The following is a 72,089-nucleotide window of genomic DNA, read 5'->3' on the forward strand; positions in this document are numbered from 1 at the left end:
ATGACGTGGAGAAAATATCCTTAGGGTAGCCATGAGTACAGACACAGATGTATCGGTTGTGGTGACACTCATGAGCTAGATATGGAAATGGAAAATGGAAATGAAATGAGAATGGAAACGAGAATGAAAATGAGAAATGAAATAGTGTGAGTTAAAAAATAATTAAAGCGAAGTAAAACACACCGCCTGAGGGCTTACTGAGTAAGTTGAGTGCTCTGATAAGTATTAGTTGTTGCTGAACCTGAGTTAATCACGTTAGGCTACAAACGATATCAGGGCAGAGGGAAGCTACTTATATAGGCGGGTAAGCTTCTCTATTCTCAAGAACTTTGCCGGTAAACCTGGGTTACGAAGGAATGGTTTTTGAAATGAAAGTAAAAGTTTAGGAAAGCTTGTGTTGTATATCTATATGACTGTAAAAATGCAAATGGTATATTTTCTCAGAAGATACTATCATTGATATGTTTATATGTTATGATATAATGAATCTCATGCTGCCACACACTATAGATAATTTATTCCATCTTACTAAGATATGTCTCACCCAATCATTTTAATATTTCTAGACATCGAGACAAACCCGATGATAGAGCTCCAAGATAAAGGGGAGCAGATACTCTGGGTAGATAGGGTGAGTATTTTGAGCTAAGGAGGTTTGATTCCCCTAGAGGTTTTATGGTAGACTTGTATTTATGGATGGTTGATACTTTGGTTTGTGTATTCGCTGTGGTATGTATGTATGTATGTATATATATATATATATATATATATATATATATATATATATGAAATGACTTCTGCTGTTAGGGTTGTGTATATGAGTATGATCGTATACCCAGTACCCACTTTCGGGTCGGGTTATGTATTATGGTATCAGTGGTTGACGTGGCCGATATGTGGTTATATGTGTTGTTTATATAAAAAAAAATGGTATGAAAAATCGGAGCGTCACATATACTATATTGTGCAACCCTTGAGGTAAGCTTGATGTAAGCTTCACATAAGATAGTGAAAATCTAGTCGCTTGCTCCCGTGGATGTAGGCAAATTGCCGAACCACATAAATTCTTATTCTGTATATTCATCATTGAGTGCTTGCATTACTTGTTCGGTTTGATTCGAGTTTGCGAGATTTTCCTGCTGCACATTTGCATCAACATGATTAGAAAAGAAGAAAATTATGAACACATGATGGTTGAACATTTGTCAAATCAAAATATGTAGGTCATATGCATTTGTGCTTCAAAAATTGGAAAATAACTTTGCAATTGACAATGAACCTACTCTTCGGAGGCGTTTTATTCATGACGTAAAAAAAATATTCTTATGGAATGTCATTTTTGGGAATATCATTTATGAGACTAGATGTTGGCCTCGAGAAAACATTTTTGTTTTGTTTGCAATCTTAGATTACAAGAATACACAAGCTGGCTCATTCATTGTTGGTTTAATATTGGAATCTTGACAGATATTTCAAGAAAATGACTATTATACCTTTGACATGAGTATAAATATGTAACATCCTCAAAATTCTTACCATTTTTTTTATATGCATATCTACATTCATATTTAAGCAGCGGAAACACAAATCATATAACCATTTATATATATATACTATACAATACCAGAATCCAGTATATACAAGCCATAACCATACAAAATAAATCCCTCCAGCATCATCTACCTCAAAAATACAAAACCCTGTCATAACTCACCCTACAATTGGTGTAATCAAGTAAACTTCCTATCCACGAGCCTAATCTGCTCGCCTAGTTGTCTCACCTGAAAAATGGTAAAGTAATGGGGTGAGTCGACGCTCAGTAAGTGGAAATATGCTATTACTAGTGTGTGGCGACCGAGTCATAAAATTATAATAATAGTATTTAAAAACTGCATAATCTGGCAATTCTGTACAACACATGTATAATAACTTAAAACATTTGAATCATCTGAACTTTCTATCATTCATAGTACTACATCATACTATATACAATAAAAGTTGTTAAACTATATACATATACATAACTGTGTTCTTTCCCTGAGACTTTGTATGTCATGATTTGACCCCTCATGACAGGGTTGTGCGGCCCGTAGGCGAGACTTAACTTGGTCGGCCCTCCAGGTAAGTCACTATACTCTACACTATTCTAGCCCGGCCAAACTGCATACACTCCTAAGCTCAGGACTGGCTGCTACCTCATCAAACCGGCCCCCTCAACCCAGCGAACTGGGGAGCTGCATACTCTCCGAGCACGGTGGACGGTACCGACACACTATCTGAGATATGTGGTTGCACTCTATATGTATTAGCAATGGTACCGTGCTCTATATTCTATATCTATATTGTATCTGTCTGTAATCTTTCCACAGGGATCTGATACTATATATATACGTACTATACTCTTTATACTGTTTTCATTATATTTCCAAAATAACCATAACACTATATTACTGTACTGTAAATACTATAATATATGTAGCATCTTGATGCTATAACTGTGTAATCTGTCTGTACTTTCTTTCTATATAATCTTTCTATACTTCCTTTCTATATAATCTAAGTGTTATGGCATTTAGGAAAACATAACTTTCTATATACATTGTATATACTGTTCTAAATAAATATATGCAATTATCTAACTATATCTGTATAAATTGAAATACTGAAAAACTACATAAAACTCCATATCAATATCATATACTCAAGCCACACATGCTTTAAAAATTCACATCCTGTATAATATCTGGTATACATGCATACATATATAAAATTTCTGATAACGTAAATAAATCTCCTAGCGTAGCATATTTCCCTTACCTTAACTCTGAAAAGCCCCTACTAAATTCTAGCCCTATACCCGCAGAGTTCTCCACTCAACACCATGAAAATGAATTCCCCCAGAACAAAACATCAGTATTTCTTCGTATATTATATTTCTTATAACTGAGGGAAAGGCAAATACTGAATAAAATGCATTACCCTAAGATTGGGACGAAATCCAAGCCAACTCCACCAACGATCAGCTCTAACAAACTTGCAGAGAACTTTGCCAGAAGCATTGTGGTGGCTTCAGATCTTCGATCCGACGAGAAAAAGGCTCGAAATCGAAGAGAGAAGGGGAGAGGGACGTAGAGAGAGAGAGAGAAGAGGATTTCCTGCGCTGAATTTCGTCTAAAATCCAAGTTTTTACTATTTATAGAGCTGGATTGGTCAACGAGATACGTCACTTCGTCAACGAGTCCTTCAATAATTTCGTCAACGAACTTCCTCCCTCGTCGATGAATTTCAAACTGTCCCAAAAACCTTCTCGGTATTTTTTCGTCGATGAGGCGTGGCTTCATTGACGAAGCATGCTGCCTCCTTCCGTTTCTGTTTCCATTTCCCTCTCTCTTTAATATTTAAATATCATTATTTTTCGGGTAGTTACAAAATATATATATATATATATATATATATATGTATATGAAGAATAATTATGCTTTTAACTTAAGACCAACTAAGAATGTCAGCAACTTAAATTCATGTCCTAAAACTTTTGACACTCATAAATTGAGAAAATTCAATACTTAACAATTTAAATTAACAGAAATAATTTGAGGCAATATGGTCTCCAATATACTAATATTGCTATCATTTTTTATTAATACTTATTATTTCATATATAATAATACCTAGTAATAATATATTCCATGGGAATTAAAGTCCAACTAGTCAAAATGAGAGCAATTTGGTCCCAAAAGTAAGATTTCTATGGGATTTCTATCAAACAAATCAATGGGAGAGGGTAGGAACTTAATATTATGTATTAGCAAGTAGACACAACTTAATCGAAGCAAATAATGCTATACTAAAAACATGCTACTAAGGCTAGTATAACATATTAATGGGATTACTACATTGAATTAGATATTGCCAATCTCCCTTGAGACAAGTTCTTGTTGTTGAAATCCATGAATCTCAATTCCTAATAATACTACCCATTACCCCATATGATACTTTCACCCTATATTAGGAAAGGCTTTAGATTTGGATAAAATGTAATATAAAATTGTATTGAAATTTATTCAAATCCATCCAAATCCAAACCCAAGATCCAAAATTCATACTCAAATGCAGCGTCAAAATATTTATGCACATAGTTAATCACCTACTTGACAGGTGTGACTAAGGTGCATAATTTTGATGCTATGTTTGAGACTTGAATTTGGATTTAAATAGATTTAGACAAAATTCAATATAATTTGTATAATATAATTTTTTTTTTAAATTCTATATAAATTCAAATTGAAAGTCTATAATCAGGCTAATTAACCTAAGTCAGATGGAGTTGAAGTGCGTATTGTGTGTCACTTGTTATGTTTGCTAAGTGTGAGGGTGTGAATGTTGCACCCTTATGATATATTTTTTTGTATGTGAAGTTATGTGTATATTTAGAATTAGGGTTTGAGTGACAATATTGTTCTCCAACCTCCATTTGATTCATAACAAAAAAATTATCTTCCTTTGGTCATGGATGTATGTTGTTTGATTCATAATAATTCTCTGTGTTTTTTTTTTTTTTTTTTGGTTCATTTCACTTATTTATCCACTGCATTATTCTATTTGATTTGGGGTTTGTTCATCAAAGTTACTCTAATTACCATGACAGTATAATTTGAATATGTCTTGAATTCCTTTTCCTAAGTCTCTATTATATATAAGGCTTCGAGGGGTAGAGTTGAAGATGAAGCCCATGTAATCGGGACATGGCATACTGCATTTCACTCATTATATTTACCGATAAATAGAGCTTTAATTTGTTAATTAGGGACTCTTTAACTAGGAAATTAGCGAAAATCTAGTAAATGATATATTGAGGTGGATAGAACTTGAGCTAATTTTATGAATTGTCTGTAATATCAATTTACTCTATCAAAAGGGAGATCTAGTTCACTAGGCAAGAAACAAATTGTTAGGACCCTATGAGCAACTAGAAAGATGTGACACCAGAATTTTAACGTGGTTCGGTCAATATCGACCTACGTCCACGGAGCACACACCACAAATTCACTATTCGCCGGAAAATTACAATTCTCGCTCTCTCTCTCTCTCTGCCTCTTTTCCTCCTCTTTTCTTCTCTCTGCTCTCTAAGCTTCTCACTTGTGTATATTACATTCATCAGCTCTCTATTTATAGGGTTGATATTTAAATCAATATTTAATCACAATTAAATATAATCAATCACAAATGGGAGGTTTACAATCATGAGATAAATGGAGATTAATTGCAAACCGCATTCCAACTCTTCACGCCTCTTTAGCTTCTAGCTCTCCTGTCTCCAGCTACAACAATCTCCCACTTAGAGATGGAGACGCCTCCTCAATCAATATCATGAATAAATGATGTGCTCAAAATATGTCTTCAGACATGAAGACCAATTAAAGTTGAACACAACTTTAGTTTCTCTGTAGTCACCACCTTCCTGTCTGCTCAATTCCTGCGAACTAATCTAATGGTTGTCAGTTTCACCACTAGTGCAAAGATGCCGATGTAGTCAATCCCTTCCTTCTATTCGAAGCCTTTAACTACCAACCGATGCTTGTACCTTCTAGAGCCGTCATGCTCCTCTTTGATTTTGTACACCCATTTTTCGTGAAGGCCTTTGGGCAACTCAGCTAGTTCCCACGTTCTGTTGGAGGTGAGGGACTTCATCTCATCCTTCATCACAAGCTCCCACTTGCTCGTATCTGCGACCTAACATGCTTCATCATAGCATTTGGGCTCTCTTCCATTTGTAGGAAGTAAATAATCAATATACTTTCTGTTTGGTACATGGGACCGAGTACATCTCCTAAGCTCTGGAGCTGGAGTAGGAGGTGGTGGTGTGACAATCTGCTCCATCAATTCCTCCACCTGAGGATTCTCGACATTCTGCTGTTGTGTCTTGAGACATTCTGAGTGGACTAGTTCTAGTCTCTTCTTCTTTGGGGCACGAGTGTTTATCTAGAAATTGACCCTCTTCTATTTCCCGACTATACAATCCTCACACATGTCAATCTATACTGACTATAGACCACTCAATTTTCCCTTTGAGTGTATCACCCTGAGTCCCTTCTCGCTCATGTGACTAAGTCGTTGGTGCCAAATGTTGTTGTCGTCACTTCTTGCAGCAACTGAAATAGACATGGAGACATTGGAGGTTAGAAAAAGTGTTCCGCTTTTCTTACCTCGCGCAATCGTTAGTACACCCTTTGAAACTTTCCATTCATCGCCAATGAATTTCGTCGTGTATCCCTCATTTGCCAGTTGACCAATTGAGATCAAATTCTTGCTCAAGTCTGGAATATATCTGACATCCTTCAGCTTCCATACTGACCTATTTATATTGATCTTCACAACTCCTTTGCCGTTTATGTCGCAAGGTTGATCATTTCTTCTGACTTCTGCACTAGTTCTTGTAATGACCAGTTTTTCCATAGTTCCAACCTTTAATAACTTTTGTGCTCTAGGAACATGTGTCCCGAGTACCTTTGGGATTTCTAGATTTAGACCGCCTAGGCCTAGATCTGCCGCGGTTGTTTAATCATCCATGCCTATTTCCTCTGCCTCGACTCTCCATGTTCAAGGCTGAACTCGAAGTGGAGCCATGGTTCGACTGCATTCTGATTTCCTCCGTCAAAATCATGCTAACGACCTTATCGTATACAAGCTTCGATTTTCCTATGGAGCTACTGATGGCAGTAATAACACCATTCCAACTTTCAGGCAACTGACTGAGAATCATTAGGGCCCGAATCTCATTATCAAACGTTATCCCAACTGAGGCGAGTTGATCCGACAACTCGTTGAAATTATTTAAATGTTTGTTGAAACTTTCACCTGCAGACATGCTCATCATAAATAGTCTTTTCATGAGATGTACCTTGTTTGCAGTTGAAGGCTACTCGTACATATTAGAGAACGCCTCCATCAGATACTTGGTGGATGATATATGCTTGATATTGAACGCCACAAATTTCGACAACGTCATTCTGATGGCTCTGAGAGCTTTTCGATCAAGCAACTCCCACTCATCCTCATTCATGGATGCTGGCTTACCCTTCAATGGTAAGTGCAATTCCTTCCCAAACAAATAATCTTATATCTGCATCTTCCAGAAACCGAAATTTTTGCCATTGAATATTTTTATTTTTGAGCTCTTTTTATTCGACATCTCGATTCACTAATCTAGAGATGGAATTTGCTCAAATGGATAGCACAGTTGGATCTGTATTGATCAATAACCTTAGAAATGGTTCAATTCGCTCAAAAAACGGACCCAAAACAACTCCGAAAAGCTCAGTCAAAGTTTTAGGTCAAACCTGGTCAACACTAACGTGGTAATGCTAATGTGGCACCCGGCTGACGTGGCACCTAATGACGTGGCAGTGTTGACATGGCACCCGCTGCAGTGAAAATGGGGTCCACTTGCTGACATGGCGGCTGTCGTGGCGCCTAGCTGACGTGGCACTGAGGTGGCAGGTCGGATCTGGGTCAAGACCGGTTCTCGGGTTGACCCGGTCTGAGGGTGTCTCCGGGTCGGTTAAGTGGTCCGGGCGAGGAAGACACGTGCAATGCGTGAGGAGTTGGTCACTGGTATGTGACCGGCGCGTGGCAAAGTGTCTTGCTTCGGCAAGGCGCGTGAGGGCACGTGAAGCTTCGTCTGGACTCCGTTCGAGCTCCGGCTTGCACCGTTCTCTTCGTCTCGACGAGCTAAATGTGATGGTGGCCTCAAAACTCAATTTCGAGCCACTGGACAGAGCTCTAATTTCGGGATCACTTCCAATCTAGCTTTCCTGCTCCAACCGGGCTCTGATACCACTTGTTAGGACCCTGTGAGCAACCAAAAAGATGTGACACCAGAATTTTAAAGTGGTTCGGTTAATATCGACCTATGTCCACGGAGCACACACCACAAATTCACTATTTGCCAGAAAATTACAACTCTCACTCTCTCTCTCCCTCTCTTTCTCCTCTCTTTTTCTCTCTGCTCTCTGAGCTTCTCACTTGTGTATATTACATTCCTCAGCTCTCTATTTATAGGGTTGATATTTAAATCAATATTTAATCACAATTAAATATAATCAATCACAAATGGGAGGTTTACAATCATGAGATAAATGGAGATTAATTGCAAATCGTGTTCCAACTCTTCACGCGTCTCCAGCTTATGGCTCTCCTGTCTCCAGCTACAACACAAATCACTCGAGTGGCAATGAAAACACTATCTTTACAATAACTAGCTACAATGTCTTCATCAACTAGGTTGATTGTTTATATATATATATATATATATATATATATATATATATATATATATATATATATATATATATATAAAATATTTATAATGCTTAATATTGCAACAAGTAAATTGAATAATGAACTCTTAACAAATTCATATCCTATACGAATGATGCACTTAATTATAGAGTACACGTGATAAGTCTACTCGAATGAGTGAAGGTAAAGTTGTCTTATGCGAAAAATTGGCAAAAAAATCTTTAGAACACATATCAAGGCACAATAGATGACTGAGAAAATGTGCCAATATGAGAGTGAGTACAAACTAATGTAGTAGAATGCATGTAGTTTGTATGAAAGGTTTGCAACAAATAATCCATATTTAAAATATTTACTCCTATTTGTAAATTCTATTTACTGCACAAAATATTGATTCAAATCCAAAATAGATGGACACATTCTACTTCCTTCAGCTTTAGAGGGGTTTTTTTTTTTTCATTCTCTTTTAAGTTCGTAAAATTTTGAATCTGTGGGGATTATTAGTAGGTAAACGAAAGTAATGCAACGTTTTGCCCGCATTAGTTAGAGAACAAGTTGGTTTGAATTAATCGCAAGAGCATTTTTATCTTTGAAATAGAGAATTGAAGACGAAACCTATTTGAAAAAAAAAAAAAAAAAAAATTTTTCTTTTAAATGTAGGTTTTCAAGAAAAAAAAAATGATTTTTAGACTTTATTCATTTTTTTTAATTTAAAATTTTATTTAAACCATCCTTTAATCTATGTTAATTCTTGTTTTATTTGTTTGGCACTAAGCATCTATGAGTAGAGGGGTCCCAATATATGTTGGATGATTCACTGAAATTTTGTAAGACAGAAATTGAAATCGGAAATTTTGATGAAAAATTCGGCAATTTCGTGTAAATTTAAAACCATGCATACTGTCATGTGAAAAGAACCAAATATGGGTAGTTTGATTTTTTTGAAACATACATCCCCCTGAGCTTTGAAGTTTAAACAGGTACTCATGGTTCAGGCAGAGCACAAAAAGGCCATCATTTATATCTTAATCTAATTCATCTCTGTTTTTCTGTAAAAAAATATTTCATACCTCACTAGCTTGCAAGTTTCATAATCGATTTGATTTCCTAGTTATTTTCGTTCTCTAGTGGCTGTAAGTCATTGTAGCTTTGTTGGGCAAATGTCTTCGATGCTTCATTTGTTGAACAGGAGAGGAGAGGTTGTGGGAAACGATGGGCTGGAAATATATATGGCATGATGGATGGAGAGCTGTGCAGGTTTGCATTTGGGAATTATGCTGTGAACAAAATGATTCCAATGTGAAGTGGGTTGGGCCCTAAGTTAGAGAATGGGTGTGATTTGAATTTGAAATGATATGTTCAACATAGAAATTTTCTCATATTTTCTAGGATTGCAATGGGGAAGGGTGCTTAGGTTAGCAAATATGTAATTTTTTGGGTACCCTCAAGCTCAAAACAGAAAGGGCAGGTGCAGAGAGGAAAGGGAAGAACCAAAGAAGAGAAATCGAAAGCGAGGAAAATACCTATATGGGGGGAATGGTAAAAGCAGTTCTCTTTCTGTTTGTTTCCGAAACATCTATGTCATGTTTGGTTTGCAGATGGAATGAGAATAAGAAAGGAATGGAATGAAAAATTTAAATGGAAAATATGATGAAATCAAGTGAGAAATTCGATTCCATCCCATTCCTGTGTGCCAACCATGTGGCTAATACCATCTAGCCTGGATGAAAAGACTTCCAGACCACCTCGAAGTCACTCACAGCAGGTAAGAATTCCAACCCAGAAATGCAAACAATTTGTTTATTCTTAGAAGGGATTTCTTTGTTTTGTTGCTATTAAATTCATCAAAGCCAAACACACATTCAGGCTTGCACAGTTAGATCCTTCCATGGTATTAATTGCAACTGGATTCTACATGTCTAAATCTACAAACCACCTCAATTGTGATCGGGTGCAAACACTTCTTTCCCTCTCAATTTTACAAGAAAAACTGTAAATCTGCCAGCTGAGTTGATGACAAAACTGTCTCATCCAAAGTAAGATGGTAGAGGGGGTACTAGTTGAAGCTTGATGACCGACTTCGCATTTTGAAGTATTCCTCAATAGCGATACTGTTGCTTTGCTCCACACTACTGAGCGAAGTAGAGTCATCATCTACATCTAGAAATGCAAGACTCAAATGTGATTCCACGCTTGAGTCGGGATAAACTTCATCATCATTCTCACCCAGATTTTCCGAAACTTCTTGATCACTGGGTTGAGAAATCACAAAGTGGCTGACATCTTCTTCCCCTCTTAAGATTTTCAGTATCTGGAAAAAAAGGAAGAGGGCAAAAACAATGAGCTTCACTCCAATCATGGTATAACCTTTTTGCTAGGAATATGGCCAATATATTTAAGTATCAGAAGTACTAAATTAACCTGGCTCATTCTAGGACGAAGCCGAGCTGTCCGGGTGATGCAGAGTGCAGCTCCAAGAACCATTCTTTGAACTTGAACCTCATCAAAATTTTGATTCAAGTTTGGGTCAAGTATGCCCCTTGGATCTCCACTCTCTAATATCGGCTTTGCCTGAATTCAAGACACCCACCATAGAAACATGAACAAATATTATGAAAGTGAAAGTCTATTCGTGTAAGACCCTAAAGTTTACTCCTGTAGAAGACTCTTACCCACATGACTAAACTCTCTTGGGCCTTAGAAGTCTCAGAACCAATTGGTTTTCTTCCCGATAACAGTTCAAGTAGAACCACTCCAAAGGAGTAGACATCAATCTTGTCACTGATTTTCCCATACATGAAATACTCTGGAGCAAGATAGCCGAAAGTTCCAACTATGTCACCTTGAGTTAGAAGGTATGAAGTTGTTGGTGCCCATATTGCAAGCCCGAAATCCGATAACTGCACGGAGAAATAACTCGGTCATAATATTGAAAATTTTTTACATTTTAGATTTTCAACTACCATAACTACCATCTCCACAGCTAGGTGAATCACCTGTGGTTCAAACCCACTTGACAGTAGAATGTTCGAAGACTTGATGTCTCTATGTATTACGGGCCGAGAACATTCCTCATGTAGGTAACTTAAGGCTTCAGCAACCTGCAAAGCTATGTTAAATCTCACTTCCCATGACAACACGGACTTTTCTTCTGCATCTAAAATAAACTCTACATTAGTATATATAGGTTTATATTATAGGTACTCTAGGTTGTTATAGTGACAACAATCTTGATGATGACAATTGAAAATTATGAAATTCACTGGAAGCTAATTACCATGCAGGTTTTTCTCTAGACTTCCTTTAGATAAGTAATCATAAACAAAGATAAGATCATTATCTTCAATGCAGATTCCCAGCAAAGGCATAATGCTTTTGTGCTTCAATGAGGATATAATCTCAACTTCCAGGACAAAATCCTTCCATGCTTCCTTGGATGATTTCAAAATCTTTACCGCCACCGGTTTGCCATTAGGGAAAACCCCCTTGTATACACGGCTGCACACTCCTCTTCCAATCAAATTTTCTACAGCAAAACCGAAAATTTCAGGAGCAGAAGTACTAAGCTTAGATTCCACCAGTAAAAAAAAAAAATTAGCTTGGTAGATCTCGGGGTTGATTAGAACCACAAACCTGAGGAAAAATTAGAAGTACAGTTCTTCAAAACCTCATAACTGAACCACTGGCACATAGATGACATATTGCTGAGAAGAAGTTTCAACTTTTCTACTAGCTCACCAGTCTTTCCTCCCAAAGGAATTTCTTTGTTGTTTGAAGAAAATCTACCCTTCAGAGTAGTTTCCAGAGGAGACCGATTCGGCAAAGTCATTACCCATTGCACCACAGACATGTTTCTAGCTCCCAGGGCTTGTGATGTATCTACTGAAATCGCTCTTTGGAGTAGAGGCCAACCAGGACTCTGCTCTGAAGAGATTGAGAGTTCATCTGAAGAGAGAGAGACTGATCTCGCGGAAACTCGCCTGTGCTCATCAACAAAACTAAAACAGTCATCCTTCAAAACTTCACTAACATTGCTCAATCCCTTTTCGAAACTCTGAACCACTTCGGAACCCAGCTTTTCTGTCTCTGAGGCCTCAGAATCACCATATTCCGAAGAATTTTCTTTGACAGTGGAGTTTCTTATTAGACAAATGCTTGGCTTTGGATCTCCACCAAGTCCTAACACAATTAACAGCAACTTAAATATTTCTTTTTATGAATGAAGCAATTAACAGAACAGTTTTGCAAGGAAACATATACAATACCCGGAAGAAGATTTCGAGAAAAGCTTCTGAAAATAACCTTCCCATCATGGATTGCCAGAACTTCGGTAGTCAGTGGCAATTGCTTGGCGCAATATCTGGCTTTTGAAGCCCAACCCCTGAGAAAAAACTTCTGTTGAGATTAATCAGAAAGGAATCTCACATGGTGAAATAAAATGCAGACTTGAGCTTCTGCTCCCCTTACCTGAGAGCATTCTGCCTGCTTATCCCCAAAACTACAGCCGCGGCTGCATACTTCTTTGCCTCTCTCACCAAAACCTTTCGGATGGAGCTTCCCGACAAGGCCTTGCCAGTGAGTTCTACCTTCAAAAACCAAGTACATGGAATTATAATTCATTTCCTTTCTCCTTCTCAGATTGAACAAGGAAATTTATGAATCACAACCCTTCTTTCGATGACAAAAACTTCCATGAACTTCTAAGTAATCATTTCCCTCTCCTTCTCAGATTGAACACAAAAATTTAAGAATCACAAATCATCCAACAAGGTTTTCTAATAAGTCATAATTCATTTTCCCCTCTCTTTCTCAGATTGAACTAAAAAAAATTTTAAAAATCACAAACCTGCTTCACATGACAAAGACCTTCATAATCTTCCAAATAATCATCCAACAAGGCTTTATTCTTTGGACCGGATTCTGAAACATCGATGAAAAGCACAACACAAGTTCATGAGAAACCAAATACAAGTCAGTTCTCAGTAGCACAAAACCAGAATGAAACTTGAAATCTATCAGAACCTCTACAAACATGAATTGCAAGAACACGGTCGCCGGGTTCTGCAACTTTCACCAGAGCCCAGTTGAGCAGCTCTCTGCTCGTGCTGTCGATTAGGATCCCGACGAGCACGGCGCTCCTCTTCTCCACAGCCTTAACTTCCTGGCGATCAACTGTCATTTTCCCAAATGACTTCTTTGATCTTTCACAGATTCAAAACATTCTGCCAAATTCAAAATTTCTCAGTTCCTGAAAAGATCATCTCAAAAATTAGGTCACTTCAATGCTTTAAAGCAGCAATCCATGAATTTAAATCATACCCATTAAAGCATGCTGAGTGATAAAAAATTAAAAGAAGAAAACCAGGAGATATGAATCGTATGGACTTAATCTGCATTATTGACAGAAAAATCAAATAAAAATGTCCATTGTGAAAAGAACAAACAACTGCCTGACGACATGAATCTCTATCGAATCGAAATAAGCATGTTTTAAAAAAGCAATTGCCGCGCCAAATTAAGATCGTCAGCCGACCTACCGCAACTAAATTCGAGATGGGAAAATGTTAAAATAACAAAAGGGTGGAATATTTGGCGACGACGATGACGATCGAGCTTATTTAAGCAAATGGGTATTCTTTTTTAAATCAGAGAAATATTTGAAATATCAAAGATAATGAGACAGTGGGGGCTGCAAGCGTCGGTGAGAGAGAGAGAGAGAGGAGAGGGCAAAAGTTTGAGCGTCGGAAAATAGAGGAAAGATAGGGAGATTTAAGGCATTTAAAGTTTTTGGGTCCGTTAAACTACCGGCTGATGTTCGCGGGAAACCCTTGCCATCCGGTCACTGCATCGACCCACAAAGGAGCCTGAAATCTCTCCACCGGCTACTGCGGGTAGACGAACAACGGGCACCTCGCACCCCCTACCAGATGTAACGGTAAAATTAACGGTAAAGTTCAATTTTAAGGTGCTAAATGCTAATTAATGAGAACGGCAATTTTTGAACTTTGGATATGCAGAAAACGAAGTTCTTCTCCTTATTATTTATTAATATATCATGACTTTCAGTGAAAGAATACCGTGATTACATTACAAGTACTGAGAGATTACAGATAAAAAAGATATTAAAGGTCTCCCAAAAATAACACCAACTACCAACCAAAACAGGACTATAAATCCAAATAAAACTAAATAAGAAACAAATCTAAATAAGCCTAATAAAAATAAAAATAATAATATAAATTAAAACTAAAAAAATATAAACCAACCAAACAAACATCGAGAGATAACTAATGACAAAAGGAAGTGAGATCCAACCTATCCATTCAAAGAATACCTTTTAGAAAATGTGGTAAAAGATGTTGTTCTTCGTAAATGACATTGTTTCTTATTTCTCTCTCTAACGAGAAAATCAATCGCACTATTGTCTTCCTTATATTGATGGATCATCATGAAATTCACTCATTCTAATTCCGTTACAAGGTCCTTCCAAAAATCTCAAAGATACCATAAGGTATATCTACCTTTTCGAAACCAATCAACAACAATTCTCGAGTCACTTTCAATAATCACATTAAAATAATGAAGTTGTTTGCAAAAACGAATTCCTTCTTAGATTACTTTTAATTCCGCACTATTGTTCGTATTATTGCCAAAATAGCTTGAAAAAGCCGCTTTCACCATGACATGACAGTCCCGAATGATTCCTCCACCTCCTGAAGTACCCAGATTGCCCCTACAACTCCCATCACAATTAAGTTTTATCCATCCTATTGGGGATTTAACCCACGAGATAATTTTTCTAGGCCTGACGCAAACTCCCTGATGCTGAATTTGAAACTCTTTCAAAATCGTAATGTCCGATATCTTTAATTTTTGAAAAGAATTAGAACTCTCAGCTAAAGAACTAACCTAGTATCGAACACTTCTCCACGTCTAATCCGCACTTTGGTAAACTCCTTCCATTCTCGCTTTACATCTTCGATTCCAGAGGTACCACGTAATCAAATACAAAATCAAACTGATTAAAATACCTTTAATAGATTATTTTCTAACATAGTGGAACCAATTTGCAATTCTATTTTTCCAGGGAAGGAACTGTTGGAAAGAAATCCCCAACACCACACTAACCCGACGCCAAACCTCTGAAACCACCTCACCTAAAGAAAGAATGTGATCAGTGTTTTCCTGACTTCTCTACACACAGCAATCACAAGTCAAAACCATCGATATTCCTTTTACCTGAATTCTATCATCTACTATCAAGCATCTAAATCAAACTTTCCATAAACACATTAAGATTCTTCTAGTCAATAGAAAATGTCAAAACTACTCATTCCACTCAAAATTATCACTTCTACTTCTCACTGCCTCCCATGTCGTTTTTGTAGGAAAATTTTCATCAGGGGCAAGCTTCCAGATGAATATATCATGACCACTTTTACCAACTGATACATTATGCAAGATTTTCATTGTTCTGTCGACCCCAACCAATTCCATTAATAAATAAGAGTTCCAGTTGTTATTCAGTCAGCAATCCTTAATACATAGTTTCTTGTTCGAAATATCCTCAATGTGCATCACTAACGGGCCTAATGTAATCCACCTATCAAACCAAAAAGAAGAATTCTCACCTCTCACCAAAATTTTAACAACATTATCCATAACTTCCGGAATTGTGGCCATCACTGATTTCAAGAATCGAGAATCATTTGGTCTCCCCTTCCTTATTAATAAATGATCATTTCTACAATTTTTAACTCTGAAAAAATCTGACCATAGATTGTTAGAAGTGAGTAGTCTGAAGGAAAATTTCATAAGAAGCGATTTTTGGACTTCTTTAAGATCTCTCAAGCTCATACCCCCTTAAAACACACGCTGGAAGGTTTTAGTGACCGTTTGAATAAGAATTTTACTTTTTATATTTTATTTTTTAACAAAAAATGAGGCTAATTTTTCTTCATATTTTTTTATTTATAATAATATTATCAAAAATAAAAATTATTCTATTATAATTAAAAATTAAAAGCAATCAATATTAATGACATAAAAGAATATTTTCAATTCACAAGATTTCTTACTTTGTGAGAATAGAAGGAGAGTTGTCACAAATTATACAGTGTAATTCTTTTTTTTTTTATACATACAAATTATTTCCTTAAATTCAAACTTGTGAACAATTATCACAAAGAAGTAACCTGACCTTTAATTTGATAAATTTCTATTAATCAAATTTTTTTCAATTAATTTGATCTATTATATATATATATATATATATATATATATATTTACTTTCCTTGATAATCAAATATGAAAAAATACACTCTTCTTATATTTCTTTAATATTCTCTAAGTTCCGAACAGGTAAGACATTTTTTTGCAGCCAAAAATTGAACGACCTTCACGATCCCTAATCGTAACCACCTGAAAAGAGATATATAAGTAAGGGTTGGAGGACCCGGGGTATACTCCGGGGGATCTCTCCGATGCCTAAGTCAAAGATTGGCTTGAGAGGTTTTTTATGCAACAGTAAAGTAGAGTTTAGAATGAGATACCTTAACCTCTTCTCTAAATCCCCATTTATAGTGATGGAGTTTCACCCAAGGGTGATGTGTCATTTATTGGCAAATTATGGTGCAAGCGTGAATCGCTCCGATTGTTATAGCATTGGCATAGATTGTTCTTGTCATCATGGAGTTGGCATCAATTGCTCTGACTGAGCAGTTGACTTAGGTGGTAACTGCCCTCATCAATGTTGGGTTCTAGTCTCCTCTAGACTTATAGTAAATGATATATTTGGCATATATCAGTTCCCCCCCCCCCCCCCTCTTCAGTTTCGAATTTTTGAAGCTGGCTTCCGAAGTTCAAAAGTTGTTGTTATTTTATTTTTATTCATTTTTTGTCGAGCAGCTCTTCTTGAGGCATTTTGGGCTGCTTGTGGCTTAATGAGACGTGCTCTTCTTTTTTGCCATTTCTGGCCCAATGAGCTATGTTCATATTTTGGGTCGTTTATGGGTCTCACGAGTGTTGCTCGTCAGTTAGACCGATTCTTCTTTTCTTAATGAGTTGTGCTCATTTTTTGGGCAATCTTTTGGCCTCACGAGCGATGATCATTAGTGGGGCCGATTCTTCTTTGCCTAATGAGTTGTGCTCATTTTTTGGGCAGTCTTCTGGCCTTACGAGCATTGCTCGTAAGTTGGGCTGATTCTTCCTTGTCTAATGAGTTGTGTTCATTTTTTGGGATATCTTCTGGCCTCACGAGCGTTGCTCGTCAATTGGGCCGATTCTTCCTTACCTAATGAGTTATGCTCAATTTTTGGGCAGTTTTCTGGCCTCACAAGTGTTGCCCATTAGTTGGACCAATTCTTTTTTTTCCTAATGAGTTGTGCTCATCTTTTGGGTTATATCTTTAGTAACATTTTGGTAATTTATGATATTGGGATGGTTGTTCAATTCGACAGGATCTTGCAGTTTTGATTTCATTAAGGTTAAAAATGTGAGTTTTGGTATTTTCAATATTAGTTAAGATCGGAAAACAGTTCGAGATGGATTTGTTTCAAAGGGTTTGGACGTGTATGCACCAAGTGTTCGATCATTTGCGGCAAAGGGAACTGCAGGTGAGCGTGCAGTGTTATAGATTTCGCAGACTACTTTCGTGTCGTCTGGGTCATTTGTGGGGTCTATAAACTCAGATTATTCGATTATATCTCAGTTGATCCGTGAGTCTCATGTTGGATTTTATGGACATGGGGTTGTGAGTGCAGTGACAGATTGAAGTTTGAGATTGAGATCTGCGAGATGTCTATCATTGATGACGGTAATTTTATTACTATTTGTTTTGATTATGGTGTGGATTGTTCAGCTGATTGGGCTCCAGGTGCTCGATAGAATGTCACTAAGTAGCTCGATTTTGCTGTTTGAGGTTTTGTCAATTGCAGTTACTACAATTGTGCAATTTCAATGTGCGTCGCAATTTCAACTCAAATTTCTAATTGCAATTTCAAATTCACTGTTCAGAGTACTGTTCAGCACACATGAATGTGCAAGAGTAATTATTGTCGACCCCATGGTGCATTCGGCCAACCCATTGGAATTTCAAAGGTTGGCTTTGTTTATTTGACTGGCAGTGCAGTTGTCATGACCCCACTATGCATTTGATGCATAGGTCATTGTTCAATCAATTAAATAACTTGAACATCCTATTAATTATTATTAGTCATTAAGGCAGAGCTTTTCAAGTGTTGAAATTGTGGCATCTATTTATTTTTATTTTTTTAAAATTATTATTATATGATGGAGAAAAAATCATACCTTGAGAATAGGCACGTTGGCTACATAAATCTTGCACATAGAAACATCAATTGTAGTCGGATTTGCATTAGATCCAAAATTTCCCAATATCGCAAGCTAGGTCCCGGTTATTCATCCATCAATTTTCTTACTTGGCTTCTTCAACACGAGCAAAGCGTCATTGATGTACTTGAACGTAATAAACTCGTACCCTTTACTTTTCCCAGTGACCTTGCCAAGGATCGCGACAGCTTCTTCGAAGTCACCGTAGGTGGAGAAGAGAGTGAAGAGGTTCTTGATGGTAGTGTCTCATCCAAGGCCGCGAATGAAGAGTTTGCATTGGGTAGGGTCCTGATCAGTGATGGATCAGATGGCGTCAAGTACGTCTAGGTGTCGGACAGCGGCATTTCGGACAATCTCAATCGAACCAATACATTGACCTTCAATTATTTGATGTAGTCATGATCAAGGATTGAAAGAAAAAACCTCTCAAAAAGTTCCCACAGACGGCGCCAACTGTTGTAACAAAAAATTGAACAGCCTCCACGATCCCTGATCACAACCACTTGAAAAGAGATAAATAATTAAGGCTTGGAAGATCAAGGGTATACTCCGGGGGATCTCTCTGATGCCCAAGTTATCGGCTTGAGAGGTTTTTTATATAACAGTAAAGTAGAGTTTAAAATGAAATACCTTAACCTCTTCTCTAAATCCTTATTTATAGTGATGAAGTTTGACCCAAGGGTAATGTGTCATTTATTGACAAATTATGGTTCAAGGGTGAATTGCTCCAATTGTTATAGCATTGGCGTAAATTGCTCTAGTTATCATGAAACTGGTGTCAATTGTTCTGACTGAACAATTGACTTAGGTGGTAATTGCCTTCATCAATGTTAGACTTTTGTCTCCTTTAGACTTATGGTAAGTGATATATTCAGGGTATATCATATTTAAAAATAATTTTAAAAACATGTTTTTTATGGTAATTTTTTTGAAAAAGTGGAAAGGGACACGAATACTTAGTAGAATGGGACAAAATTTTGAGGGGGCAACAAAGGGCTATTTTGGTAATTAGACTAACAATGAATGGAGAATGTTTTAAGTGTGGCATGGGCCATGGGATTAACATTTGTTTTTCATGGCTTCATTGGAGTTCATGATGCATATGTTTTTTAATATATATATATTTGTTGTGTTTTTGGTTGAAGGCATTTATTGTAGGGATGTGTTTGATTTGTTATTATCTGATTTTGCACAAAAATAAAGCGTTGAATGGAATTATTCCATTTTATTCTTCAAATCAAATTAATAAGAGATAAATTTTTAAAAAATCAATTGTCGAGTTGCTCAAAATCTTTAAGATGATGAATTAAATAATTTGGTCTAAAAATAATTATCATTTCTCAAATATTAAGAAAAATTATAAATAATTTAAGGACCCAAATATTTTGAGGGAGCCCCAAATAAAATCTTTTAGAAAATCCAACCTAGCAGCCCACGTGTAAGCTAACATTATTGTACTCTGCCCTTCTGATCTTAGTTGAAGCATCACAATCAACTTTGAATTTTCCCCTTGGAATATTTTTTTTTTTTTTTTCTATTTAATGGTTGTGATGGACAACCAGAGTGGCCACAAGGTGACATTGGTCGTGGGGTGAAATGATAAATTCAAGAGCTGCACATGCTTGACTCACAATTTGGGTCTGGTTGTTCTCATAGAAATCATTTTCTCGGGAAATAGCATGTTACTTGCTACTTGCTATAGTGACACATACATCAGCGCATACGTTCCTTTCTAATTTTATGATAGATGGTAGAATTGGGTGAATAATTTTGATTTTGAATATGGAAGATTATTATGTAATTCAAATAAGTTGGGTAATTGACTTATAATATAAATTTGTTGAATAAAAAATTAAGCTACTTGAAAAAAGGAAAGTAAGGGAAAATAAGAAAGAAACTCATTTTCCCTCATATTTTTCTTTTCTATTAAATACTATCAAAAAAGAAAAATTATTTTAACATAACAAAAGATTAAGAAAAATTAAATATTAGTGATATGTAATATCAAAATATCATTATAGATTTGGTATATTTTTTAAATTTTCTTTCTCACTTTCCTAGATAACTTAATATGAAAATATGAATTCCTTGATATTTTTCTTTCCTTTCTCTAATATTTTTCGAATTTCAAATGTAACTCTAAGGGATAGCGCGTAAATTTAAATTGGCAAATGATGAATTTGTTATAAATGGACCGATTATATTAATTCTCATTTAGAGATGTGTCAACAGTCAACTCATTCTTATCAAAATAATAATAAAAATAAAGTTGGACAAAGCAAAATGTAATAAACCCGGGTTAATGCATATCCTTGGCTTGCTTTTAGTGGAATGATAAGATCAACTGAACACATCACAGATAAGACACTTAGGTTAGCAACCAGATGAGCACAACCGTGCCAAATTCAATTTCATGTATATATAATTATTGGATTATGAGTCATATTTAGAGGGTATCTACTTAGTATAGTTGCAAACCTTCTTATCTATTTAAACCAAGTTAATTGTGAAGGACGAAGTCACCATGATATATGGTATAATATATTTGAGTCAAGACACAATATAATTGTATTATTATATGAAAGTATTTTAAATTTTTTGTATGGGACTATACATACATATTGTAGTCGAGGGTTGAAACTATTAGTGAAGAATTAGTGAAGAATTCATCCACGTAAATTTGGTATAACCCTTAGAGATCAAGGCAACGATCAAAACATAATTTGAACACCTATATAAGAAAAGAAAATACAAACCTAAAATAACTTGAAATGAAAATTTGCTCTGAACTTTAACTTCATATTTTAGAGACTTTCCCCATCTTCGCAACAAATGTTTGGCAAAGATTCAATCCAACTAGCACTGAGCAAACATTTAATCCATAAAATAAAAGACACTGTCGAAGTTTAATTTCTAATAATACAAACTTCTTGCCAACATATGATCAATTCCTTCTTAATGATATAACATATATTATATAAAGAAACATGACTACAAGAAATTTCAGCAACATGAAAAAAGTACGAGAACTACAAGGAACAGAGTATTTGTTTCCTACAAAATAATTTCACAGTTCCAGGACAGTAGGCTGTATGCAGCATCTTACATAATGCAACGTAACATTAGACATGCTGCCAAGCTGCTTGTCAACATAACAAAGCAAGTTACAAAAACATATATATAACCAAGTCCACTGAGGAAAATGGCAGGGTTTTGGCATTTCCATTGATGTAGTCTACCTGGGATCTGGTCAATACAACAATACCAATCTAGACCCAAAGAAACACAATATCAAGCACAATCACTGATATACAACTCACAACACAACTGTGAAAGCCACGAACGAACCACCTGTTATGTTATATGAGCTTGGCAGTACAATCGGTTAGAGACTACAAGCCAAAGCCTACTGCTTACCCAAGGTGGAATGAGAAGAAAAGAGGTAGACGCTACTTGCACAGATGGGCTAGCTGAGTCAATCGTTTTCTGCCACAGCCTATATGCTTGATCACAATATCGAGCAGGCCTTTTGTCCCTTCTTCTTCTTTCTCTTCTTCTGCTTTGGTGGCTGGAGAACCACCTTAATGGCCGCATCAAATACAGCCTTTACATTCTGCATTCGTGAAAAAAGGATTCAAGCAACTGTACAAATGTTGAGGTCAAGGTGCCACAAGAAAGATTTATACATTCCATCAATCCCATCAAATAGTGCATCAGTATTTTTCTACAAGGGACCCCACTTGTACAAGAATGTGGGCCCCATTTGCAAGGAAAATACTAACAGTGGAATGGACACTCCGATGCATGCAAGTTTTTCTCAGTATAAATCTATATTGCATTTTGTCTATATTCATAAGATTCATACTCAAAAGCTTGAATTCAGAGTTTGAAATTATCAGCAATGTTAATAATAAGTTACAACCACCTGTTGCGTTTTTGAACTGCATTCAATGTAAGCAGGAGCTCCAATTGCCTTCCTCAGCTCCTCCCCCTTCAAAATAAAGTAGGAAATCAGGGCCTCTGACTGAGCTACCTCCTTTCTAAGAGAACTAGAATGCTAAGATTACAATATGGTAATTGGCCTTGCAGATTTTATTTTTTTTTCACCCTGCAGAAAATAGTTTCCATGTGCGCGCAAATAGCATGTACCTGCACGGTTGTAATAGGTACAGCACCAGGATGGTCCATAAAAAATTGCTTATCGTCCCGAAGATCTACAAGAAATGAATTCATAAATCATAAATATTGAACTAGCATAGAGAGAGAAGGCAAGTCGAATAGTTCTAGAATTTAAGAAGCCACTACAGTCATGGAGACATGACGCAATATCAAATCCTTAAGTAATATAAGGGGTACAGAATAATACAATAACAAACCAAGAGAAAACACAAGCAGCCAGTGTGATAATGGAATGTGAACTGTAAATACCAGGTTAATTATAAAAGTCTTTTGCCCGTATGACTAAAAAACCATATTCCACATAATTCACGACAGAGAACATTTCATATGCATGCAACGTTCTAAAAAACAAACCACCTTGTCAGTTTACTTCTCATTGACTGTAATGCCCATAGTGAAATGAAAATGCAATCCTGAAGCAGAAATGGAAATTCCTTAAAATTTTCTTGGAAAAATTTATGAAACCTTCATAAGTTTTTCTTTCCATTTGAAAATTTCCTTTATTGCCTCTCATTCCACTATTTCATCTTTTTCCATCAACTTTTCTCCTTTCAATTCGAATTTTAGTCACTTCAGAGTTTAGCCCGAACTACTCTATAACTAAACAATTCATTAAACAGAAGGGGGGGGAGAGGAAGACTTTTTTGGTGCATTATAATAATAAAAAGAAACCAATTTGACCATTTTTATGATAAAAATGCAGACCATAATTAAAACAAGCTAGAAATCTATGGGGCTGTTTAGTATCACTTTTGTTTCCTGTCAGACAGCAACAACACATTTGTCAGTATTGCTAATTTTCAGTTTCTGTTGTTTTGTTTTCTGGCTTAGCTTTTGGTAAACTAGTCAACGACTGGTTAAATCATTGCCTCTCTAAAATCATTGCCTCTCTACTTTAATATCAAGAATTCACCTGTGTATTAAATCACAATATACACAATTTTTTATAAAAAAAATCCTGTGAATTTTTAAAAAAAATCAAATAACCCAAAAATTTCTAAAATGTTGAAAAATAATAATGAAAAAAATGCATTCACTACCTCTTCAATCTTCATAGAATTGGAATATTCTTGGGGTACTAAGAAGTGACTATAAAATATCAAAATTAAGTAAAATAATTACAATTAATAGTTATTCTTTTCATTATAATGTCTTTAATTTGTATTCTTTTGCATTTTCATTGTTATAATCACATTTATCAATTTTTTATTTGATACAAGAACAAATATGAACATGTGTTAAATTAGATTTTCTTTGTTTATTTCAAGTCTATGAATATTAGCAAAACATTGGCAGAAAAGAATTCATAAAGCCGAGCCACCTACTAAGACTTAAGTCTTGGTTTGTTATTGTTCTTGTTGAATATTAAAGAAAATTTTACTTTTTCGTTTTCATGATTTTTGTCAGTGACCCCAAACAGCCCCCAAGTTAGTTCAAACTCTTCAAAGAAGTGTTCAAGCTTATGGTCAATGAACAAATTATCACAGAAAAATCAACCATTAGCAGCGTTTGCCATCTTTCTAGTTCATACTCACCAAGCCTATATGACATTTCTATTGTTTCTTGCATACCCTACAACAATAAGCAAATAAATAAATAAACGGGCATGTCATAAGCCTCAAGACGGAAAAAAGGACAGGTTGGGATGGGGAGGGGGTTTAGTTCTTGGAGAATAAACAAAACATGGACAAGGTGAATAATGTAAAATCTATTAACACCAATATGCAAAATTGTAATTTTGCAGATTTCAATCACAAGAGTCCAATTGTTTCCTCTAAAAAGAATAATAAATATAAATCTTCATAAAAATAGAAACAAGCAATCATTGAACATTCTTTCAAAATCTACTTGTAATATTGAACATGTTAGAAAAAGAAACAAAACTTTGAGTTTTACTATTTTCCAGACACAAAACTTAAGGTCGAGCCATTTAAGACACTACTAGTTACAAACTAAACAACATGTTCATCTCTAAAAATATGATAATGTAGAGTTCATAACTGATAAATCTAGGTAAAGACTAAAGTTCTTAAACCTTATTAGTTTATTATTGCATTATTGTGATTCTAAAATTCAAAAAGAAGAAGAAGAAGAAGAAGAAGAAGAAGAAAAGTTGTTGGACAAACAGTTGATATTTTATTAAAACTTCTAATTTACAAGTTATCCACATGCCTCGCCAAGTTCTCTTTAAAATAAAGGGACTCAAGTTAATTTATTTATGCAACTATTCAACCATGTTTAAAAGCACAAATTTGCAAAACCATCTTTACAAATATATATATATATAACATTATATTAAATGAAGAGAATAATACTAGGTGAAATGGCAGGTCATAACAAAAAACTACAGAAGTTCTACAATTGAATATCACTAGATTTATCAACTTGCTCTATCTGCTCCCTCAATTCCAAAACTCAGGCACAAGGGAGACGAGTGAGAACATGACCACATTCAAAACCATCAAGATGACCTATTTCCATCCACCCTGTTTATATTAAGATGTAGAACCTAAAGCATGCATATGCTTTGAGACAAACTAGCAAATCAAGTGAGTGGAAACTGCTAACAGCTTATGGTAAAATAACAATTGGCAATATAAGATACAAGAATTTGTACAAAGAAAATTCAATTAATCATATGACAACAAAAAATATGAATAAATAATAGTAACCAATAATAAATAAAATTAAAATATAAAGGAAATGGTTGAATACGAATATCTGACCAAGTTTCGTCCCAACAAGAATGATTGGGATGCCAGGAGCATAATGCCTTAATTCAGGAATCCACTGAAAATCAAAAAAAGACACAAAAATGTTATCAGAAAACTTAGTTAAGCATGAACCAACCCAAAATTTTACTTCAAAAAACAGAAGGAAAAATATTTAAGCTGGTCTTACTTTCTTGGCAACATTTTCATAACTGGCTTTGCTGATGAGGGAAAATGCCAGCAAAAAAACATCCGCCCCACGATAGCTCAAAGGTCTCAATCTGTTGTAATCCTCCTGGCCTATCCCACAATATTATTTCGAAATTTTAGAAAAAATGAACTTGCATCAACTGATACTCAAGACAGTGTAGTAGAAAAAGACAAAGTGGCTATATTGGGCAAAAATATACCTGCAGTATCCCACAAACCCAGATTAACGGTGCTCCCATCCACAACCACATTTGCGCTAAAATTGTCAAACACTGTTGGCACGTAATCCTGTTTTCCGTCCAAGAACAAAGGATGATAACAAAAGATCAACAAAATAAAAGCACAAAATCAATAATATGATAATATTTTGATGTTGAATATTTTTTAATGGTAGAGAAGAAAACTAACGAATGTAGAAGCCTTGGATTTAGAAGAAAAGGTTCCCAAAAAATAAAAATGCATGCTCCATTTGGCTACATAAATGGTGTTTTTTTTTTTTTCTTGGCCATTTGAGCCCAATACAAAATGTTTGGCCTAGTCAAGGCAAAGCTTTGTTTTATTTTTATTTTATTTTTTTGGGAAAAAAAAAACAAGCACAACTAACATAAGATTCAATTTTCATTGGTGTTCTTTTTCTTCCCCCATTTCATTCACCAACGATAGAAAACCACGAAAACCTTATAATTTTGCTTCCCAGTAAAGAAATGAGAACACAGAAAGGAAAATGAAGAAATAACTAAGACAGGAAGCCATTTCTAAGCCATTCCGTCCTCTCCCTCATTCTTGCACAGAACCAAAGAGAGACTTTAAAAAGCTAGCATTTTCACTCAAGAATTCAATGTTGAAGTACAACCGAGATAAATTTTTAAAGATAAAACTGAATTTCTTATTTAAGGAAAAAAAAAAAGCGTCTGATGTTCAAATTAAAAAACAAAAGGTAAAACCCGTGAAAACTCTTTTTCTAAGACAATAATAAATTATTCAAGACTGGTGCACGAAATCACTCTGACCAACAAAAACAAGCCCTAAATTTCTGAAATATAAACTTACGTAACAGCATCTGAGGTACAAATTCAACAGCAAAATGTAAAACCCATGAAACTACTTTTAAGAAAAGCATCTTAAGAAAAGCATCATAAATTCTTCAAGATTGGTGCAAAATCACCCTGAGCAACCCAAACAAACCCTAATTTTCGAAATTCAAACACAAATAACACCATCAGAGACTCAAATCAAAACACAGCATCCGAAATTCGGCACGCACCGTGGGGAAAGTGTTGCTGGTGTAGGAGATAAGCATGCAAGTTTTACCAACAGCGCCATCGCCGACGGTGACACACTTGATGAACCTGGACGCGCTCATTTCCGCCGGCAAAGGCCTAGAGAAACCCTTCTTCGCCTTGTTGAACTCTCACGCTTCACTCTTCAACCATACATGCGAACTGTAAAGGGCAACTTCGAAACAGCGACAGAAACTCCCTACAGCTAAACCCTAGCAAACTCCAAACCCTGATCATTCATACGAACACTATGAACGCTGATTTCAGATAGGTACAAAACCAATGTAGAGATACATCGAAACCCTAACACTAGGCACATTGAGAGAGAGAGAGAGAGAGAGAGAGAGAGAGAGAGAGAGAGAGAGAGAGAGGGCACCTGCAACAGCGAGGAGAGAGAGACTCTGCACCGGGAAAGGATGCTGTAGAAGCGCTCGCTGACCAGACCAAGCCAGCATTCCGCCAGTTATTTTACTCTTACCTGAAAATCCCTGCAACCCAAACCCTCACCCCCTATATATTTTGCAAAATAAACATATATTCTTTTATTAAATCTTTTTATTTTTTTAGAAAAAAAATAAAAATATTATTAGATTCCTTAAAATAATTATTTTTTTTTTCTTGAAAAAAAAAATAAAAAGATTATTAGATTCCTTAAAATAATTATTATTTTTTTTTTCTTGAAATTTTCCCTTTTTAAAATTTAAATGAAATTTTAATTTATTATGAATGTTGTTATTTGAGCTCATAAATAAAGATAAGATTACATTTTCAAATTTGGGAGTGATTTATAGTCTGTTGACCCTATGGGTCATATCCCGATTTTGATAATGACAAATACTCAAGTATTTGATGGTTTTCTAGTTCATGTGCATATCATGCATATCATTATTTGATGATGGTTAATGCATATCATGCATGTAGGAACTACAAAACTCAAAGACCTTAGAACGACTCTAAGTCCCTACACAAAATCATGACCTTAGAAAAACCTTAGAGATAACCCTTCGATCGACTGACCCTACTTAAAGAAGACCTAGAATAACCTTAGGACGCTCATACATGCATATATATATGGTTATGTGGAAAGGGTGATAACATAATCAAATTGAATCGAAATGTATGAAAAATACATATTCAGTCGACCATACTTGAAAGTACAATATCTCTCGGTCAACTGAACTAGGACCAGGTCAACAGTTTGACTACTGCCCGGTCAACCGAGCCATGCTAATTCATTCTCACCTGGTCAATCGAACTCCCTCGAAGTCAACTCTTTGACCTTACGGTCGACCGAGCCCAAAACATAAGCCAACGCCCTGGTCAACCGAGTTCTCATGTGTGAGAACTCAACGCTCCGGTCGACCAAATTACTCAGTTCAAAAGCTCTCGGTCGACCTAACTGTGAAGAAAAGAAAAATTGCCTTTGGGACGCCATGTCCAGTCGACCGAACTTCTAGTTCAATTTATGCCCGGTCGACCGAACGTGCACAACTCGATCAACCGAACCTTGCTTCGGTCGACCAATACTCTCGAGTTGCCCCAATATTTTTACCGTGGTTAAAATATTTAAACAGGGTTAATTGGATTCAAATGTTTTTAAAATAATATTAATAATACCCTACATGTCCTAATGATTATAATTTTTTCAACTTCTATATATAGTCCATCATTTGCAAAGATTAATAGGGGGTTAGGATTCATGATTATAAAAAATCCTTAGAAAATATTTTGGCCCAAAATACTCATACTCATCTACTTCGTTTTCTTTGAACATCCAAGCCTAGAGAGAGTGTTTAGATTATTAGTGCTCCATTCTAAATAGCCTTATACTCTCATTGATATTTGTATTGTTTGATTTTTGTTGAGAGTTTGGCTAAGGTTCTTCCCACGGATTTAACTTGATAAATCTTGTGCTAAGAAAACTCTTTAACTTGAGGATCTTTGCATTGTCATTGCAAAATTCCTTAAGTAATTATTTTTGTGTGCAAAATATTTTTCAAAACTTGTTTTCAAACAACTCTTATGCTTGATACAATTTGAGAAAATATTTTTGAATTCGTTTGAATAATATTACTAGCATCTGTGAAACACTAATCTGATATTTAGATTTCATACACTTTGCTTTCAAAGATTAGCTTGCTTGAACACTCTTGTACTTGACTGAGTATAATCATTATATCGAGTATAGATTGCACATATACACCACTGAGCTTACAGTTTTTACATGTTTGGTGTGGATTGATTATTACTTGCGCATATTGTAGTATATATCTGCTTGATATGAGAAGCATATTTCCGTATACGTAAAAATTGTATTACACATTTGTTGTATTCCAGGCACGTGCCTGAAGAGGGAAACTAGCCCTGTTGAATAGTCTCAAACTGGCTTAGACCCGGTTAGGAAAGTTAGGTGCATCATCCTGGTAAGACATGTTAGTTAAGGTCAGCCCATTGAATTGACCTAAGTGTAACCGGTGCCGCTTCACCCGTGAAGTGAGCCTTTAGTGGAATTCTCAGACTTGCGAGCTAGAGATGAGGACGTAGACATAGTTGGCTGAACCCCGATAACATATCGCGCATGCATTTTATTTTTTCGTAAGTTATTTATCACGCATGTATGTTCTATTGTGAATATCGTGCATTACTTAATTTCCGAACATTATATTTATCTGCACATTTGGAACTGTATAGACAGATCCTAGGTTGCGAATATACTACTGTTAGATTAGCTAAACTTAGGAATAAATTTTAATATTCCAATTCATCCCCCCCTCTTGAGAATATACCAAAGCTAACATAGTCCTTGAAAATATTTTTATTAGTGATATAATTTTTTACCTTTTGAATTATTAGAGAAATTTTTAAGTGATTAAAATATATCCCTTGATAAAAAATAAAATATAATTATGTTATGAAAATATGTAAATATTTAAGTATTTAACATGCAATTAATAAAAATAGTCGTACCTCATTCTAAGTAAACATAAATGATGAATTATTTTTTGAATTGAAAATTATGAGGATTAGTTTTTATTCCTAAAAAGCATCCCGTAAGTCTCAACATCCAATCTCACTTTTTCTTTGCATGGAATTTTTTTTCATTTTTTTTTTTTTTTGTCTCCTACACTTTTTTTATCATATGTAAATGTTGAATAAATTTGGTGTGTATTTTTCATTAAAGATAATCTATTTTTAAAGCAAGTTATAATGTTGACCTTTTAAAAGTTTTAAGTGTATTGAAAATCTTCTCTTTATTTTTAAGATATATTTTAAAAATAAAATAGAATTTTAAAATATTTTTTATTTTATTTTTTCTCTATATTGAAATAAAAAAATATGTTCTACTATAATTAAAATGTAAGAAAAATTATATTTTATTTTTCTTCTCATTTTCTTCGATAACTAAATATGAAAAAGTATATTTTTCTTAATTTTTTCTTTACTTCCCCTCATATCTTCCTAGTTTTTTAAGAATTTTGTTTTAAAAGTGAAAAGAAAAATAATAGAAAATTTTATTTTTTAACATATTTTCTCTTTATGTCAAATATTGTTCTTAATGAAAATTTATTTTTAGGTGTAGTGACCCGAATACTTATAACCTATTACAATCATAAATACTTTCTAATACTACACTTATATATAAATGCAATCCGTCCAAACCAGGGAATCCCGGGTGTACCTACCATTACTGAAAATAAAAACCATACAGCGGGAGATTTCTAAAACATCCAAACGTTTTACCAGAGTTTTAACTGTTCCCAAATACATACATCTAACTACATGTCTATTTAATACAACCCAACCGAATGACAAAATAAAAGCACTGGTGACTTGCCAGGTCTGTCTAACACCCCCAGAATGTTTAATCCCTACCTCATAGTGAGGGTCTTGAAAATGATTTGCATAATGGAGTGAAACACTTTTCAGTAAGACGGATTATATTATTATCAGTGTGTGGCTAGCATGAGTTCTTGTGTGAATATAAAACTTCCATTAATTAACCTTATATGAAAATTGCATTCAAACTGTACTAATCAGTATATTTGAAAATATATAATTTCTAAAAAATAAATTGTCAGCTCAATGTAACCCATTTATAATAAATTTGTCTATATATGCATAAAAGACACAACCTCGACTGCTGAAGTAGCGTCGTCACGCTATCACATACTCATACGATATGCTTCCCCCCATGACGAGTTGTACGACCTAAAGGCTGGACTCAAACTCACAGCCGACGGATCCGTAGCTGAGTCAAAACTAATGTTGTAAGTACGATTATGCCTACCTATGGTCATCCAGAATTACCTCAGATGGGGCTCCCCGGCAAAAACCTCGAAGTAGTACTATGGCCTAGGTCTCCAATCAACTATCTCATATCATACTTCCATGCCCGCGTGATTGCATTCCCTACCCACATATAGTTACGGTACCGTGCTCACAATATCACATATCGCATATCCACATGGTTCTAGAATCATATATGTCAATTTACACAATAAAAAATGTATTATAATTCATTTTGTATAAAAAAAATGTCATTCAATAAAATCTGACCCTTGACCATCATATCAAAACTTGACCCTCGAACATTATATCGAAACTCGACCCCCAGCCATTATATCAAAACTCAGCCCCCGGCTGTTATATATCAAAACTCGACTCCCGACCGTCACATCACATATTGTATAAAATCAGTTAAAACATTCTATTCACATATGTCATTTAAAAATTGTTCCCATGTCACACAATTTTCATTTGTTAACCATAAATAAAATAACTTGACTAGGAAAGACATAAGTTGCTAAAAATAGGGTACAAGCATCTCTAGGGTTTTATTTAACTTAAACTACATATTTTATAGAAAATAGGAGATGATCAAACCATCCACAATAATTTTCCTAAAAAAATATACTGCATTTTATTCGGTCCATATTTTACAAAATAACTGACATAATATAATTCTCTTACCTGTTTACTGCGAAGGTTCCTATGATGCGCCTAAAGTCCACCCTACGGCGATACAGAGTTCAAAATTCTGAAACCACATTTCCCTCAATTCAATCAACTCAAATCTCATATTAGCAACGATTAAACATCCCTAGGCCCATACACTCCATTTAACTAATTACATGTTAGACAGATAGTCCATTTCTACCTTTACCTCAAATTTGCAATGATACCTTGAAAGACCTAATTCAAAAATCTACTCCGCTAAACTTGTAGAAAAATACTCTTAGATCCTCATGGCGACTTCCAATCGTTGATTCGGGTGACGAACGACGAGAAATCATAGAGAGAAGGGGTGAGGACGTGGGTTTAAAGAGAGAGAGAAAAAAAAATATTTGATTTCTTAATAAAGAAGTAAGTTAAAAACCTATTTATAGGCCATTGACTCGGCCAACTTCGTCGACAAAATGGAGCCTTTGTCGATGAATTGCAGAAGGACATTCGTCGACAAAAGAAGGGGTTCATCTACGAATCTTAAACTTGAAATTTCTTGTCGCTCGGTATTTCTTTGTCAACAACGCCTGAACTTCGTCGATGAGTCACAGAAGGGAATTCGTCGATGAGTCATGGAAGGGAATTCGTAGACGAAAACAAAAGATTCATCGATGAGTTCTGCTATTTGCCCTATTTAAATTTTCTTTTCTTCTTTTCTTATTTATTTCCTTATTTTTTGGGTTTTGGTTTCTACATTAAGGCTTGTTTGAATTAAGGATTTGGTTACAAAAAGGAAAAGAAAAAAAAAAAAAAAAAAAGGTAACTCATTTTTCATTATACTTTTCCTCTATACCAATATTATTAAAAAAGAAAATTTATTTTAATATGATTAAAATAAGGGCGAAAAACATTGACTTTCATTGAAATTTGATAAAATTACACTAACCTCTCCTAAGAGTTCTAAAATTTCGAAGACCTATCATAATTTTTTTTCAAAACGGCACACACTTCTCATTGTATTTTATAATATAAAAAAATCTTTTAAAGGAAGATTTGTATTTTTTTGACAAATCTCAAAAAAAGTCAATGTAACTTTTGAAACCTCAAAGATGTCCTTATCTTTTTGCCAAGCCTCAGAGAGTTCAATGTTTTTTACTCAAAAAAAATAAAGAAAAATCAAATGTAAATGATTTGCTGGATCATGATTTTTTTCATTGGGTTGGCATAATTTTTGTTTTCTTTCTTATTTTTCTTGATAACCAAATGTGAGAAAATAAATTCCTTCAAATTTTTCTTTCCTTTCTCGCCAAGTAACAATCAAGGTCTTAATATGATTAAAAATTAAGAATAATCTAATCTTAGTAATATGTAAAATCAAAATTTTATTCATTGATTTGGTGTATATTTTTATTTTTTCTTACTTTTTCTAATAACAAAACACCAAAACATAGAATCTTTCATATTTTCTTTTCCTTTCATCAATATTTTCCAAGCTCCAAAAGGGTCATAAGGCATATTTTATTATGAAAAATAGTTTTCATTTTTCATTTTCAAATTTCTAAATGATTATAGGAATGCCCCTTTGTTTTTTACTTTTTCAAAACAAATATTTTTTTCTAACTTTCACATACAAATTTAAAAATTTTGAAAATAAAACTGTATTCCATGAGTAAATAAGACCTTTTTTTTAAAAAAAAATTAGTCTTTAAATTACAATAAATAAATGATGATGGAGGAAGCACTTATTTGAAATATTTTGCGCAAACTTAATTCATTTTTATTTATAGTATATTTTTAAATTTTGAAGTTTCAAAGGAATTAGAAAGAATAAAATAACGTACGCAAATAAAAAAGGAAACACAATACATTATTAGAGTAAGTGACAAAATAATAACTATCGAGTAGTTTACAATAAATTCATCCTTTTATTTGAACGATTTTTTTTTGTAAATACAATGGTTGAATTAATTTTTAATGTATAGTAGGTATGTTCTAAGTTGGAGCTAGTAAAACTTTCCTATCAAAATTTACTCGCAATAATGGCAACATTGCAACCCATTCTTCAAACTTTTGTAATTAAGGGTAATTAAGAACCCTAACTTCACAATTTTAAATTAAAATCCAATAAGTCCAAAATTCAATATATGCATAATGATACAAAGAATTAATGTTGAAGGAAGACACTTAAATCCAGGTTCATGCACGTCCAAACAAGGTCGGAAATTTAAGTCCACAATCATCAAGAGACAAGAAATTAATTAGTAATGTTGCTGCTTGAAAATCGAACAATTTTTCATGAATTGTTCCCTGATCACGGATATTTGAAAAAGATCAAACAAGAATGATTTGGAGGACTGGAGGTGTATTTTGAGAGATCACTCCAATGTCTAAGTAAGAGACTAGAAAAAATTATTTAATCTTCAATTAGATCTTAAATTTAAAACATTCAATTCCAACTAGACTGATTAATTATTAAGTTTGAAATTTTTTGAAATATTTGGAATAGTGGAACAAAGTACCATTATTTGGATTGTTTAAGATTTTTGACGCATAAAATCACCTCTAGTAATTTAATTATATTATGTACGTGTCAAAACTTTAAGTGTGTAAAGCACGAATGTTGCAAACTAGACTAACAAAGGCACCGGTAAAAGTCAATAATTTATTTTTATTTTTTGATTGCATTATTATTTTCTATTTATTATTTATTATATTTTTGGGGAGGGGTGGTTAAATATTAGAACCCAACTTTGGCTGCATTTAAAAAGGAGGTGGGTAGATAGGAAAAAGAAGATGGGGTCAAAATCATTGACATATATATATATATATATATATATATATATATATATATGTAAGAGGATTAATTAGATCACTTACACGCAAGATGAAGGAAGAGAGAGAGAGACTCCCAAGTTGTAGCTCAGTTGATAGGGCGGATGTTGGGAGTGCCTTTCAAGAGATCAGGGATACATCCCCCCGGGTTCGATTCCTGCGACTGGCTCCTGAATTTACCATCTCTGTGGAATTGTGGGGTCAGCTGCCACGGGGCGTGGGATTAGTCGCGTGGACCGTAAAAAGAACGTGTGGACACCCGGCGATATTCAAAAAAAAAAAAATGAAGAGAGAGAGAGAGAGAGATGGTCATGCTGGTGAAATTATTGGTAAATTGAAGTACTGTTTTTTTTGTAAATCTAAATGTACTAAATTTCGATTTGAATCTTGAGAAAGATAAAAAGGAAATATGAAATATGTGTAGGATTTTAATGGAAACGAGTTTCTTATCATCACGGCAAGGGGAAATTAGTTTAGAGATGGATTATCTCTCACTTTATATATAATTTAGGTCTAGTGTGAGTCGCTAATCATTGACTAAAAAATGCATTAATTTCTTTACTCAAGAAGGGAATGCTACATTACTTTTTGGAGAGTGAATCTAATGTTTTTTAAGAACATCCAATCCAATGATTACTGGTTAATTGAGATTTCTAATTTTTATAAGTTAATGTATTTTTTGGAGTATCAATGTTGGATCTCAAATTTTGACAAATCTCGTCAAATCCAAGACATGAAACCAAACTCGCAAACATAGAATAAATATTTCAGTTTCAAGTTTTGAGAGGCACTGGCAAGAGAGGATATGAAATGAAAAAAAGTTCAACTTTATTCTGTTGCATATCCCATGAAAATATATAACAGAAAATAAAGCAAAATATATAATAAATAAAAAGGATAAAGAATTAATTTTCATTTTTTTAAACAGTAAACACTTGACTTTCATAATTTCAAATCATATCATAATTAAATTTATTTTTAATAATATTTCATATAAAAATATATAATAAATATTTTTTATTTTTTATTTTAAAACAAAAATTCCCCATCTAGGTCAAAATGAAACCTAGATGAAGCTACCAATTAATTAGGGACCGGTATCAGAGGGGGAGTTGGTTAATTATGTAGTAATTATGAGACCTTGGTTTTCAAGTCCGTTGACCCATCAAAATCAGTTGCTAAACAAACCCACCTCAATCCATGCCGTTGAAGCTTGATTGATACATTAAGAAAAAGAAATGGAGATTGGAGATGGTGGTTGAGTGGGTGAGAGGCAAAATATTGCAGGAGGGGGCCTCTCAAACCAAACCCCACACTATTCATAATATAAGTGAAAGCCCTATTTATAGGTCTTAAATTAGTAATTTTTTTTTTAAAATGATGATCAAAAACCTAAGATGGTCGGGGGCCACTTTGACGTTCGTGAACTAACGACCTCACACGTTAGATCAAACACTGAGTAATTCAAAGGTGACCCACTTAAAATTAAGCTTAATTTATTTAGTAGCACTGTCCTTATTTTTTAAATATCACGCTTTTACATACCCACTTATCTACATGATTATACCATACACAAAGTATAATAATATGCACAATGTAGCGGTGGGTAAATAAAAAATATGATATTTTGAAGGCAAATATAGTATTTCAGCAATTTGTTAGAGTGTGAGCCATATATAATGGCTATCGATTATCAAATATATATATATATATATATATTTCAAAGTTTTGCATGTGTAGAGGTAAGTGAAGTAGGCACAAGACTCATAATGAGAAAAAATAAAATATTTTTCTTGAATTTAGATAAAATATAATATAAAATTATATTAAATTTCTTTCAAATTCACAAAAATTCAAATATAAGTTATAAAATTCGTGCTTCCAAATACCATCTTAACAAAAAGGTGGGTTACAACAGTAGATATACCAAGATTTTTTGAAATATTTTTTTAGCTCCAATACATTAATTTCAAACTTTATAGCATATATGTGTTTTATAAATGTGCATTTATATATGAGATAGTATATAAGTTTGTTAAGATTTCAGTTGTATATACTAATATCAGTGTACTTTAGAGTTTGAAACTTTTCTAAGGTATTGGGTTTGAATAGAGGTAAGAAGGGATATAGGATATATATATATAGTCAAACCAATTAGCCTCCAATTGACAAAACATATATATACTTTAGTTGTTATTCTCTTATATTTAGTCTAACTCCATTAGGTTGTAACTTAAAAAATAAGGGATAATGATTAGACAAGATGAAAATTTGTAGCAAATATGTAAATTTATAAATGTAACACTCTAACCTGAGTCTACGTCTCTTCTCCTCTACCTGAACCAGACGATAGGGGGACAGGTCTTATCAAACTAATGATTGGTCCCATAGACCAACACATGTCATTTTTAGTGTGTTTTATTTTCACTCACACACTTCCTAATAAAATTTCCCAAAAGATCACCTATCCTAAAATTATTCCAAATCAAGCACGCTTAACCGTGGAATTCTTATAAGAAGACTCTTGAAAAGAAAAGTGCACCTTGTTGATATGGATGGTAACATTTAATCCTTTTAAATCTTTCTTCCACAGGGTATCACAATAAAGACCAATTCCATTTTATTTTTGTGTCCCAAACAAATCAATCTAATGTTTGATACATTGGAATGAAAAGGTAATTGGAAAGGATAGAATGGATTGAAAGCTACACAACAAATATGTAAAATTATAAATTTCTTTCTATTCTTACATTCCAAACAAATGATTAGAGAATAACATAGGAAAATATTTCGTGCATTAGAGGATAGTCCAAAAGAACTCAAAAGAATACATCCCCATGTTTGGAAATGTCTTAAATTTGGAGTTGTATTGGATTCGGATAAGATGTACTATTAAAATGTATTGAAATTTGTCCAAATTTACACAAATATGTGTACCTAGACAGCTAGCTAGGTCCAATTAATATATTCAATGCTATGTATATAAAAATTATATATGTAGATAGATAGCTATATGGTGGGGAACATCCTTAACCTAAATTTGTGGAAAATGTGTTGTAGCTAACATTTGGTGACACCCAATCTCTCCTCTAATAATGATGTTAACCATGCACAAAGAACAACAACAACAACAACAACAATAATAATAATAATAATAATAATAATAATAATAATAATAATAATAATAATAATAATAATGATGATGATAAAGGTTTGTATATAGAGTAATTATGAAGCAATTTTAGATAGTTAAAGACAAACAATATTGAAGATATGCATAAATTATAGTAAAGTCAACGTTCAATAACAATAATGGTTAATTCTATACAGAGTTACGATATTACATAATCTTTGTTTTATGGTTTGAAACATAAGAAAAGTAGATTACTATTTATATCTTGTTATATTTTAAATTCCATTTAAATTGAGTTTTCTAGTCACTTATAATACATTCTTGGTTAGAAGTTTTAATACAAAACTTTCTAATGAATTAGATTACCCATGGTGACCCAAATGGACCCCAAGGCCCAAAAGCACTAAAGGATTATTTAATTATACAAAATAGCTTTTATTTTATTTTCTAAAAAAAAAAAAGCATCCTATTTTTTTATATTTTTAAAGTATTCATCCAAAAATTATAAAACATCTTTTATGATTTTTTAAAGTCTCCACATAAATGTTAAAAAGCTAAAAAAAAAAATTAGCAAAAAATATTAACCTCCCCTAAAGTTTGACAAAAAGACACTAAGCTTTCCTCAAATTTCAAATTTTCAAGCTCCCCTTTTAGTTTTAAGAATTTTAAAAGCCTCCCCTTAGATTTGCCAAAACAAGTTTTTTCTAAGAAAGGTTTGTATCTTTTTGAAAGCCTGTGGTATTTTTAAAATTTTAAAAAAAATCTCTTATCTTTTTATCAAATCTCAAAGGAAGTGAATGTCCGCTAAAAAATATCAAAGATACATTTCTTGTAATTCTTCCAAAAAAATTAATAATAAAAACCACTTTCCGCAAAAGCCCTAAATCCTCTGCATTTATTTCCAATTTTCATGTTGATTATATGATTAAGTATAAAAACAAAAGAGATGAAAATAATCATCACTTATGGACAATTTCTTCGACCCACTGATTAATGGCCTGATTCCTTTTCACCCATTTTCACATCAACTTTGAGCTGCATTGAATTTGTGAAGAGTAAATAGAACCAATTGTCTATTTTCTTTCTTTTCTTTCCCCTCTAGCAAACAGGGGATTCTTTTTCACTCACTCTTTCCACTTTTTCCTTATTTCCCTCCTTTCAAACACAATGTCACATTCTTCTCCTCCCTCTGTTTCCTTTGCAACCAAGAATGCTATTTTGAGAGCATATATTAGCAAAGGAATCAAAACTTAAGTACAGCACCTGCTAAATCTCTTGGAACCACAGGTATAGCACCTGATATCCTCTACAATTCTAAACTCAGCTTTCTAAAAAAATCCAGGTATGACAACACAGGCAGCAAAAGCGATTTTCCACCTCTAGCAGCATTAAAATTGAGGAACCTCATTGCAGTGCTGTGGTTATAAGACTTAAATTCTCATTAGGGGAAAAAATGATAGTAAATGCAAACCTATAGACCCAAATGTTCTAATCTGCATTTACAAAAAACAATGCCACTATTTTAGCATCACGCATTGACAGACTGACTTAAGTATTAACCCAGTTGAAACAACAAAGATTCAATCTGACCAATAATTGAATTGTTACATATTTGTTATGATTAATTATGAAGCTAAATCGCTTTATCTTTCAGCTCGTTCAACTCTTCTCACTGCAAAATGGTCTTCAATTGTGAAGGGAATTGCAGCAAATATATTGAGCCACGAAGCATTCTATTATTGCATGGAGCAATATCCAATAAATAGAGGAGCTGATACCCATACCATGGTTATCAAGAAAATGACTGCTTCCCAACAAAGAAGTCTTCAAACAAGCGGATTTTGCGACCTCTACTTTTTCAACTTCATGACATGAGAGACACTGTCGCCTTGAATGCAATTCTCTGCTGTTCTGCAGTTCACTTCCACCAGATAAAAATCATCATTTGTTGGAAGGTTCAGATATCTTCGTCTGAACTTACAAAATCTAGTTCGATCATCTTTTCTGTAGTCAACTTGGTGATTTTCCCTGCTGAATCCTGCACATGCTCAATTTTCTTTCTTTTTGTATCCCGTTGTTTTCCAGTGACATCTGAAGGATCTAGTTTCATGGTTGATGATATCCTGAAGAATGGTTGATCGAACCAGTATTAAGCAGCAAGACACTCATAAACAGCAAATAGAGATTACAAAATCGATGAACTTTGCTTCACCTCTTGCCAGACTTGGGCATTTGTTGGTTTGGCAGTGCAGATCCTTTATTTGTATTTGTAGGACATGTTTTTCCTGTAATAAATTAAAATTGTCTAAGGGAATGTGATAAAATGAATTCAGCAGTAGCATAGAAGGTAGGATATGGAACCTGTGATCTCCGTAAGAAATCTTATTCCTTGTGAATGTGTATTTGTTGTGACTTTGCCTGCATTACTGTCCAAATGTTCATTCAAATAATATATTCAGTCTACTAATAATAGTAACTAGAAACCATATCTAATGGCCACTAGCATGAAAATGGGTGCATTCTGTGCATGTGCATATGTGGTGAGAGAGCAAGACAGAGAGATCTTGTATTAAACGTTTATGATTCAAAAATGCTTCCTCTTTCGAAAGGGGAAAAGGCATATTAAGAAATATGTGAGGCCAATTTGGATTTGGTTAATGGAAGTGCTGATAAATTGTGATTTTATATTCTATCAAAAACTCAAAGTAGCTTAGGATCTTCATTTCAAGTCACCTCTACTTCCAAGAGGGGAGTCATTAGAAAGAAAATGTACATAATTTAGCTGGTGAATAGATGTAGGAAAAGCAAAAATAATATGAAATATTTCAACAAATATTATCTTCCCAACAACCAAATAGAGCACTTATGAATTGCTCAAGTATTTAAATAAAGTGATCAGTATGAGCAAAGAATAATTAAACCTTAGTGCCTTCTTCAATCCTTCCACAGACAACAACTTCACTGGCTTTGCAGGCTTTACTATGTTTGTCCTGTCAACTAGAGGGTCAACCAGATAAATTCCTTCTGACTTGCGAGCACCTCTAAAGGCAGTTCTTAAGTTACTGAGATTTTTCAAAAAAAAAATGACAGTAATTAAAATGCACAGTTATGAGGAGAAAATCATAAAATATGAAGCAAGTCTTGTGCAAATCATAAGCAACAACCACTGGATAGAGATTCAAATGGAGATGAACATTGAAAACCTACCCTCCTGTAAGCTCAGTTCGCGTGGTGGAATACTTTTCAGATGCTTTCTATATAGAAAATATTAGAAAAAAGAATCCATTAATAAATTGATTCACAATAAATTGTAAAACAATGCGAGTGTAGAGGAGTCATCCTTACCGACTTATGGAATTTGCAAAATATCCCACGGCGTCTGAAATATAAAACAACCAGAGTCAGAATATGATGAAATCCTTACCATGACATTGTTTAAAAATTCAAAATAATTGAGGGAAAAGGGAGGAGAGTTCTGTAAATTGCTTTCTTCCACAGTAGGATTTGGAATAAACTGGATAAGAATATATAGATGCTATGAAAAATTTTGAAAACAAACCAAGCAAGGACGTGTTAAGTTTTCATAGCTAGAGTACTTTCAATAACTTCTGAAAATGATTCTTTCCCTTCTCTCTCTTGACCTTTGTCTCTTTATCAATTTGCAATTTTTATAAATATTTTAGTTAAATATCAAACCACACATGTTAGTTATAGAAACAGGATTCTATTTTTATTCTCAAGCTGCCCTAGATGTAATTAATCATCGTGGAGAAACTAGCTTGACAGGTGATCGTGGATTCAAGTTACAAGACAAATTTAACCAAACTGGCTGAAACTCATCTCATTCAACATGCCACCTACGTTTATCAGGGACATAAACTTAAGATTAACCTCTCCCAAGAATATCTCATTGGGTTAAAAAGTTCGCATTTTAACATCCAGAAACATCAGAAGCTTCCATAATGCCATCACAGTAGAATTATTGGACCTTAATATTGAGGTAAAAATCATCAACTTCCAGTAAATTCCTAGCAAAACCTTCTCAGACACTGGATTCTCAGGTTCATTATTGAAGCAATCTGGAACGGTTAATCAGTGTAGGAGATGAAAGATTAACATGGGACACAAATCAGAATATGGCCAACTGTTTTCTTAGAGTCTGTCTTCCAATGTCTAAAAGGAGATTGCATGAAGTCAAGATTTGATGCCAAAGATGGTATCATAGCTGCCACTTTCACAGGACAAATTGGACCATATGTTCATCGTTAAGACTTAAGGAAACTTTTATGACAGACCATGCATCCTAAAATGTTGATAATTCAGTGCCATTTTGGTCCTAACATGGAAAAACATGGAAAAAAAAGTGGTGATAATTAGAGCAGAATCCCATATTTAGCCATTGGAAATTAACAGAACAAAACAAAGCAGAACATAATATGTTATACTTTTCACTAAGATAGCAACAGATTATTCTGTTAGGGAAGAACAATAAGTAAATAGTGTAGCAGTTAAGAACATATAGAAGACCTGCAGTAAGTGCACACACTTTTAGCTCAAAATAATTACTGAATATTGAGCACCAAGTACACAAGACAAAATTTTTGGTGAAGGACACCCTTAAAACCAAAAATTTAGTCTTTTAGACCAATTTACACAGAAAACAACAATTTCAAGTGCATCTTGTTATAACAATCTCAAAATACAATATAGATGGAGTTTCCATAACATACTTATTTATAACTAGTGTACAGGCCATCCCATCCTTCCTTTTTCCTTTGCAAATCCCATAATCAACCGAAGAGCCCATCTTTAAAACTTGACTAACAGAATAAACACTTAAAGAAAATCCACTGCCCTGCAAGGAAAATAATCGAAGTTAAACTTTGGTAAACCTCACAAATTCCAATTAATGTACAATGTTAGAAAATTTCCATAAGAAAGACATTCAACGTATTTTATGAACCATGATCAAGTAAAGATGAGGAAAGAAATTCAAAATATACCATACTCTATTTCTGTGGAGACAATCAAACTACGATGCAATTAGCTTTTCCTTCTATTCCTATTGATCAAATCTTTATCATGTAGAATACTACTTCATCATCTCTCCCCTTACTCTTATGTTTGGCTTAGTAATGGAGATTCTACCATACTTGATTATTAAGTGGTGAGAGGGACCAAGAGCGATTTATATAGAAATCCATAAGTGACTTAATCCATAAAAAAGTTATAAACATATATATGAATTTTCCCTTCTTTCAAGGCGAATGTACATTTGATTAAATGTGATACATTCCTTAATGATACACTAATTAAGGATATTCATGACTTTGACTAATGCATCTCCATTATTTCAATGTATCTTGATTGGGAGGCTCTTTGTTAACCATTGATATACCCAAAATTAGTAGACATACTCATGAGCAAATTCGATTATAAAACTACCATTGATATCTCACATAACCATGCTTGAGTTATTTATAACCCCCCGATACGATTACAAAATCACTATTGATATCCTACATAACCGCCCTTAAATTATCTATAACCCCCTAAACATAATAAATGCTTGTAAATACTAAGTTGAAGGAGGGTCTGCCTCCGCCACTATAAAAAGGGGATCCCAAGAGAAAGTAAGCATCTCATTCTCACTCACTCTTCGCTTACTGTCGTAATCTAAATCTCCCATTTCCTAACTTAGGCATCGAAATGATCCCCCGGAGTACAACCTAGATCCTTCAAGCCATTCTTATTTGATTCCTTTCAAGTAGTCGTGATTGGAGGACAATTTAACAAAAGTCATACTGTTGTAAATGAACTTGAAATTGCACATCGAAATTTAAACACAACAATAATGAAGAATAAACATGGAACACACACACAGTATATCTGAAAGCAAGAACAACAACGCAAAGATTTACATGGTTCGGCAATGCCTACATCCACAGGAGCAATCGGCAAAGGTTTTCACTATGAAAATGTCAAAATAAACAATACAATACAATTCACAATGATCTTCCTCTCTTCTTCTTCCAGAATATACCCAGAATGGTATATTTATAAACACTTCAAAGGTTTCCCTCCAAACACCCAACTATATTAACGTTCACATTCAAATTTTGAAATCAATCTCACTACCTCAAGCCAAATAGTCGATTGATTGGCCCAATCAATTAACTGTTTCTGACAGAATGTAATTGTCTGAATTTTGGATCAAACCATCGACTGATTTGGCCAAATAGTTGACGATTTGCTGCTGCTCCTTAGCACAAGTGAGTTTCAACTATGTTTTCTTCCTTGTTTATGCACTCCATTAAGTATATGAGCCACAAAAACACAACAATCTCCACCTTGGCGAGTATACGCCCCTTAAGAGAACCTAAAAACATAGCTCGTTGCTCCACCTTGACCTTGGAACATTAGGTTGGGTCTGTCTCCCTTCTAGCACTTGGAGACATGAAGTAAGTTCAAGCAATGCTTGAACTTTTCAATAGTAATCGGTTTTGTCAAAATGTTCGTTGCGTTTTTAGATGTGTGAACTATCTCCAATACAAGTTCACCTGAAGTAATCAATTCCCGGACCTTGTGGAACCTTACATCAATATACTAGGTTCTAGCATGGTACACTTAATTCTTCGCTTAGATAGCGTTCTAACTGTCACAACGTAGGATCATGCATATCTGTTTACATGAATTTGGCTTGAATATTTGAGCATGATTATAGAGTATTCAATTGAGTCAATTGTGCTATCTTAGTTATTTATTTAGGCACTTCAAGTTCTTTTAAGTGCACGTAAGCTATTGTGGTTTGATGGATGTTAAATGCATACAATCAGAGAACAATCAAACTTAAGTTGAGACTTAAAACACTTGTAAGTAGTTGAGCCATTCTCATTCCTTAGAGAGGATTTATCATATTTGGTGTTATTATTTTTTTTTTCTATGACATTATTTTGTTGCATGGTCTCATTATTTTTCTTATTTGGTTATCTTTTGGGAATGTCATTACATGGTTTGTGGTATGCTTGCTTGATTATACTTAGGAAGTGATAAAGGTCAATGTAGGATAAAGTTTGAGTCTTTCAAGCCTACCGTGATTTTATTCATTAGATGCTACTTTGAGCCAAAATGTAAGCCTTTTTTTTTGTTAACCTATATATTTTCGTACCCACTCCATATTGGAGTTAAGCCTGAAAGTAATACTTTCCTACCCTTAAAATTTGAGTATCTGCTAGGGGGGATAAATTGTTGGTTTGAAAAAAAAAAACAAAAGAATGAGAAATTTATTGAGATGGTTTGTATTGTTGCTTGCAAGCTTCATCAATGAAAAAAATAATAATAAAGAAGAAAAAAAAAAATGAGAAGAAGAATGTGTTGAATTGAAAAGAAATCAGTTGAAAGAAGAGAGTAAATTGTTGAGAAGTGGTGTATATTATACAATTTTTGGAAGACCCCTAGTATTTACTTGAATCTATTTTTGAATTCCCTTATCCTTTGTTCTTTTCAACTTAACCCTAGCCCCATTACAACCCTTTCAATTGACCTTTTGATCCTAAGTGGGTTTGGTGGAATGATTGGTTGAGTTCCCAATAGATGATATTCTTTCCGTGAAATCAATTTTTTCTTATGCCTTTATTCACATGCATTTACTCTTTCCATACATTTGAGTGGGCAACCCTTCTAAAATCTTGGAGTGATTCTTCAATGAGTATTATATACCCTTGTGAGATTTGAAGTCAAAACTTTTGTTCAAGTTGTTCTCGACATTGTATGTATTTGGGTTTGATGGTAAGATGGTTATTGGCTTAACACACACACATGTATTCTAAGTGTTTTGATAAACAAACTTTGATAGCACTATTGATCTTTTGAGAATGCCTTATTTTGAGTGTTTGAATATTCTTGCTTAATTTTGCTTCAATTGCTAAGGTCTAGCAATAAGCTGGTTGGGGGGTGTGATGAGGCATAAAAGTGCACTCTAAACATTACTTTTTCTTGTTTATTTGCTAATTTATAAGGACAATTTGAATATGTTAGTGGTAAGTTTTTGACTTGATCTTCATTTTATAAAAATTTTAATTCTAATGAATTTTCAATGATTTTTATCATATGAATGAAGTTAAAAATATTTGGAAGTCAACCCTTAGCATAAATGAAGAAGATAAGTCACCTAGATTGGAGGAAAGAATATTGGATATGATATAATCCCGTTTTGGAAGAGTCTCCGCGCACCGTTCAGTATTTTCATCATAACTATCTCATCCGATATCGGTTTTGGGCGATTCAAGTTGCGTTGAAAACCTTACATAATGGGCTCCAATTTATCCCGAAATAGCCTTTTGCTAACTCAGACTTTTACTAGGTCAAAAGTGGGCTGCAATCCAAGCCCGTCCAAGTCTAAGATTCTTTAGGAGACAGCCTGGGCATGTTTCTGTAATTTAATCATAACTCTCTCATATGATATTGGATTGACATGATTCAAGTGGCGTTGGAAAGCTTACGAAAAAAGCTACAATTCATTGTGAGATAGTATTTCGCTAATATGGACGTTTACTGGGTCAAAAGTGAGCCGCAATCCAAGCCCGAAAACCAGAGGATATTTTTCAGCATTTTTTTTTTGTTTATGTTATTCCCTTTTTTAGGGTTTTGAGAGGGAGATGTATAAGCAAAACATTGTGTGAAGAAAGGGGACGACTGGGGGCTGGGTTTTGTGAAGGTTCTCTTGAGAGTTTATTTTTCTTTCATCTTATGATGAGGAACTAATTTCCTAGCCTTGGCTAGGAATGAACTTGATCAAATAAAGGTATTTCAATTTGCTTTTAATCCATAGTGTTGTTCTTCAATGTTTTTATATTTTCTATTTATTGTTCATCAATTGTTATTTGTTTTATTTCGCGCTTGAATATTCATAGATTTGAATCTCTTCATGGATTTAGTCATGCTTTTTCCATAGAATTGTAAGGATTCATGAATATGTTCAAGACAAACTATTAATTTTGTTACATCACTCTTCTGCTGCGATATTGTCTTTGGATATATTGTTGTCGTTAGATTTTGTTAACAAAGTTAATAGCCTTTGAGTTTTTAACGAGATGAATAATATTTAGAAAATTTACTTTTGAATTTATCAAAGATTTGTAATTCTATATCTTCGGATTGGGGATTTGGGATATGAAATCTCCAATTGAGAAAACCAATGGATTAAAAATAGATTGATTATCTGATTTGTGAGAGGGATTCCTGATGCCTTGGTTCTTGCAAACTTGATTTTCCATCCACAAAAATAATCTTAATTTTAATTTTTTCTAAAAAGAAGTCATTTTTTTTCCTTAAAAATCATTTACTATTCTTTTTATTTTTATTTGCCCATTTGTGTTCCTTTTTCCATCTCCCTATGGAATCGACACCCTAAAGTTGTGCTACAACTACCGCATTATTCTTTGAACGTAATCAAATTTTGGCGCCATTTCCGAGGAGATGGTACAAGAAGGAACATTGTGAGGAATATATTTTACTGAATTGATTCATCAAGGGCGGTAATCTCGTTCCTCTCTCTGTTATTTTATTTAGTTTTATTTTTTTTGGTTTAGCAAAGTAGTTTATTTTTATTTTTATTTAAGTGTATGCATAGGTATAGGGACGAATTAGGTAGATTCGCAAAGAGACTCGACATTGATTCTAATACGGACATTCTCTCTCCGAATCTATTTAATATGCCTCCTGATTCAGACACAACATCCATTGCATCACAATCTTCATTCACAATGAGTCATCATGAGGACCAACCCATTAGAACTCTTCAAAAGTATCTCCATCCTACACGCACTACCACACCCTCATGTATCATGCTTCCACCTAATGTGCTACATTTTGATTTTAAACCAGGGATGATTCCACTTCTCCCCACTTTTTATGGACTTGAAAACGAAAACCCATATGTGCACATTAGGGAATTTGAAGAGGTAGTTGCAACTTTTCATAATCAACCTAGTACAATGAACGCAATCAGACTTAAATTTAAAAGAAAGAGCAAAGAGTTAGTTGTATTCATTGAGACCACGTTCAATTGGGTCATGGGCTGAGATGACTCAAGCATTTTTTCATAAGTATTTTCCACATCACAAAACAAATGCTTTGAAGAGATAAATCTCAACCTTTGTTCAGAAAGAGAGTGAAACTTTATACCAAGTTTGGGAGAGATTTAAAGAATTGTTAAATTTGTGTCCCCACCATGAGTAAGAGAATTGGCGCTTAATGAGCTATTTTTATGAGGGACTTACACCTAGAGAGCGCCAATTTGTGGAGATGATGTGTAATGGTGAGTTCTTACAAAATGATCCTAATAAGGCCATTGAATATTTGAATGATATAGCAGAAAAAGCCCACACATGGACAATACCTAGTGCTATTGAAAGCACAAATAGGTCACGACCTACAGGAAACTCAAATGGTGGTGGAATTTACCATCTCAAGGAAGAAGATAACCTAAAGGCTAAGGTTGAGATGCTCACTAGGGAGCTAAAGGTGTTAAAGACTATGGACTTAAAGCCAACACATGTGGCTAACCATGCAGAGTCTATTAGACCATGTTTTGTGTGTGGCGAGGTAGATCACCTCGCCCAAGAGCATCCCACATTTGCTGAGATGAGAAGGATGTATGAGGAACAATGTAACGCCTTAGGTGTGTACAAAAAGCCTTTTACACCTTTCTCTGATACCTATAATCCGTGGTGGCACAATCACCCCAATTTTAGTTGGAAGTCTGGAAACCAGCCACCTACACAACTCCCTATATCTTATCCTGCACCATATCATGCACCTTCATCTTCTAGGAGTCCTTTACAAGACACTTTGCATGCTTTTATTGAGGCACAAGGTAAGACTAACCAAAAAGAATCTCTAATTACACAGGTTGTTGAAGAAAATAAGGACATAAAGAGCCAAGTGTCCAAATTGATGAGTTCCTTGAGTGTGAATGAGCGAGGTAAGTTTCCTTCTCAAGCTCAGTCCACACCCCCTGGTCAACACATGGTGCCAAAATTTGATTATGCCCAAAGAATAATGTGGTAGTTGTAGCACAACTTAGGGCGTCGATTCGACAAGGAGATGGAAAAAGGGACACAAATAGGCAAATAAAAATCAAAAGAATAGTAAATGATTTCTAAGGAAAAACAAATGACTTCTTTTTAGAAAAATTTAAAATTAAGATTATTTTTGTGGATGGAAAATCAAATTTGCAAGAACCAAGGCATCAGGAATCCCTCTCACAAATCAGATAATCAATTTATTTTTAATCCATTGGTTTTCTCAACTAGAGATTTCACATCCCAAATCCCAAATCGGAAGATATAGAATTACAAATCTTTGATAAATTCAAAAGTAAAATTTCTAAATATTATTCCACTCGTTAAAAACTCAAAAGCTATTAACTTTGTTAACAAAATCTAACGACAACAATATATCCGAAGACAATATTGTAACAAAAAAGTGATGTAACAAAATTAATAGTTTGTCTTGAACACATTCATGGATCCTAACAATTCTATGTGTTAGGCCAAGTAGTTAAGGGTTTTTCATTCCAATTGTGTTTTAATGACAACAACTCATTAGCAGTTCTTTAAGATTACTAACCTTTTTCTCTAGTCCAGCTCAGTTGCACAAAGTGGCTCAAAGCAAGCAAGTTTCAAACCAACCAAAAGCAACATGTGACATGACCAAAACTTGACCACTCAAACCAAAGCACTCTTGGACTCTACATAACAAGCACATGTTCTAAGTTGAGTGCGAGAGTTAGAGAGATTGTTTCTGTAATCCTTAATGTATGGTGTGACTCAAAAGAACAAGCAAGAAATGGGCATTTCACATGAATATCACTGCATAAGATGTCTAAAAACCCTAAAACATATTTTATTAAACCTAAGACATGTTAAAGTAGATCAGAGATCACTTCTCAAATAAAGATAAGGACCTTTTTACTTCAAACTTAAAGTAATTTTCAAAATAGTGAAAGAGGCCTCGTCGACGAACACAGGTCTTCGTCGACGACAACAACACAGACCCTCGTTGACGTACACAAGACACTTGTCGACGAGAATATACCGAGAGTACCTAAAAGTTCAGAGCACCTTCGTCGACGAATACAGGGGATTCGGCAACGAAGTCTGTGCACATTTCGTCGACATACACAGGGTACTCGTCGACGAAAAGAAACCGAGACCTACCTAAATTCAAAACCAGTAACTTGTCGACGAACGCAGGACTTCATCGACGAAATAACTGAAGAGCTCATCAACGAAGGCGAGACCTCGTCGACGAATGTCGGGCTGCAGACCTCATTTAATGCACCAAAACAGCTAGTTTTCATCTTGTCTCATATCAATAAATGCCCAACAGCTCTCCAACGCCCAGCTCGCCCCTTTGGTGTTTAAAATAGGTCTTTTGCATTAACTTCAAGCTGTGACGCTCATTAGTTGTTGAAATCATTCATTGTACATTTACTCTAGGGTTTCATTGTGCAACCACTTGCCCTCTTACTCTTACTTTTGTTTACACTCCATTGAAAAAGAGAATATAGTGTGAGGATTACATTGTGATATTCAACTCAAGAGGAACATTTAAGATTGTATCTACCTCTCTTAAACTACTTGTATTGTAAGACTCTTTGTAAGCCATTGTAAGAGCTCTTTGTGAGCAGCTGTTTGTATAGGCTTCTCCACCGAAAGGAGGATCATATAGTGGATTTTGGGAATCCTAGAGTTGGTCTCAAGGCATGGACGTAGACGGGGTGCCAAACCACGTTAACATCGCTGTGTTAAGCTTTTCTTCTCACTTCTCTCTTATGTTGCTCATCCATTGTCATTCGTTTTTATTTTTATATTGTGATATAATACTCTTGTTCTTGGCAAGATTTTTTATGTTTGTAGAAAATTTGCATATTCGCGAAAAACATCTATTCACCCCCCCCCCCCTCTAGACGCTTATCCGAGCCAACACTATGGAAAAAACATAACTAAATCCATGAAGAGATTCAAATGTATGAATATTCAAGCGCGAAATAAAACAAATAACAATTGATGAACAATAAATAGAAAATATAAAAACATTGAAGAACAACAATATGGATTAAAAACAAATTGAAATACCTTTATTTGATCAAGTTCATCCCTAGCCAAGGCTAGGGAATTAGTTCCTCATCATAAGATGAAAGAAAAATAAACTCTCAAGAGAACCTTCACAAAACCCAGCCCCCAATCGTCCCCTTTCTTCACACAAAGTTTTGCTTATATATCTCCCTCTCAAAACCCTAAAAAACAGAATAACATTTTTTTTTTTTTTTTTTAAAACACTGAAAAATATCCTCTGGTTTCCAGGCTTGGATTGCAGCTCTTTTTTGGCCCAGTAAACGTCCATATTAGTGAAATACTATCTCACAATGAATTGTAGCTCTTTTCGTAAGCTTTCCAACGCCACTTGAATCATGCCAATCCGATATCAGATGAGAGAGTTATGATTAAATTACAGAAATATGTCCACGCTGTCTCCTAACGAATCTCGAACTTGGACGGGCTTGGATTGCAGCCCACTTTTGACGTAGCAAAAGTCTGAGTTAACGAAATGCTATTTCAAGATAAATTGTAGCCCATTATGTAAGGTTTTCAACGCAACTTGAATCACCCAAAACCGATATTAGCTGAGATACTTATGATGAAAATACTGAACGGTGTGCGGAGACTCTTCCAAAACGGGACTATATTATATACAATATTCTTTCCTCCAACCTAGGTGGTTGATCTTCTTCATTTATGCTAAGGGTTGACTTCCAAATATTTTTAACTTCATTCCTATGATAAAAATCATTAAAAATTAATTAGAATTAAAAACTTTATAAAATGAAGATGAAGTCAAAAACTTACCACTAACATATTCAAATTGTCCTTATAAATTAGCAAATAAACAAGAAAAAGTAATGTTCGGAGTGCACTTTTATGCACTTATCATAGCACAACTCTGCTTTACTATATACCCAGCTCTTTGACCAAACCAGTAAGCCATAAAGCTACCTTTGTGGTTTTAGCAACTACCATATATTCAGATTCAGTTGTAGACAATGCCACCACAGATTGTATTATGGACCTCTAACGAATAGGTCCTCCCATAAGGGTAAATACATAACCCGTTGTAGACTTTCTGTCATCCATATCCCCTGCATAATCAGCATCAACAAACCCCACAACTGATGAACTATCCTGTTACTTGCTGAACATGATGCCATAACTAGAAGTACCTCGTAAGTATCTAAAAATCCATTTAACGGCTTCACAATACTATCTATTCAGATTAGAACGATACTTACTCACCGCACTCACTACACGTGCTAAGTTTGGTCTTGTACACACTATGACATACATTAAACTCTCCGTGGCGCTAGCATATGGGACTTTGACATGTCCCAAATATCATCATCCGTACTTGGGCATTCAGTAGTAGACAATTTAAAGTGACTCACTTGAGGTGTACATATCAGTTTAGAATCAGCCATACAGAACCTTTCCAACACCTTCTTCACATAACCGCCCTGAGATAACCACAACCTCCCTGCAGTTCTATTTCGACGAATCTCCATCCCAAGCATCTTCTTGGCTGGACCAAGACCCGTCATGTCAAACTCTTTATGCAACAGATTCTTTAACTGATTTACCTCAATTAAATTTTTCGCAACTATTAACATGTCATCGACATACAACAATAAAAAGATAAAAGAACCATCATCAAACTTATTCACATACATGCAGCAATCATACTCACATTTTCTTTAACCTATCCTGATCATATAGAAATCAAATCTTTTATACTATTGTCTGGGAGACTATTTCTGTTGAAACAGGAAAAAAAATAAAAAATAAAAAAATGAAACGATTTGGTATAAGACCAAACCGTCAATGGTTTCAAACGGGTTGAGGGTCTTTAAGTTGCGAGAAGCCTAATATTATTTATATCTTCACTCTCCCATTTGAACTTTTCTCTCTTTCTCTGTCCCCCCCTTCCTCTAATTCGTGTCCCACTCTCTCTTTCTCCCAAATTCTTTCCACTCTCGCTCTCCAATCGTCTCTCTCTCCTCTCAACTTGCCGGCTCCTCTCTCCTCGACAAGGTTTAAGGAAATTAGGGTTTCATCGTCCAAACACCAGGCACAGTTTTAGGAACATGGTAGGCATATCTTCAAGAATAGGTAAGGGGATTAGATTATGTCAATTTATTTTGAAATTGAACCGATTAAACTTGAGTATGTGAATACAAAAATATTATATTAGATTTTATAAATGAATCAAACGTATGAAAATGATGATTTTGGTTTATTATACAAGTATTCGAGAAAGATTAAAGTGAGTAGGGTGATCATCTATTTTTTCCTATAAAATATATATTTTGAGTTAAATTAAAACTATCAAGGTGATCATACCCTTATTTTCAGCAAAATATACCGAGTATATTATGATGTACTTTTTCCAATCAATTTATTAGATTATGATTTAACACTCAAATAGTGTGACATGAGAATGATTTATTTTTATTGCATAATTAAACCTATTGGAATTTTTATGGTGTTATACAGCAAAAGTTGTCGTATTATACTAATTTCTTGAATTGTTGGGAATAATGTGGATATTGTGAATTTGACGTTTTAATACCAATCTTGTGGATGGTTGGAAAATTATGGAAAGACTTGCGAATTATGTGTTGAGAAAATGAGATCATTTTACTATTTTATTATGTAAATTGCAATATATGGTTTAAAAACCCTGATGGACCAAGTGTGTTGAAAGCTCGGTACCATAACTAGAGAGAAATATTAGTGCAGTCACACTGTTGTGGTAGTGTAAGCGGTGGATAGTCGATTTAGCCTGAGAAAGGTTGTGTACCCTCCTGGGTCCAAACCAGGATGCGGTAGGCAAATCATACTTACAGACATATTACTTTGACTTAGTTTTGGTCGGCCAACCAAGCTAAGTCCAGTCTTTGAACCTCACAACCCAATCATGGGAGTTAAACATGAAGTTAGTCCAAAAAGGGAGGTTCTTTTATGCATCTTTGTGGATTTATGTAAACGGGGCCATCTATTGAGCCGAAATTATGTTTCGAAGGAAAAATATGTATTTTTTAATTATATAGGTGTGGGTACAGTTTACAAATGCCATTTCATTTAAAGTTAAATTAATGGATGTATTCTTCTTATACTAAAACTCATTTTAGCCATACACTGATAATAATCTATTCCTTTTTACTGAGAGATGTCTCACCCCAATAACCATATCATATTTCAGGACATACAGGGAATCAAGTTTAGCGAGCTTCGGGACGGGGTTTAGATAATATAGTTTAGAGTAAGTGCTTGCATGACATTGAATTAAATATGCTTTTGTATTCCTTGTGATGTAATAATGTTACATGGAGATACCTATGTAATTGTGGTGGTTTAGTACTCTGATATGGTATTTGAGGTTTAAATTATTTCCGCTGCTAGCATTGATTTGATTGATGGAAAGTCACACCCAGGACCCCACTGGGTTTGGGTCGTTACAATTGTAGTATCAAAGCAAATTTTTGGAACACTACAGTTAGTATCAGAGTTATAAGAACCCTATCGGGTTTGGGTTATCACAGTTGGTATCAGAGCTATAGGAACCCTATCGAGTTCGGGTTACTACAATTTCAGCCCATAAAAAGACTTCTTCAACTTACAAACTAAGTGTCCTTGTCCTGATTCACTAAATCCCTCCAACTGTACCATATAAATATGTTCCTCCAAGTCACCACAAAGAAATGTCGTCTTCACATCCATTTGTTCTAAATGCAAATCACAATGAGCTATTAACCCCAACACTACCCTAATGGAAGTGTGTCGAACACATGTAAAAAGATTTCATCATAATTCATTCCTTTATTTATAAGTACCCTTTTGCCACTAATCGTGCCTTGAATTTCTCTCCTTCATTTTCTGAAGTTACTTTCTTCTTCCTATATACCCATTTGCAACCTATCGCCCTCTTCCCATCTAGAAGCTCCACCAACTCCCAAGTTTGATTCTTATACAACAATTTCATTTCTTCAATCATAGCACCCATCCACCTATTTTTCTCCTGATCGTGCACTACCTCTTGAAAAGTAGTTGAGTCATTGCAACTGATAATGAAAGCATAAGATACTAACTCTTCAAACCCATACTTTAGAGGTAGTCTGATAGTGGATCTGGATCTCCATATAGGAATATTGTCGACTTGTTGGTTTCCCTAACTAAAACTCCCTGCAATTGGAGGACCAAGATCATTGTCATTGCCCTAAGTTTCTAACTCCATCTACACAACATGTTTGTCTCTACTCTAGTTTTCTAGCTCTTGTTTCTCTTCATCAAATTCTTGAGTACGCTTCACCATAACTTTCTCATCGAAAACTACATCCTTACTGATCAACACCTTGTTTTCCATTGAATCTCACAACTTGAACCCCTTCACACTCTTGATATTCCAAAAAGATGCAGCGTCTAGACTTTATGTCAAGCTTCAATCTCTCCTCACTAGACACGTGAACATAGACTGAACAACCAAATACTTCCAATCCGAAATAGCCTACTACATTTCCCGTCCATACCTCTTCTGTCACTTTCCCCTCTAGTGATGCCTTTGGTGATCGATTTACCAAGCATACTAACTGCCTCGACCCAGAAGTTCTTCAGTAGCCTTGTATTAAGCTTGAAGCACCGAGCTCTTTCAGATAGAGTTCAGTTCACCCTTTCAACCACACCATTTTGCTTAGGTGTCCGACGAACATTGAAATGTCACTTAATGCCCTGCTGCTCACAAAACTCCATGAACCTAAAATCAACGTACTCGGTCCCATTGTTTGATCTGAAGCATTTGATTCTCCTTCCTATCTGGTTTTCCACTTTAGTTTTCCACAACTTAAACCTAGCAAATGTATCAGACTTGTGCCGCATGAAGTATACCCAGACTTTTCGTGAGTAGTCGTCAACAAAACTCACAAAGTAAACATGTCCACCTTTTGACGCTACTCTAACCAACCCCCAAACATCAAAATATATATAATCAAGAATACCTTCCATCTTGTGAATAGTTAATTTGAATTTTTCCCTATTTTGTTTCCTAAAAACACAAAACTTGCAAAAACTCAGCTTGCATGCTTTCATACCTTTCAAGAGTTTTCCCTTGTGAAGTTCTTTCATACCATATTCACCCATATGCCCAAGCCACATATACCACAAAACGGTTTCATCAAATTCTGAATTTACAGCTGCAGCCCCACCTACAACAGTAGTCTCCTGCAGTGCATAAATATTTCCATCTAACTTTTGCCCTTTCATCACCATCAAATTACCTTTGCACACTTTCATAATCCCACTTTCAAACTTGTAATTAAATCCATTACAATCCAAAGTGTCAAGTGAAATGAGATTTTTCCATGGGTCCGATATGCGTCTTACATTGCTCAAGGCTCTTACAGCACCATCAAGTATTTTAATTCTAACACTTCCAATGTCAATGATTTTACAAGACACCTCATTGCCCATAAGAACTAAACCTGAATTTACCAACCTATAAGTGTTGAACCACTCCTTATTTGGAGTCATATGGTAAGAACATGCCGAGTTTAGGATCCAAGAGCCCATGAGGCGATCTGACCTCAACAAAAATGAAGCAAACTGAATTTCCTTCTTGAATTACATTTGTTGATTTTGAAGTCTCTTCATGCTTTTCAGCATTTCCTTTCTTCCAATCTGGACAATTTAGTTTAACGTGCCCTTTTTTACCGCAATTATAGCACCGGATATCCTTGTTCTTCTTGGATTGAGTTCAAGATTTTTGACTCGATCCATTTCTGAATTTTCCTCTCCCACGATCATGGTTACCTTTCACCACAAGTCCTTCTCCGTGTGAATTTTCATCGCAAATTTTCATCCTTTGATGAAACCCCAATAAGGCACTTGTCACCTATTCCAAGTTTAGGGTCTCTTTCCCCCGTGTAAGAGTAGTAACTAGATTCTCATATGTGTGTCGCTGACAAGGAATTCAATAGCTTTAACGTCATATCATCCTCTTCAAATTTCACATCAACACGCATTAAATCACTTATGATTTGATTAAATGCATTGATGTGTTGATATAAGTTTGAACCATCCACCATCTTAAGCCAATAAAGACACTGCTTAAGAAATAATTTGTTAGTAAGGGATTTGGACATGTATTGGCATTCAAGCTTTTGCCAAACAACCGCGGGAGAATCTTCCTCCATGACATGATAAAGAACTTCGTCGGCCAGACATAGCCGTATTGTAGCAACAGTCTTTACCTCTAATTCTCTCAAATTAGCCTCATCCATACCTTCCAGTTGAACACCATACAAAGTCTTCACCATCCCTTGTTACACAAGCAAATCTTTCACTCTCCTCTGCTACAAACCAAAGTTTTCGATCCCATCAAATTTGACAACATCAAATTTTGCAGATGAAGTGCCCGATGGCATAACAACAACGCTCTAATACCAATTTGTTGTGAATGAACTCGGAATTGCACAACGGAATTTAAACGCAACAATAATGAAGAACAAATATGGAACACACCAGTATATCTGAAAGCAAGAACAACAACACAAAGATTTGCATGATTCAACAATGCCTACATCCACGAGAGCAATCGGCAAAGGCCTTCACTATGAAAATGTCAAAGTACACAATAGAGTGAATTAATGATATTCCTCTCTTCTTCCAGAATATACCCCGAATAGTATACTTACAAACACTTTGGAAGTTTCCCTCCAAACACCCAACCATATTAACATTCACATTCAAATTTTAAAATCAGCCTCACAGCCCCAAGCTAAACAGTTGACTGATTGGGCCAATAAGGCGACTATTTCAGACAGAATGTAATTGTCTGAATTATGGATCAAACCATCCACTAATTTAGCCAAACAATCGACGGTTTGCTGCTGCTCCTCAGCACAAGTGACTTTCAACTATGTTTTCTTTCTTTTTTATGCACTCCATCAAGTATATGAGCCACAAAAACACAACACGTACGATTTTTGGCCGCAACAACCATTATAGATACATGACTTTAGTCATTGTATCTTACACACCAATAAATGAGGTACTTGACTTTGGTCAATGTACCTTTATAAATTCATTAATAAGTTAAGATAAAATTTAATACTTAATTAATCATTTATATAAAGACACTATGCAATCATGAAGATTACCCATACATACATATATAAATTTCCAGCATTCAAAAGTTTCATACCATAGCATCTTTGCGAACATTGCAATTGAAAAGTGCAAAGATTGTGCCAGCCTGTTCTTTCGAGTGTTTCTGATAAGCATCTCCAAACAAGAAAACTGAAACAGTGCTCTCATCCAAACACCCAAATTTCCATATAGAATAACTCTTTCCGGTAGAACTTGTCTTTGGATTCCCCTTCTCCGTCAAAACCCCAACGGTTGCCCAACAACCCGAAAGAGTATCACCCACCAACAAGTTCCTATGAGATCATCAAATGTAAATTATCCCTAACCACAGCAATATAATTGAAATAAATCCATATAATAATAACTGAGTGAGTGCATTCAATACTTTATGGTCAGTAGTCGGACGAATCGAATATCTGAAAAACGATTGCTAATCTCTGCCGGTGAAATCAGCTGATTTCTGTACAAGAAAAGATGAAGCAACAAGAACAAAGATTCAAAATCATGGGATTTTATGCACTTTCATTTCAGAATAAAAACATGGCAATGTATGATTACAGAAAATCTTCAGTTGCCCTCCGGAGGGACTGGGAAGGATTCTTCATTTGGATGTTTCTATATGAGATTTAATCAGCTAAACCTACCGAATCCGCAGACCCGAGAACTTCTCAACCTGAACATCATTTGAGTTCTTCGACCCGTTAAATTTGGGGGTTTGCTTGGTGGGCTCAGGCTCGGGCTCGTAATCAAGGTAGTCTTGAACAGCGTCCCTGAAGACAGACATGTCCGCATTCCGCATCCGCCATGAGGGCGATCCATCATCTGAAGGGTACCCTGCAAAATCAAGGGAAACAGTGAGAAACCCGTGTAGATTTTCACGAGAAAATGGACAAAAAATTGCAAACCCTAGTGTGATTCAAAGAGACACGCGTAAAGGGTTAGAGAGAGAGAGAGAGACCGGAAGAGTGGGGTTGCAGCAGGACTGAAGGAGAAGCAGGAGGGGTTTCTAAAACCCTGTCTTGAAGGGATAGGAGGAGGTCGAGGTCGTCCTGGTGGTTTGACATTACTGCGAGAGAGAGAGAGAGAGAGAGATCTGCTGCTTATTACAGAGAAGCTGGTGAATTGTCGATTCGTGATTGTGCGGTCTCTGCAGCCTTTGGAGGGAGATTCGAACATTTGGAGGGAACCAAATATTTTTTAGGGAAGCTTGGAACCTTCGCACCCCATTTTTTTCAATTTAATTTTTTTATTAAAAAAAATTGAGTTGGAAGACTTGTGCAGACCATCACCTATAAATTTTCATGTAATAACTTTGAGTAATGCTTCATTTTTTGAATTTGTAATCTCGAATTTGTCTCGGATTCTAATAATAATGAAACTTACATCTAAATTATTGTAATATGTAACTCATATCGAGTGAAACACGTATAAAGAGAAGGCACGTTGATGACGAATGTAAAACAAAACGAAAAAATTGTTTCAGCCTTTTGGACTTGTAATTTATTATTTTATTGGCTAAGATGATTAATAATTAGGACGATATTGGGCTTATAAGTATTCGTGACATATTCTAAATCATAAATTCTGAATGTTAAACTCTTTTGATTGTTTAAAAATATATATAACTTTTTTCAAAATGTGGAATGTTTATTGTAATGTAAACTCGCACATACATTTTTATTACAATATTGTAATATTATATTATTTTAAAAATTAGATTCGTGTTTGATTTTGCAAATTGGTCCAATTGATTTTATTACCCCGATTCAACCACTAATTTATCATATTTTAATTTGTATATTATAAGATATTATGTGAAAATTTTATGCACAACATATTAGATAAGTTTTAATATTATTTTTAAATACACACATAACATATATTCTATGTATATTTGAATTGGAACCTCACTTTACATTCTTAAATGTTAATGGAAGTAATAAATTCATTTTCGTGTTGGAAATATTTTCATATATCTACATTAACATTTAATGTCACTCTCCTCAAAATTTGCATATATATTAAAATTTGGATATTCATTTCAAAAATAACATAATTTATTTGAACGAAAACCTAAACTACTCAAACCCATATCCTCCTCCCCTTGCCCCAATATGCCTCCTCACACACCTATGGTGAATCAAATTCCAATCATTCACATTAGGGAGTGAGTAGATGACAATTTTGTTGAAGTTCCAATGCAAAAGCGAGAGAGAGAGAGAGAGAGAGAGAGAGAGATTGCAAAGAGGGAAAGGGAGTAGTCACACGCAGGCGAGCCAAAAGATCTAATTACAAAAACCTATAATACAACTAGACCTAATAGAATAAACCAATAAATATACGAAGATTAAAATGTCCATAATTAAATATATATTATTTAACATCCCCCCTCAAACTCACGATGGCACACCGAGAAGCATCGAGAGTTTGCCGCGTAGAAACTAGAAACGACTAATAGTGTGGGATTTTGAGAAGAAGTCAACCAACTGTATGGTAGAGGAAATGAATGGGAGAGAGATGGTACCAATGCGAAGATGATGACGTGTAAGATGACAATCAATTTCAATATGCTTAGTGTGTTCATGAAAGACGGAGTTATGAGCAATCTGAATAGCACTGGTGCTGTCACAATACATAGGAGTGGGTTCAGCAATTAAGACATGTATGTCAGCAAGTAACCAACGCAATCAAACTATTTCAGCAGTAGTTGAAGCCATGGCACGATACTCAACCTCAGTAGAAGAATGAGAAACTATAGATTGCTTCTTGCATTTCCAAGAAATGAGAGTCACAAAAAAAAATACAAAAACCAATTATGGACTTGCGGTCCGTAGGATCTCCAACCCAATCAGCATCAAAATAAGCACGAAGTTCTAAAGTAGACGTAGAAGGGAGTAATATACTCTTATACAATGTCCCTTTAATATAACGTAAGATACAAAGAACAACAGTCCAATGGATTGTAGTAGGAGAGGAGACAAACTAACTCACAATATGAACTGCATATGTAATATCACGTTGAGTAATAGAGAGAGATAAACCAAATTGCCAACAATGGTACGGTATAGAGTTCAATTCGCCAATGGAACTCCATCAGAAGAGGTATAATGAACATTGAGTTCAAGAGGAGTGTCTACAATTCGAGTATTGGTAAGATGGGCTTTTTAAATGACATCTGCTGCATATTTAGTCTGAGAGAGGAGATAACCTTTAGGAGAATAGGCTACCTCAATACCAAGAAAGTGTCTCAAGGGTCCCAAATCTTTCATTTCAAAGTGGTGGTGCAGCTATGATTTCAACTTTGCATTCTCATCTGTATCATATCCAGTTAAAATCATATCATCCACATAAAGAAGAAAAATAATACACTCAGCTAATGTAGAACAAGTAAACAAAGTAGAATCATGATCACCTGAGCGAAAGCCAAAAAAAATAGCACTTCAAAGAACTTTTCAAACCAAGCCCTGGGAGCTTGTTTTAGACTATACAAAGTTTTTCTTAGTCTGTAGACTTGCCCTGGATGACGAGGAACACCGGGGAGTGGAGACGTATAAACTTCCCCTTTAAGATCCTCATTTAGAAAGGCATTATTTACATTTAACTGTGAGAGTTTCCACTGATTAATAGAAGCTACTGCAATCAAAGTACGTACAAATGTCATCTTAGCAACTGGTGCAAATGTCTCCTTGTAATCAAAACTAACTTTTTTAGTAAACCCTTTTGCAACCAAACGGGCCTTAGATCTTTCAACAGAATCATTAGACTTGGTTTTGTTCCTGTAGACCTAGCGACATCCCACTATCGTTTTACCAGAAGGAAGAGGTACCAACTCCTATGTGTCGATCTTATACAAAGCAGCAAGTTCTTCATTCATAGATGGTTGCCAAAGAGGGTCAAGAGTTGCCTCCTTATAGGAAGCAGGCTCACAATAGGAATGAAGAGAAACTAAAAAGGTAGCAAAATAGAATAATAACAAGAATTAGATGCAAGAACATATGAATCAAGATGAGAAGAGGGCTTACGAAGTCGTGTTGGATAACGAGAAGATGCAAGGTCCACATGATCGGAAGATGAAGAGTCCACCAAGGAGGATGGGGGATTTGTACCTGTATAAGAAAACGAAGGATAAGTAGAATAAATGGGAGCAAATGAGAAGACTCTGAATCAATATCACAAGTAAATGAATCAATATTTATAAGGTCAAACTCACTTAAGATGCTAGAACTTGTTGGAATAGAGAAGAAAGGAATGTGTTCAAGAAAGGTGACGTGATGAGAAACATAAAGTTTTAATGTTTCCGGATCATAACAACAATATCCTTTTTCGTCCCTTGCCATAACCAAGAAACACACATTGTAATGACCCCAAAAATGTATACACGATTAAAGTATAATAATAATAATAAAAAAAATGTTCATTAAGTTAATATCAATACGAAGTTGTTTCTCTGTTAGGATCCTTGATTCAATGTTTGATGTCTAAGAAATACCTTGTCTTAGTGAGTGCTTAGAGACCATTGCGACTCAGTTGTTCCCTGGAGGTCGGCCTGAAATCAATTAGGTTTCAGGTATAGGTTTTATAAAAAAATGTCCAATTTACAGACGGCATGCTGCCGAAATTTCGTTAAAATTTTTCCAAAATAAAATCAGGTACGAAGATAATTATAAAATGAATGTTAAAATATTTTTGAAATGATGAATGAAAGTTAAACGAATATTAAATTTCATCCTTTATGTGAACAACATTGTAGATTATCCATAATGCGTTGAATGACTAAATCTTTTTGCGATCTCATCAATAATTCCTTCAATGTATGTTTCCCATAACTGCACTTAAATTATTATACATCTCTCAAGTGTTTTTTTTTTTTTTCTTTTCTAGTTTTTTCTTTCGCATTAGTGTCTGAATCTCCGATTATTTTGCTATCAAATCATCAATACTTATGGTACGTATATATATATGTTCAAAAATTGTATACTATTTTTTTTTTTTTATAATTCTTAATTTGTAGTGTTTGCAGTTGTCACAACATTAGCACGATGTCATGCACTACAGTCGAATGCAACTTTTGATTATTTTTTTGTATTTTGTTTGTTACCTGAACACATGGAATTTATGTATTTTAATTTAAATTTGTATAATGTATTTATATTTGAATTTGAATTTTAAATTTTTTGGTATTTTTTGTTATTTGAGTAAATGAAATTTCTGTATTTTAATTGAATTTGTATAATGTATTTGTATTTGCTTTTGAATTAGAATTTTTAATAATTTATGAATTTTTTAGTAATTATGGTTTGATGTTATGTATGCAAAAATGTAATTACATATTTTTACAGGAATTAATGATTAAAAAAATTATTAATTTTAAATTATTACTGACGGTTTTAAAATCGTCACTAATAATTGTCCATTTTTTAAGTATTAGTGAAGGTTTCAAAATCGTCACTAATAGTAGAGTATTAGTGACGAATTTCAAAATATTAGTGAAGGTTTCAAAATCGTCACTAATAGTAGAGAATTAGTGACAAATTTCAAAGTATTAGTGATGATTTTAAATTCGTCACTAATAGTATATTATTAGTAACGGTTTTAAGTATTAGTAAAGGTTTCAAAACCGTTACTAATAGTAGAGTATTAGTGACAAATTTCAAAATATTAGTGATGATTTTAAATTCGTCACTAATACTCTACTATTAGTGATGGTTTTGAGTCGAGCCAATGTAGAATTTTATAGTGACTGTATTAGGGTTTTAGTGACTGTTATAATCCAACACTAATACTTTAGTATTAGTAACAGTTTGTAAAATTCGTCACTAATAATTATTAGTAATCGCAATTATGGCAACTAATTCAAAACCGTCACTAATACTTATAAAACTGTCACTAATACTATTAGTGATGCTGTGTGAGAGGAGAAGGAGAGTGTTGGGTTGTGAGTTCATGTGTGTTTAAGCCGTGTGTGTGGGTGTGTATTTCCATGTGTGTGATCGTGTGTGTTTGAGAGAATGAGGGTGGCCAAAGATGGTGGTTGTTGGAGAGTGCGTGAGGGTACCGTTGTGTGCTCGTCGGGAGAGGAAGGGGTTGTGTGTAGAAGCCATTATGGCTGCCTGAGAAGGAAACGATGAAGGCTAGATGGTGCCGGAGACAGCGAACGCATAGGCGTGGGGGAAGATGCTGGTGTAGGAACCAATGTAGGTGATGACAACAGCACCAGAGTGGGCGTCACCGCTGAGGGTGTGGGTTCAAGCTTCGGTGTCGGTACCGCAACCTGCACTATGCATAAGCTAACGAGCAGAGCCAGCATCGTCAAAACCCAAAACACAAAACCAATCCTCTGTGAACCGCAAAGAGGACTTCTAAATTGAGGAAGAAGAGCCAAGGTGGATCGGGAGAACGATCGACCAGGAATTATATGCAAGAAAGAGAGAGATTGTGCATTCTCCAGCCCCCCTGGGATCTTCTGTGCTTGTGGGCTGGTGTGATAATAAGAGGAGTAAGGGAGATAGGAGTGGTGGTTGCAGATGGTGGCGCAGAAGGAGTTGGCCATGATCGTGGAGCGGCGAGGAGTGATCTGAATGATGCAAAGATCTAGAGGCGGCGTAGTCGTCATCGGAATCAGAGTGGAAGTGGAGGTGGGGCCAGAATCAGAGTGAGAGTAACGAGCGACAGCGGCCAAAGACTTGGGGATAGGATCGACGTAATCGACTTTCTTCTTCTGAGGGGGTAGATTAAGGACAAGAGAGGAATCGAAGATGAAGATGACGAAGATGGAGAGGTCTAGGTAAGGCCGTGTGTGAGTGAGGGTGAGCAAATGGTTGCTGAAGAGTGGCTGTGAGGAGAGAAAAAGCGAGAGGGAGAGAGAGTGGAGAAGAGAAATTGGGAGCGAGAACCGAATGTGCGTGTGAGCCCCCCAGTGGCTGTTTTGGCCTTGTTTAGTTCGGGTTCAGTGGGTATCGGGTCCGATTTGAGTGGATATCGGGTCTGGGTTTAGTGGATATTGGATCCGGGTCTGGGGGATTTGAAGGGGTCTAGTCCTTGTTTAGTCCAGGTTCAGGTTCAAGTTTGAACCTGAAGCTTGAGTGGAGATACCTGCATTCACATTATCATTGATATGCCCATAACAAATCATGCTAATAAGGGCAGGTCAACGCCTGTCCCATACTTTCTCCAGCTCTGACTTTCTGACGAGTGATTAGCTCCGACCTAATGAAGAGGAGGAGAGATTCACACCGACGCCCTTAAAAGCCGAGTGATAGGCGCGTGCACTTATGGCCGGAGAGCGATGTGCGCCCCCACGCAATAAATCTAAGCCAACTAGCGGTCAACTCAAGCCCCTCTAAGAAGGGATTGGGAGTACAGGCACAGGTAAGTGACATAACACTATTCTACTGTTGCATTTAGCCTTCCTAAAAGCCTTCCTCTTACTTAGGCATCAGAGTGATCCCCCGGAGTACACCCCGGATCCTCCAAGCCTTTGTTCTTTTCTTCTTTCAGGTTAATGAAAATCGAAGGAGCATCCCAACTATTTTTTTTACCCCGCAACAGTTGGCGCCGTCTGTGGGAAGTTACTTTTAGGAGGCGATGTTATTTTGCTCTTGACTTTCAAACATTCAAGCAATGCCAACCTCACGCAATTCCACCTCCTTCCCTGATAACAAAGAACCATCCCAATCCATCCAATGGACCTCCAACTCATCTGGTGTCAGTAAGGAGGAGTTCCTTGCCTTCCAGAAGGAAATGAAGGACATGCTCAACCAACTCTTACAACAGAAGAGTCAAGAAGGGCACGTCCTTCCCCAACTGCAAAAGAAAAGCAGCGCAGATAAACAAGCTGACGAACTAAGGGAGAAAGAAGAGAAAACTCACCCCAGTAAGAAGGTAGAAGATGCAAATAGCGTGGACGTCAACCAACAAAAATCCACTGAGCTCGAGGAAAGAATAAAGAAGATAGATTACATAGAGAAGATGATGAAAGAGGGCAGAACCAGGCCCTACTATGGGGAAACATCCCTAAAGTGCGCGGAGTCTCCGTTCAGCAAAGAGATCATGGAAGCTCCATTGCCCAGCAGATTCAAGATGCCCACCTTTGAGAGATACGAAGGTTTGTTTGACCCCATTGATCACCTGGAAAATTTCAAAATATTAATGTAGCTGCAAGGGGCTCCTGACGCCATCATGTGCCGAGCGTTTGCTACCACCCTTAAGGGTACCGCCAGAGACTGGTATCGAACTCTTCGACCAGGATCTGTTGGTTCCTTTCAAGGGATGGAGCAAATGTTCATCGGCCACTTCCTTAGTAGCCGGAGAGTTGCCAAAACAACAGGCCATCTAATGAGTATGGTGCAAGGGGACCGGGAGACTTTAAAGAACTTCATGCACCGTTTCAACATAGCGACCCTAGAAATCCGCAACTTGGATATGGGGGTAGCCTTGGCCGCCCTGACAACGGCTCTCCAACCTGGAAGTTTCTTATACTCCCTGGGGAAAAAACCGCCAGTGGATATGGGGGAGTTAATGATTCGAGCAGAGAAATACATAAACCTGGAGGAGATGATGGACACGAGAGGGAATCGTCTAGAGCGGAAAAGGAGAAACAACGGCAGAGAATCTGGAGACACGTATAGACCTATAAAAAGGCACGAAACTAGTGCGTTGCAAACAGGTCAAAAGAGTAGAGGACAGCACAACAAGTTCTCCACCTACACACCTTTAAATGTACCGCGCTTAGAGTTGCTGATGCAGATCAAAAAGAAGGACTACGTCTCATGGCCTGAACCTATGCGAACGCCTCTACATAAGCGGAACATGTCCAAGTTCTGCGCATTCCATAGGGATCACGGCCACGACACAGAAGAATGCATTCAGCTGAAGAAAGAAATCGAAGTCCTAATAAGAAGGGGACATCTGTCAAGATTTGTAAAGAAAGAAAATCCACAAAGGGAACCACTCGAGCAGAGGAGGCACGGCGCAAAAGAGAAGGAAGAGCAAGCTATTGGGGAAATTGCGGTGATCTTCGGAGGATCCGCCAGTGGAGGAGATAGTGGGAGTGCACGCAAAAGATATGCTAAACAGGTGCTGACAATGGAAAAGGGGGAAACCAGTAGCAAACGAAATAAGAAAGGTGACGCCATAACCTTTGACAGCGGAGATGAAGAGGGAGTGCAGCAACCGCATGATGACGCACTAGTGCTCTCCCTACTCGTAGCCAATTACATGGTTAGAAGTATACTGGTAGACAACAGGAGCTCGGCCAACATCATGTTCTGGTCGGTCTTGGTAGGGATGAAGATCAGCAAGGAACGATTGAAGCCCGTCTCGACCCCCTTGGTAGGATTTGGGGGAGACACTGTTCACCCCTTGGGAACCATCACGTTACCAGTGACAATAGGGATGACCCCGCAGCAGGTAACAACGTTGACAGAGTTCCTGGTGGTTGACCGACCTTTAGTGTACAATGTCATCTTGGGTCGTCCTTTCCTTAACGCAGTTCGAGCGGTAACATCAACATACCACCTCAAAGTTAAGTTCCCTACACCACAAGGGATAGGATATGCCAAAGGAGATCAGGCCGCTGCCCGGAGTTGCTATGTAATGGCCTTGAAAGGGAAGATGGAGGCCAAAGAAGCTTTAACGGTGGAAGACCTAGAGGTCAGAGGAGAGTATCCCCAGATCAGTACATTATACGAAGATATCAACCACATACCACTACAAGGCTACCAGGAGAGAAGTATACAGATCGGGAATCACTTGCCCAACTCCTTGAAAGCGGAGTTAACTGAACTCTTGGACGAATTCTCTGATTTGTTCGCATGGTCGGCAGCAGACATGCCCGGCATCGACCCTGCTGTGATAGAGCACAGGTTGCAGGTCAACCCCAACCACCGACCTATAAAACAGAAAAAAAGGAGCTTCGCGATGGAACGGATCAAAATAATTGACGAAGAGGTGACGAAACTGTTGCAGGCCAACTTCATCCGAGAAGTGGACTACCCCGAGTGGCTGAGCAATGTGGTCCTGGTCAGGAAACCCAATGGAAAATGGCGCACCTGCATAGACTTCATGGACTTGAATAAAGCGTGCCCAAAGGACAGCTTTCCTCTCCCTCGAATTGATCAGCTAGTGGATTCGACCTCGGGACACGAGCTCCTCAGCTTCATGGACGCTTACTCAGGGTACAACCAAATCCCTATGAGTCCAGCTGATGAGGAAAAAACTTCTTTCATCACCGAAAGGGGTTTATATTGTTACCGGGTGATGCCCTTCGGCTTAAAAAATACGGGGGCCACATATCAGAGGCTAGTGAACAAGATTTTTAAAGAACAGCTCGGAAAAACAATGGAAGCTTACGTGGACGATATGTTGGTGAAGAGCATGCAAGCAGGGCAACATTGTAAAGATCTGAGGGAAACTTTCGAGCTCCTCCGCCGGTACCACATGAGGTTGAATCCCTCAAAGTGCGTGTTCGGCATTTCTGCAGGTAAATTCCTGGGCCTTTATGGCACTCATCCGCGTGCATCAGGGCAGCCCCACATCCGGCCTCACATACGAGCGGCTGCGGGACGCTTGGAGATGGCAGCTTCCAAGGACTAAACAAAAAGGGAGATACCCCGTTAGCTGACCGGAACGGATAGCCTCCCTCAGTAGATTTATCTTTGCTCAGGGGACAAAGGCTTATCCCTTTCTTTTAGGAGCCACTTCGAAGACGAAGAAGGCGGCGGATTCGAAAATGGGGGGGAGCGACGCTCCAGGGATTGTCGCCTTCGAGAGCTAGGGGCTTAAGCAATCCCTCGGAGATCCCTTCCTTCTCTTGACAACAGCACAGGAATGGGGGAAGACCCTCTATCTATCTATAGGGGGGCCCCACGGAGGAAGAGCAATGCCGTTCAGCTCGGTTTGGTCCGGGGCGGGGCACAGGGCGGGTAAGGGAAGCCTCACGCCTATCGCTTACCAAGTTAAGGTATTCCCGTGGCGCCGGAGAAGAACTATTGTACGGTTGGCAAGTAAAAAAAACAAAAAAGCCGCCTTCTCCATTTTCATCTGTGCAGGCGGCGGCTGGTTCAGTAAAATTAGGGCACCCTATTTTCACAAGCCATCGGGGTTGTGTGTTAACCAACACCTTGCCCATGAGGACCACCTTCTACAGCGGAACGGAGGGTCGGGGGCGTAGGAAGAATGACGAGGGGTGGTCGATCGACATTAAGTGAAATTCGGAATACAGGATCAACCCGGGGCCCGGCGGCTTGGTTTCCAGGCTTTAGGTACTTCGCGGGATGATTTTACCAGGCAGGAAAGGAGGAAAAAAGGCTCCCCGAGTCATCCACCCCAGTAGGAGGAAGAATTGGACAGGATGGTGGGACATTGCACGTGATGGTTCCTCTAAATGTGCTGGGAAGGGGGGAGTCGGATTCATCTTTCTGGACCTGGAGGGCAATGAAAACTTCTCTTCGGGGGCCTTGAAAAACTAGAGTTCACAGCACCAACAAACGAGGCGGGAGTAGTGGAGACGAAGCCTGTTAGCCGGGCTGCGGCCTGCCTGGGCGAAGAGAAGCATAAGCATTAGGGGGGCACAGCTCAAACAGTTACAGTACTGAGTGATTTCCCAGTTGTGGTTAGGTTTATTTCGAGCAAATTCCAAAGGGAGAATCGGAAGGCTAGGGGATCAAGAATGGAAAGAAAATATCTCTCCAGCAAGAGGGGTACCTAGGAGGGCAATTCGGTCAGTTCGACATAGAACAACACGTACCGAGAGCCGGAGCGAATACAATTAAAAAGGCGACGCAACTAGGGAAGTTAGGCCTCGGCCAACCGGTTTTGGGAATGGAACAAAAGCCACCTATCTACGACTTTGACACGTAATAGGGGACCCCCTCCCCCTCGAGGCGGGACCGCACTTATTAACTCAGTGGCGGTTCCGAATTCAGCAAGGACGGAGTGGCGAGAGGCCCTTATTTCCTGTACCCTACACGGGGGATTCCTCCTTCGGAGGGCTACTAGGCGGGCTCCAATCCACAGGTGTGCGGGCGGGAAAAGCGGCCAGGATATCGTTGCTGGGCCGGGAGCTCTACAGGCGCTTTCCCTGCCCCATTGCCCCCTCCCTACCTTCGCCTGTTGTTTTTCGCCCCCCAAAAGACGGACGGGGCCTTCCATCTTACGAGCCACCATCCATTGCAGGCGTCATGCGGAAGGGGGGAACGGAGGGGAAAACCAACCCTTGGCCAGTAGGGGGGGGGCTCTAGCTCACAAACAGCTAGCGAATCAGGGATTTACTGGCCCCACCAATTGAGCAGGACGCGGGTGGGTTGACACCTCGTCGATGTCACCGTGCGGCGAGTGGTACCACAGCACCCCTCTAGTCTACCTCTCCCTCTACCGGTCCCCTGCCCCTTTGCTCAATGGGGATTGATATCCTGTCGGACTCTTCGAAAGCCGACTGGCCAGCGGGGAAAAAATTCTTGTTTGGTAGTTACTAAGATAGTTCAACGAAGGGGTTAAAGGCCGCACCCCCTAGCCACCATAACAGAACGGGAAAATTAAAAATATTACCACGGCTGCGTGTGGACCTCCTGGTTTTTGCCGCTTATCTATGGCATCCCTCCGCAAATAGTTACAGGGGGGGGGGGGGGGAAACACGGGGACGAAAGCGGTCGACACGACCGCTTCCACCAAGTTCTGTTCGGATCTACTCTATTACGCTTTTCTCTTTCGCGTTCAGTGGCGGGCACCCCCAGAGCAATGGACAAGTAGAGAACATGGAATCGGCTTGCTTTTTGCAACGGAAGTGAGGGGAAAGGCGACTCGAATCATGCCACAGGGTAGATGGACAGAGGAACTCCCTTCCCTTATGTGGGTGTAACCACACCACCAAAGAGAGAAAGCAACAGGGGGCAACCCCCATTTCAGCTGATCTCGGAGCAAGAAACGAAAAGAAGCCGTCATCCAGGGGCAGAGGGTTGGGGTACCCTCTTGGCCGGCCGGCCTACTTCACGCGGCCGCCCCCCTCGCCCGGAGGCGCTCCGATCCGCCATTAACACCTACTGGAAAGAGCGCACAGGGCTTCCGGCGAGTTCCCCGTTTGCCGCGTTCCCCCGCCGGCGGGTCGCCACGAGTCCTCCAACCAACCGCGTTGACAGTCCGGGCTTTTTCAGCCAGGCGACTTCGTCTTGCGGCCCGCGGGCGAAACAACCGTCGCCGGCCCCCAGGGCGCATTCCTAAATTAACGCTCCCCGCCTCCCCTGGGCGGGGGCCCATCCCAGGTCACCACAGGAGGAGATATAAAACCGGGAACCTAACGGTTTGGAAGCGATAGGGGGGGGCAAGAAAATGAAAGGCCAAACACGTTGGGCACTCCGGAAATTGTTTTCAAGAACTATATTTTCTAGAACCGCTTTGTGTTCGCGTTGTACTAAAAAAAGTGGTCTTTTCCACCACAAGTTGCATTACAACCCTACCCAGGTTTGGACAAATTCAAAATACATGTTTTGGCCCCCATGGCTAGGTTTGGCCTTACTCCCCTCTCCACTTCCAAATCCTCCCCTTCTTCATCCTCCTCTAGGTTCCTCTGCAGACTTCGGGACTTCTCGTCCGCCTTAACCATGGAGAGCTTACACCGTCACGGGAGGAAAAATCTCAGGATGTTTTAGGTCCTTACTGAATCCCGGACACCTTCTGAACCCAATCCGCTAAGCTGGCTCGGTGTCGATACAACGGGAAATTGGTTCGACTCTTGTACTTCATCACCGGCGAGGGTTCGAGGAGTCTAGAAAGTAAGAAGCAGCAGACAGCAGCCTCTCTGGGAAGGGGAGTAAACGTTTCTCCTACGAAGGGTGATCGATCTCTGGCCTGCAGGAGGGGGGGGGGGGGGGGGCCCGCTAGCGGGCCTCGGCCTCGT

At 36.5% G+C, this 72,089-nt stretch overlaps 3 protein-coding genes and 1 non-coding gene across 8 annotated transcripts; all 4 read right to left on the reverse strand.

Annotated features, from left to right (window-relative positions):
- Window positions 1–10,169: 10,169 nt before the first annotated feature.
- On the reverse strand, window positions 10,170–14,051 carry LOC131156648 (protein kinase STUNTED-like). Of its 4 annotated transcripts, none has more exons than XM_058110497.1 (11): window positions 13,839–14,051; window positions 13,324–13,523; window positions 13,148–13,221; window positions 12,769–12,887; window positions 12,567–12,682; window positions 11,935–12,480; window positions 11,579–11,827; window positions 11,298–11,458; window positions 10,974–11,201; window positions 10,723–10,872; window positions 10,170–10,612 (listed from the first exon to the last, which is right to left on the reverse strand). In XM_058110497.1, exons 2-11 carry the CDS (start codon window positions 13,478–13,480, stop codon window positions 10,358–10,360), a joined length of 2,055 nt encoding a protein of 684 aa, XP_057966480.1. In that variant the 5' UTR covers window positions 13,481–13,523; window positions 13,839–14,051; the 3' UTR covers window positions 10,170–10,357. The 4 variants fall into 4 exon arrangements, with proteins under 4 accessions (XP_057966480.1, XP_057966477.1, XP_057966479.1 ...); XM_058110494.1 differs by having other exon boundaries at window positions 13,324–13,549; XM_058110496.1 differs by having other exon boundaries at window positions 13,621–13,892.
- A 7,548-nt stretch (window positions 14,052–21,599) lies between these two features.
- LOC131156649 (rac-like GTP-binding protein 5) lies at window positions 21,600–27,547 on the reverse strand. Of its 2 annotated transcripts, none has more exons than XM_058110499.1 (8): window positions 27,408–27,547; window positions 27,016–27,260; window positions 25,952–26,039; window positions 25,732–25,841; window positions 25,557–25,620; window positions 22,801–22,865; window positions 22,577–22,642; window positions 21,600–22,264 (listed from the first exon to the last, which is right to left on the reverse strand). In XM_058110499.1, exons 2-8 carry the CDS (start codon window positions 27,112–27,114, stop codon window positions 22,160–22,162), a joined length of 597 nt encoding a protein of 198 aa, XP_057966482.1. In that variant the 5' UTR covers window positions 27,115–27,260; window positions 27,408–27,547; the 3' UTR covers window positions 21,600–22,159. The 2 variants fall into 2 exon arrangements, with proteins under 2 accessions (XP_057966482.1, XP_057966483.1); XM_058110500.1 differs by having other exon boundaries at window positions 27,016–27,279; window positions 27,408–27,539.
- An 11,811-nt stretch (window positions 27,548–39,358) lies between these two features.
- LOC131156650 (uncharacterized) lies at window positions 39,359–59,463 on the reverse strand. The gene is made up of 11 exons (XM_058110501.1): window positions 59,157–59,463; window positions 58,843–59,032; window positions 58,584–58,658; window positions 58,254–58,491; window positions 42,671–42,795; window positions 41,286–41,319; window positions 41,148–41,194; window positions 40,862–41,002; window positions 40,302–40,366; window positions 40,153–40,225; window positions 39,359–40,063 (listed from the first exon to the last, which is right to left on the reverse strand). Exons 1-11 carry the CDS (start codon window positions 59,260–59,262, stop codon window positions 39,898–39,900), a joined length of 1,260 nt encoding a protein of 419 aa, XP_057966484.1. The 5' UTR covers window positions 59,263–59,463; the 3' UTR covers window positions 39,359–39,897.
- On the reverse strand, window positions 48,071–48,178 carry LOC131156793 (small nucleolar RNA R71). The gene has a single exon (XR_009137066.1). It is a non-coding gene; the product is annotated as a small nucleolar RNA R71 (small nucleolar RNA).
- Window positions 59,464–72,089: the final 12,626 nt, after the last annotated feature.

This window comes from Malania oleifera, chromosome 5 (genome assembly GCF_029873635.1).
Source record: "Malania oleifera isolate guangnan ecotype guangnan chromosome 5, ASM2987363v1, whole genome shotgun sequence".
NCBI lineage: Eukaryota > Viridiplantae > Streptophyta > Magnoliopsida > Santalales > Ximeniaceae > Malania > Malania oleifera.

Coding starts and splice junctions, on each gene's coding strand:
- LOC131156648 (XM_058110497.1), bottom strand. CDS start 13,480: ATGACAGTTGATCGCCAGGAAGTTAAGGCTGTGGAGAAGAGGAGCGCC. Junction 10,873..10,973: donor AAGAGAGTTTAGTCATGTGG/GTAAGAGTCTTC, acceptor TCTTGAATTCAG/GCAAAGCCGATATTAGAGAG. Junction 10,613..10,722: donor TTCGTCCTAGAATGAGCCAG/GTTAATTTAGTA, acceptor CTTTTTTTCCAG/ATACTGAAAATCTTAAGAGG.
- LOC131156649 (XM_058110499.1), bottom strand. CDS start 27,114: ATGAGCGCGTCCAGGTTCATCAAGTGTGTCACCGTCGGCGATGGCGCT. Junction 25,842..25,951: donor GGGTTTGTGGGATACTGCAG/GTATATTTTTGC, acceptor ATTGTGGGATAG/GCCAGGAGGATTACAACAGA. Junction 25,621..25,731: donor ATGAAAATGTTGCCAAGAAA/GTAAGACCAGCT, acceptor TTTGATTTTCAG/TGGATTCCTGAATTAAGGCA.
- LOC131156650 (XM_058110501.1), bottom strand. CDS start 59,262: ATGTCAAACCACCAGGACGACCTCGACCTCCTCCTATCCCTTCAAGAC. Junction 59,033..59,156: donor GCTGCAACCCCACTCTTCCG/GTCTCTCTCTCT, acceptor TTGATTTTGCAG/GGTACCCTTCAGATGATGGA. Junction 41,003..41,147: donor CGAACTGAGCTTACAGGAGG/GTAGGTTTTCAA, acceptor GAAAAATCTCAG/TAACTTAAGAACTGCCTTTA.